This window comes from Amblyraja radiata, chromosome 38, assembly GCF_010909765.2.
Source record: "Amblyraja radiata isolate CabotCenter1 chromosome 38, sAmbRad1.1.pri, whole genome shotgun sequence".
NCBI classification, from domain to species: domain Eukaryota; kingdom Metazoa; phylum Chordata; class Chondrichthyes; order Rajiformes; family Rajidae; genus Amblyraja; species Amblyraja radiata.
In genome coordinates this window covers 5723915-5784862 of record NC_045993.1, presented here as the reverse complement: position 1 = coordinate 5784862, position 60948 = coordinate 5723915, and the positions used below count along the sequence as shown (strand labels likewise).

General features: G+C 48.4%; 2 protein-coding genes and 1 long non-coding RNA gene across 3 annotated transcripts in view; 1 reads left to right on the top strand and 2 right to left on the bottom strand.

The window, feature by feature from the left end:
* Positions 1 to 3338: 3338 nt before the first annotated feature.
* On the bottom strand, positions 3339 to 17932 carry gcat (glycine C-acetyltransferase). The gene is made up of 9 exons (XM_033013185.1): positions 17678 to 17932; positions 13788 to 13918; positions 11738 to 11839; positions 10536 to 10682; positions 9050 to 9204; positions 8193 to 8275; positions 6421 to 6592; positions 4879 to 5000; positions 3339 to 3737 (listed from the first exon to the last, which is right to left on the bottom strand). The coding sequence occupies exons 1-9, from the start codon at positions 17871 to 17873 to the stop codon at positions 3586 to 3588; spliced, it is 1260 nt and encodes a 419-aa protein (XP_032869076.1). The 5' UTR covers positions 17874 to 17932; the 3' UTR covers positions 3339 to 3585.
* Positions 17933 to 54737: 36805 nt separating this feature from the next.
* Positions 54738 to 55753, top strand: LOC116967122 (histone H1.0-like). The gene has a single exon (XM_033013629.1). The coding sequence runs from the start codon at positions 54900 to 54902 to the stop codon at positions 55473 to 55475; it is 576 nt and encodes a 191-aa protein (XP_032869520.1). The 5' UTR covers positions 54738 to 54899; the 3' UTR covers positions 55476 to 55753.
* Positions 55754 to 59422: 3669 nt separating this feature from the next.
* LOC116967125 overlaps positions 59423 to 60948 on the bottom strand; it is a 28606-nt gene continuing 27080 nt past the window's right edge. Inside the window, exon 3 of the long non-coding RNA XR_004410148.1 lies at positions 59423 to 59458. This is a non-coding gene — a long non-coding RNA (uncharacterized LOC116967125). The remainder of the gene's footprint in view (positions 59459 to 60948) is intronic.

Here is a 60948-nt window from a genome sequence, read left to right as displayed (position 1 = left end):
CCTTCCATTGATTCCATCTGTACTTCACGCTGCCTTGGCAAGGCCACCAGCAGAATCAACAACCAGTCTCGCCCCAGTCCCTCACTCTTCCATCAGGCAAGTGGTGCAGAAAATGCACACCTCCAGAATCAGGGACAGTTTCTTCCTAGATGCTATCAAGCAACTGTACAGTCCTCTCATCAATAGACAATAGGTGCAGGAGTGGGCCATTCGGCCCTTCGAGCCAGCACCGCCATTCAATGTGACCATGGTTGATCATCCCCAATCAGTACCCCGTTCCTGCCTTCTCCCCATATCCCCTGACTCCACTATCTCAAGAGTTCAAGAGAGTTTATTGTCATGTGTCCCAGATAGGACAATGAAATTCTTTCTTTGCTTCAGCATAGTAGGCCTACCTCATAGTAGGCTTTAAGAGCTCTATCTAATTCTCTCTTGAAAGTATCCAGAGAACCGGCCTCCACCGCCCTCTGAGACAGAGAATTCCACAGACTCACCACTTTCTGTGAGAAAACAGATGTTTCCTCGTCTCCGTTCTAAATGGCTTACACCTTATTCTTAAACTGTGTGTGGCCCCTGGTTCTGGACTCCCCCAACATCAGGAACATGTTTCCTGCCTCTAGTATGTCCAATCCCTTAATAATCTTATACGTTTCAATAAGATCCCCTCTTATCCTTCTAAACTCCAGAGTGTACAAGCCCAGCCGATCCATTCTCTCAGCATATGACAGTCCCGCCATCCCGGGAATCAGCTAGAGTGCGGTCCTGACCTCCCATCTACCTCATTGGAGATCTTTGAACAACCTTTGTTTAAGGTTTGTAATTGTAATTGTAATTGTAATTAATTCATTAGCCAAGTGTGTAAAAACATACAAAGAATTTGATTTGCCATAGTCATACCAAAAAAGCAACAAGACACACAATAACTTGAAGGTAGACAAAAGTGCTGGAGAAACTCAGCAGGTGCAGCAGCATCTATGGAGCGAAGGAAATAGGCAACGTTTCGTCCCGAAACGTTGCCTATTTCCTTCGCTCCATAGATGCTGCTGCACCCGCTGAGTTTCTCCAGCACTTTTGTCTACCTTCGATTTTCCAGCATCTGCAGTTCCTTCTTAAACACACAATAACTTATAATAATAATAATAATATATTTTATTGTCATTGCACGTCAGTGCAACGAGATTTAGTATGCAACATTCCCTTCTTCCCTCATCTCCCACGATCGGGTCAGTCAAACCATTCGCAGTCGGGGCGATCGTAGCTCCCATGTCGGGGCGATCGAAGTTCCTGCCGTTGGAGCTCCCGAAGTCAGTCCCTCACCAAGGGACCGCGAGCTCCACGATGTTAAGTCCGCAGGCTCCCGCGGTTGGAGTTCCCGGTGTCGATCCCCAGCTGAGGGACCGCAGGCTCCACGATGTTAGGCCACAGTGCGGACGGAGATACGATACAGAAAAAGTCCCATCTCCGTCGAGGAAGGGGATGTGGACTCTTATACATCGGCGAGACCAAAGACTGGGCGATCGTATCGCTCAGTCCGCCTGGACCTACCTGATCTCCCGGTTGCTAAACACTTTAATTCTCCTTCCCATACAGACCTTTCTGTCCTAGGCCTCCTCCACTGTCAGAGTGAGGCTAAATGCAAATTGGAGGATCAGCATCTCATATTTCGCTTGGGCAGCTTACAGTGTTATAAATTTTATTATTCTAACTTCAAGTAACCCTGGCATTCTCTCTCTCTATCCCTCCCCCAAGCACATTGCACTAGCTTCTCATTTTCACCCAACAATGGCCCGTTTCCTTTATCATTACTTTTTGACATATCTTGCATTCATTGTTCTTTATCTCACTCTGCATCGTCTGTATCTCTCGTTTCCCTTTCCCGTGACTTTCAGTCCCGAAACGTCACTTTGATGTGTCTATTTTCTATCTTTAATCGGATTTTATCTTGCGATATGTTGTACCCTTTATCCTTTACTTATGCAGTGTTTGGAATCATGTGTAGTCTTTCCGCTGGTACACAAAAATGCTGGAGAAACTCAGCGGGTGCAGCAGCATCTATGGAGGGAAGGAAATAGGCAACGTTTCGGGCCGAAACCCTTCTTCAGACTGATGGGGGTCTTTCCGCTGGCTGGTTAGCAGGCAACAAAAAAACCTTTTCACTGTACCTCGGTACAATAAACAAAACCAAAGATCCTATAGCGGAGCAAGATAGACCACTCAACGGTAGTACGCAACGGAACGGAACATGGGCCTTTTTTTCATCCATTTCCGTAACCGGACCCGGCCCGACTCGCAGTGTGATCAACGTTGCAGGGGGACAGTTTGTGTTAATAAATTAAAATTCTGAAAATGAGAAGATTTTTATCGAATAACTTTTATTTTTACGAGGGTGTTTCCGTAACCGGCTTCCGTCTCCGCACTAGTATCTTTGCTCCGCTGTGGGATCTTTGGTGCGGAGACGGAAGCCGGTTACGGAAATGGGGCCGAAAATCACCCATGAATCTGCCCATGACCGTACTACGTCTTTTTTCGTCGAGTGATCTATCTTGCTCGCTGTAGGATCTTTGAACAAAACTATCAACTATCAGCTACCGTGGCCATCGGTGGTTTGTGGTGGGACATAGTCACGCAGTCAATCTGCCTGGCTTTCTCTGACAAACAAATGCCTTTGTGAGTTACAGAGTCCAGAACCGAGCTGATTAATTGAGATGTGTAGCCACTCAATCATCTGGAGAATGGAGCTGATGTAAATGAATGTGCGGGTCAGGGCACAGCGGTGAGTGCAACCTCCTCAGCACAAGGGACGCCAGCCAGTGAAGCTGAAAACACATTGATCCTCAGATGCAAGTTAATTGCGACAGAAAGGTTAGAGTTTCGAGACAACGCTCTCATTTTAACTCTTGCTTTGTTTCAAAGGGACACATGAATTCACAGCGGCGGTAGAGTTGGTGCCTCACAGCGGCAGAGACCCGGGTTTGATCCTGACTACGGGTGCTGCCTGTACGGAGATTGTACATTCTCCCCGTGAGGTAGTCTGAAGTAGGGACTTGACCCGAAACGTCACCCATTCCTTCTCTCCAGAAACGCTACCTGTCCCGCTGAGTTACTCCAGCTGTTTGTGTCTATCTTCAGTTTAAACCAGCATCTGCAGTTCTGTGAATTCCTCTGAATTATCAGACCTTGCTTTCAGGAAAATCACTTAAAGTTAAAAAAAAAACCTCTCCAGCTCCCCCTAGAAACGTTGGCAGTTATTTCATCTCTGGTTGCCCCATCCCCTGCTGATGGAAATAATAGATTTAAACGATCAAGCGAATGGAATTGAATCAGGAGCAGTCCACAGATTAGCTGCAACATTCCATTTTATAAATGCAATCAAAAAGTAACTTGTTTCTCACAAGTCTGACATATGCTTTCCAGAAAAAGGCACAAAAATCACATTGGAACCCTGATTAAATTAGTTTGCCCAGAAAGCAACATTCATAATTTTTTTGGAGTGGAAATATACTTTGTGTCATCGATGTCATTCACGACACACACACACACACACAGACAGATAAAATCAGCTGCTCTTTGAGCTTCGGATGTCTGTCAAGGAATGACCCCGTGCTTGCGGCCAACCTCCAGGAAGGCCTGCACACACCGGTTGATGTCCTGGTCGCTGTGGGAGGCAGAGATCTGCACACGGATCCGGGCTTTGCCCTTGGGAACGACTGGAAAACTGAAGCCGATCACGTAGATTCCTGAGGGAAGAACAGGGGCGGTGGGTTAGACGCTGGCTGCGGAGATACCAGCGATCCCCGCACATTAACACTATCCCACACCCACTCCGGACAATTTTTACATTTATACCAAGCCAATTAACCTACAAACCTGCACGTCTTTGGAGTGTGGGAGGAAACTGAAGATCTCAGAGAAATCCCACGCGGGTCACGGGGAGAACGTACAAACTCCGCACAGGCAGCACCCGTAGTCGGGATCGAACCCGGGTCTCCGGCGCTGCATTCGCTGTAAGGCAGCGACTCTACCGCTGTGCCACTGTGACTGCCCGAGGAACTAGCGGATGGGAACATTGTGTCCCACGAAGGCAGTTACAGAGAGCTCGCCATCTAGGCCGCACGCTACAGGAATGAAAGGGTTAACGCACGCACGATGAGCGTTTGACGGCACGGGGCCGGCACTCGCTGGAGTTTGGAAGAATGAGGGGGGGGGGAACGCATCAATGAAACTTACCGAATAGTGAAAGGTCTGGATAGGGTGGATGTGGAGAGGATGGTACAAGAAGTGGTAGATACATTGTAGGTAGACCAAAATGCTGGAGAAACTCAGCGGATGAGGCAGCATCTATGGAGCGAAGGAAATAGGCTACGTTTCGGGCCGTAACCCTTCTTCAGACCCGAAACGTTGCCTATTTCCTTCGCTCCATAGATGCTGCTGCACCCACTGAGTTTCTCCAGCATTTTTGTCTACCTTCGATTTTCCAGCATCTGCAGTTCCTTCTTAAACACGAGGTAGATACATTTTTGAAAGCACGTATTTAGAACCAGGGGTCCTGGCACAAGAGGAATTGGGCCTTGGTTAGAGTAGTGATGATTGTGTTGAATGGTGGGGTAGTCTTGAGGGGCAGAGTGACCTCATATCGCTCCCATTTCTTGGTGTTGGCAGCTCCGTGGATGGCAGAGGAACACCAGTTGCCACCTTGGACAGTTCAACAAGGGGCACAGGACCTCTGGGAACCTTCAGACAGAAAGGACACTGGTCTGGGCCACAGACTCAGCCAGGAACTAGCGGACGGGAACAGCAAGGGCTGCGGTGAAACGCAGCGCCGCACTGCGCCCACGCTGGGCTGACTAGCTCGACTCCTGCCCTGCCCCGCCCCCTCACCTCGTTGCAACATGTCCTCAGCCATAGCGGATGCCAGCCGGGCATCGCCCAACATCACCGGGCAGATGGGGTGGTCCATGCCACCAATGGAGAATCCTGCAGCCGTCATCTGACTGCGGAACCTGCACAAAACAGCAAAGAGTCCAATTAGAAACATTCAAAGGTAGACAAAAATTCTGGAGAAACTCAGCGGGTGAGGCAGCATCTATGGGTCGAGACCCGAAACGTCACCTATTCCTTCGCTCCATAGATGCTGCCTCACCCGCTGAGTTTCTCCAGCATTTTTGTCTACCTTCGATTTTTCCAGCATCTGCAGTTCCTTCTTAAAAAATTAGAAACATTCATATCTTTATAAGTAATAGGAGCAAAATTGGGCCATTCAAAACATCAAGTCTACTCCACCATTCAATCGCGGCTGATCTATCTGTCCCTCTCAGCCCCAGTCTCCTGCCTTCTCCCCATAACCCTTCTCCCCTTCACATGTAAGGATCAAGAATCTGTCCATCTGTACTTTAAATATACCCAATGACGGCCTCCAGAGCCGTCTGTGGCAATGAATTCCGCAGAATCACCACCTTCTGATATGAAACTCCCCCTCGCCTCCTTTCCATGGGTACGCCCGTTTATTTTGAGGGTGTGCCCTCTGGTCCTAGAATCTCCCACTAGTGGAAACATACACTCTACCCAGGTCTTTCACATTCCTGCCAACACAAGTGTGACCTCTACCCCCTTCCAATCTCCCTGGGACTCTCCCCCTCCTCATCCTCCCGAGCCGACCTTGCCTGCCATCCCCGACACCCCCTCCTTCCTTCCCCATAACGCTTTTGCCCAGCTACCGTGCCCATCCCTTTTTGCCTCCATCCTCCCCTCCACTGACCGATGAGAAGTTGAAGGGAGATGTGCGGGGCGATTTTTAAAAAGTAGGTGTCGAGTGCCTAGAACGAGCTGCAGGGGATGGTGGGGGAGTCAGATACGGTAGTGGAGGCTACGAGTTCGGAAAGGCATAGAAACACTGCCGGATGCCGTCCGTCTTTGTGCCCCGGCCTCTCTCCTCAACACGGGACACCCTCCTCACCTCCCTCCCCCACACACACCCAGCACTCGACTCCCCTGCCCCCACCCATCCACAGCAGGGAAAGTAACAGGGAAGAAACCAGATTTGTTTGGGACTACAATTCTCCCTACAAGACCCACAAATTCTGGCAAGTGAACGATACCCAGGGCAGAAAATCGCCTTCTGGCAGAAGGTTGTCTGCCACGGCACAGTTGCGTAGCGGTAGAGTTGCTGCCCCACAGCGCCGGAGACCCGGGTTCGATCCCGACTACGGGTGCTGTCTGTACTGAGTTTGTATGTTCTCCCCGTGACCTGCGTGGGTTTTCTCCGGGTGCTCCGGTTTCCTCCCACATTCCAAAGGTTTGTGGGATAATTGGCTTCTGTAAAACGGCCCCTGGTGTGTGAGTTATGTACGTGGTGATGGCTGGTCGACGCAGACTCGGGCCTGTTTCCGCGCTGAATTTTTGACAAGAAAAAGACCGACCTACCGCTTGACCTTGGATGCCATGGTGTGAGCAATATCATTGTTGTCCATCAAGAGGTCCAGAGCTTTGGAGGCACATCCGACCACGGGAGGGGGCAGCGTGTTGGAGAAGAGGTAGGGACGGGAGCGCTGCCGCAGAAGGTCCACCACTGCCTTGGGTCCCGTGGTGTAGCCACCTGGTAAACAGACGCATGTCAATGACTCCGGTAATGGTGCAGCCACAGGAAAGGGGCACTCTGCCCGTTGGGTGAGAAAGAACTGCAGATACTAGATAAAATCGAAGGGAGTCACTAAATGCTGGAGTAACTCAACGGGTGAGGCAGCATCTATGGAGAGAAGGAATGGATGACGTTTCCGGTCGAGACCCAAAGGGTCGCAACTCGAAATGGCGCGACTGTCATGAGGAAAGATTTGAAAAAATCTGGGCTTGAATTCACTGGAATTTAGAAGGATGAGAGGATATCTTATAGAAACACATGAAATTATAAAAGGTAGACAAAAGTGCTGGAGAAACTCAGCGGGTGCAGCAGCATCTATGGAGCGAAGGAAATAGGCAACGTTTCAGGCCGAAACCCTTCTTCAGACTGATCTATATTAACTGAATTATAAAAGGACTGGACAAGCAAAAGATGCAGGAAAAATGTTCCAATGATGGAGGGAATCCAGAACCAGGGGCCACAGAAAATAAAGGGAAGGCCATTTAAAACTGAGTTGAGAAAAAACTTTTTCACCCAGAGAGTTGTGAATTTGTGGAATTCTCTGCCACAGAGGGCAGTGGAGGCCAATTCACTGGATGAATTTAAAAGAGAGTTAGATAGAGTTCTAGGGGCTAGCAGAATCAAGGGATATGGGGAGCACGGATTACTGATTGTGGATGATCAGCCATGATCGTAATGAATGGCGGTGCAGGCTCGAAGGGCCAAATGGCCTCCTCCTGCACCTATTTTCTGTTTCTATGTTCACCTATTGTGCTCGTGTGTGGTATGATTTGATGGATAGCATGCAGAGCAAACACTTTACTGTATCTCTGTATATGTGAAGATAGAGGAACCATTGAGCAACGTGACAGCGTAGGTGGGGCATGTGGTCAGTGCGGGCAAGTTGGGCCAAAGGTTTATTACTCTATTATGCCCCACTTTGTGCATTGAGAAGTCTCTCCTGAACTCACTATTGGATTGGTGACTAATTACTTATTTCCTCACCCCCCCCCTCCCCCCAACCCCCTCCCCGTCAGGCTCCATCTTGAAATCCTGATCCAGTCCTCGCTGATCAGACAGAGCTTCAGATTAATTCCAATGATTAATACCAATAGGTTTAGAGCCACTACCACAGTCACTTTAGTCAGAGCATGATGTGTCTGTGGAATTCATTGCCACAAATGGCTGTGGAGACCAAGTCAATGGATGTTTTTTTTAAGGCAGAGATCGACAGATTCTTGTTTAGTGCGGGTGTCAAAGGTTACGGGGTGAAGGCAGAATGGGGTTGAGAGGGAAGGATAGATCAACCACGATTGAATGGCAGAGTAGACTTAATGGGGCGAATGGCCTAATTATGTCCCTCGAACGTATATGACTAAATCCTGACAAAGCCTCTCTATTATCTTTTTCTGCACATCTAGGTCATGAGGCAGAACTCCACGTGTGATCTATCCAAAGATAGACACAAAATGCTGGAGTAACTCAGTGGGTCAGGCAACGTTTCGGGTTGGGACCCGTCTTCAGGCCCAAACTAACCAATCTCCAACGCATCCTCACTGCCCCGGCCCCAGAGCCTCACCTGCTGCTCCACCCAACGCCTTCCCCAGAGTGGAGTTGACAATGTGGACCCGGTCCATCACTCCCAGCAGCTCATCTGTGCCCCTGTCCCAGAGAAAGGAACAACATTTCACTCAGTCACACTGCTTTTACTATTTTACAGCCCCACATTGGAACTCATTGCCACAGACGGCTGCGGAGGCCAAGTCAGTGTATATTTTTTAAGTTGGAGATTGACAGATTCTTGATTAGTACGGGTGTCAGGGGTGATGGGGAGAAGGCAGGAGAATGTGGTTGAGAGGGAAAGATAGATCAGCCATTATCGGTGAGGGGTAACCTTTTCACACAAAGGGTTGCGGGTGTATGGAACGAGCTGCCAGAGGAGGTAGTTGAGGCGGGGACTATCCCAATGTTTAAGGATGGATAGGACAGGTTTGGAGGGATACGGGACAAACGCAGGCAAGTTGGAGGAGTGTAACTGGGACGTGTTGGCGGGTGTGGGCAAGTCGGGCCGAAGGACCTGTTTCCATGCTGTATGAATCCATGGCTCTGTCTGTTCCCGTGTCCTCTATCACTCTACAAGCAACTGTGGAATTCTCTGCCTCAGAGGGCGGTGGAGGCCGGTTCTCTGGATGCTTTCAAGAGAGAGCTAGATAGGGCTCTTAAACAATAGCGGAGTCAGGGGATATGGGGAGAAGGCAGGAGCTGGGTACTGATTGGGGATGTTCAGCCATGATCACATTAAATGGCAGTGCTGGCTCGAAGTGCCAAATGGCCTACTCCAGCACCTATTGTCTATCCACATGATCGTCCCCAGACCCGTGCACATGTTGGGGGGAGGGGGAGGGGGAGGAGCAGACCCCGTGCTTGGCTCAGTACCGTCCATTGGGTCCCATGAAGCCGGTGGCGTGGCATTCGTCAATGAAGACCAGGGCGTGGTATTTGTCCGACAGGTCACATATCTCTTTCAGTGGAGCCACGTCACCATCCATGGAGAAAACCCCGTCTGTGACAATCAGGCGGATCCTGTGCTTCTGGAAGTGAACGCCAGAGGATTTACAGAGTTCAAGCCAACCAGACCACCCAGGTCCCCCCGACCCACACACACACGACAGCCAACCATCGCAATACCGTCCACACCCCACACCCCCCCTGCATCTGCACCCAGCTCCCCTTCAATTGGTGCGTGTTACTCAACACAAACTGTTCTTTTGGTAGCAAGGTCTACTGTATAGTAATGGCTGCAATTTGACAGGTATTTAATCATCTGGAAAGCAGCTTTAGTTGACCAAAGTTAACGGGCAAAAGTCTCTTGCACAGGGCATATTTAATATGCACATGGACAAGCATAGAGTCATACTGCATGGAAACATACCCTACGGCCCAACTTGCTTACGCCGACCAGCATGCTCAATGCTGAGGGACACCGGGGAGGGAGGGAGAGGGTGAGGGGAGGGGAGGGAGGGAAAAGATTGGAGAATTGGAAATTGCAGATTGCATCCTTTGTCCTCAGTTCCTGACCGTTAGTTGACCCATGTAAACCAGACGGCTGCGTTGCAATGCATGGGAGGAAAGCTTATGCAAGATGGGTGCGACTGCATCCATTTCCCATTTCTGTGTAATTCTTGTGCAAGCTGCAACCAAGAGATTGTTCAATGGAGAGAACAGATGCACAGCCTGTAGACCTGCTGCCTCCAATTCCCAGGGACCCTGGTTCAACCCTGGCCTCTGCTGCTGTGTATGTGGACTCCTGCAGATTGTGTACTGTACCCCTGTACACTCACACACACACAATTTTCCATTACCCCCCTCTCCAGCCCCTGCCGCTCAATCTCTTTCCCCTTCCCCACCTGCCCGATCTGCTCCAGTCCTCCCACCAGTCCCCTTATCCCTCCCCTTCTTCCCATGGATTTCAAAGTTGCGAAGGTCAGTAGGTCAGATGGCCACTGTAATTTGCCCCAAGTGTGGGTGGATGGTGGGATGCAGGAGTGTGGTTGATGGGGATGTGGGGAGAACACGGGATTACTGTGAATTGGTGTTAATGGTTGGTGTGGACTCGGTGAGGTAATGTCTGTAATCAAGCTGCACAAGACCACAACGGGAGACAGGCCCTTCAGCCCAACTTGCCCACACCGACCAACATGTCCCCTCTATACAAGCCCCACCTGCCTGTGTTTGACCCTTATCCCTCTAAACCTGTCCTATGCATGTCCTGTCAAAGTGTTTCTTAAATGTTGCCTTTGAGATCTGTATCACTCGTTCATAGCACCTACAAATATTTGTAAATGGGACCACCCTCATCATCACAGAACGTGCAAACTCCACACGGAGAGCACCCAAGGTCAGAAACGCACCCGGGCCGTACCTGAGCTTCCTGCAACTTGGCCTCCAGGTCAGTGAGGTCCATGTGTTTGTAGCGGTACTTGTTGGCCTTGCACAGCCGGACCCCGTCGATGATCGACGCGTGGTTCAGCTCATCGGAGAGAAGGGCATCCTCGGGAGTCAGCAGAGCCTGCAGGAGGCAAGAGGTCAGGTCAGGAGCTTGCTTCAGCGGGACCCAGACCTCTGATCACAGGGTGACGGAGCTCAGACAAACATCGTAACGCTGCGACTCACCTCACAACACAGTGGGTGAGAATCTGACGGCTCCAGTGGGGCCCTTGCCCCAAGACAGGAGAACCCACATGAGCTGATCGGTGGTATTTACATCCCACTGAGTCGCCAGCCCCACAACTTAGCTTAGTTTAGAGATACAGCGGGGAAACAGGCCCTTCAGCCCACCGAGTCCATGCCGACCAGTGATCCCTAATACGATTCGACCCACACTAGGGACATTTTACAATTTTTTACCAAAGCCAATTAACCTACAAATCTGTACGTCCTTGCAATGTGGGGGGAGACCAGAGCTCCTGGAGGAAACCCACGTGGTCACAGGGAGAACGCACAAACTCCGTACAGACAAGCACCTGCGAACTGAACGCAGGCACGAACGCTTTGTAAAACATAGAAAATAGGTGCAGGAGTAGGCCATTCGGCCCTTCAAGCCAGCAGCGCCATTCAATATGATCATGGCTGATCATCCCCAATCAGTACCCCGTTCCCGCTTTTTCCCCATATCCCTTGATTCCGTTAGCCCCAAGAGCTATATCTAACTCTCTCTTGAAAACATCCAGTGAATTGGCCTCCAATGCCTTCTGTGGCAGAGAATTCCACAGATTCACAACGTTATTTTGCAGTGTCGGCTTGTCTGCCCAACTGCTGTTGCACTTCACATACACGCAAACCCAACAGGTCCTCCCCGTCCCAAGCTGAACATGTCCATGCAACTTGCACAAGTGAAACCAACTCCAGCCCCAGTGGTGCATGGAAACATAGAAAATAGGTGCAGGAGTAGGCCATTCGGCCCTTTGAGCCTGCACCGCCATTCAATATGATCATGGCTTTGCCCATCAGACCCCTGACTGCCCCACACCACCCTGTTGAAGCATAAAGCCCACAGCGCACCAGGTAGTTCACAGCTAAAGGAACAGAGAGAGCAACATACTCGGCCTGGCGGCATTTGCCCACCTCAAAAATCCCAGCGTTGGCATCAAAACAACTGGCATAGAGAATGGCATCTTCCCTCTGATGGAATTTAGCAATCTTGGCCTCTAGGTTCTTGTGCAGGTTCTGAGGATAAAAACACAGACAGGGAGAGAGGTTAGCTCAGCATCCACCTTTTTTCCTCTCCGATGAAATCTCCGAACATTCCTCAAGCAGCAAGCTCTCGCCTCCCAGGTCGTGGTCTGGATCACAAGGTCTTACATTACTGGTCAGCATCATACTGAGCCCGGGGGGTAGGGGGCACTCGTGTTGAAAGTGGGACAGAGGGAAGGCAGGGATCGAGGGTAGACAAAAAAATGCTGGAGAAACTCAGCGGGTGAGGCAGCATCTATGGAGAGAAGGAATAGGCAACGTTTCAGGTCGAGACCCTTCTTCAGACTGATGTATGGGGAGGGGGTGGGACAAAGAAAGAATGTAGGCGGAGACAGTGGGACCAGTGGGAGAACTGGGAAGGGGGGGGGGGGGGGGGGAATGAAGAGAGAGAGCAAGGGTTACTTGAAGTTATAGAAGTCAATGTTCATACCGCTGGGTTGCAAACTACCCAAGTGAAATATGAGGTGCTGTTCCTCCAATTTGCGCTGGGCCTCACTTTGGAAATGGAGGAAGGCCCAGGACAGAAAGGTCAGATTGGGAATGGGAGGGAGAGTTGAAGTACTGGGCCACCGGGAGATCAGCTTGGTTAAGACGGACTAGGGGGTCGTGTATTCAGTGTGGAGAGGAAGGCGGGGAAGTTAGGACACAAGATAGGAGGCGGGGAAGCAAATGGTACAGGGTGGAAGGAGGTTACAGGGGGAGCAGGACGTGTGGGTCTGGGGTGGACGGGAAGGGAAAGGGAGAATTTGGGAAGATTGCAGGGGCAACCAGGGAGACCGGAAGGAGAGATATGGGTCCAAGACTTGATGGAGGCAAAAGAGAGAATTCAGAGTTCAAGAGTTCAGAGTCTTTCCTTTGAACATCACAGAGGACACTATCAAGGTGTCCTATTTTAGGCCAACATAAACACTACAATTCGTCAGTATAAAAATTCTCATCCTATCACTGATGCTCACAATTTCACACTACTTCACTTAAAAAAAAAAAACAGGGAAAAACACATCATTGTCAAAGCTGGAGGGTTGGGGGCATGAGGGTGACTGAATGAGGAGTGGTGTTGATCTAATGACATCCAACAATGGGCCCAAGGGCTGTGGTCAGAAGCTTGCATTACTCAGCCCATTGCTCATGGCTCAGAAGACTCTCATTGGGTTCGCAAGTTCCTAAGTGAGTTCGCCAGCTGTTATCAGGCAACTGAATCATCCTACCTCAACCAGAGAGCAGTGCTGAACTACTATCTACCTCTTTGGTGACCCTCGGACTATCCTTGATCGGACTTTGCTGGCTTTACCTTGCACTAAATGCTATTCCCTTATCATGCATCTGTACACTGTAAATGGCTTGATTGTAATCATGTATTGTCTTTCTGCTGACTGGTTAGCACGCAACAAAAGCTTTTCACTGTACCTTGGTACATGTGAGAATAAACTAAACGGAACTGTAGTTGTGAGTTGAGTCGAGTCGAGTTCAGTTTATTGTACTAATGCACAGTGAAGAGGTTTTGTTGCAATGGGAAAACAGGAGCTGAATTAGGCCATTCGGCCCATCAAGTCTACTCCACCATTCGATAATGGCTGATCTATCTTTCCCTCTCAACCCCATTCTCCTACCTTCTCCCCATAGCCCCTGACACCCACACTAGTCAAGAATCTATCAATCTCTGCCTTACAAATATCCATTAGCTTGGCCTCCACAGCTGTCTGTGGTAATGAACTCCACAGATTCACCACCCTCTGACTAAAGACATTCTTCCTCATCTCCTTTCTAAAGGTACGTCCTTTTATTCTGAGACCGTGGCCTCTGGTCCTAGACTCTCCCTCTAGTGGAAGCATCCTCTCCACAATGGGTTGATGATGACATTGGGACTCTAGAGTGGCACCCAGTAATCTTGCTCCAACCCCAAGTCTTCTCATGGACTAACCTGTGTGCCACAGATGAATCGGACGGAGCTTAGACCCGCTCCATACTGATTAAGGGCTTCGATTCCCGACTGCACCACTGCCGGGTGGCTGGAGAGACCCAGGTAGTTGTTCGCACAGAAATTCAGAATCGCTGTGGGGGACGAGAAATTAGAGCTGGTGATTAACGGATGGACAACCAACGCTGGGGGAGAGAACGTGCTCCCCGATCATACCCGGGGGGTCCGATCACCATTCATACAGCCAAGAGGAACCCCCCTCCGTGACCTCCCCAAATGACGGAGCTCCACTGATTAAACACAGAGAATTCCACAAACTCACTGCCCTGGAGAAAAGACATTTCTACACATCTCAGTTTCAATAACTGACCCCTTGTTCTGTACCAATTGTTCATGACTCTCACACTAGTGAAAACGTTTCAATGTCAATATCCTGACAAACTCCCTTAGGGCCTTCTGTCTGAATAAGGTCACCCCTCATTCTTCTAAGCTCCAAGCTGCCTGGCCTCTCCTGAAAGGACAACCCTTATCATCAGCCAGGTGTCTTTCCTTGGATGCCCTCCAAATCTCCTTTTCAAGGGAAGCAAATTTGTCAAAATGATTTACATTTTGTAAAATAACTTTGACTGAATTTGATTAAATTGTCTAAATTAACTATTGAATTCCTCATCAATTAGTGATGGTAGAGTTGCTGCCTTACAGCGCCAAGGTCCCGGGTTCCATCCTGACTACGGGTGCTGCCTGTACAGAGTTTGTACGCTCTCCTCGTGACCTGCGTGTTTCCCCTGGGTGCTCCAGTTTATTCCCACACTCTAAAGACGTAAAAAAGGTTGGTAAAATTGTAAACTGTCCTTACTTAGTGCGTGATAGTGTTAGTGTGCGGGGATCGGTGGTTGGCGGCGTGGACTCGGTGGGCTGAAGGGCCTGTTTCTGTGCTGTATCTTTAAACTAAAATATCCGTCATTTCTTTGTTCCTTGTTACCAATTCACCAACATCACTCGCAGGAGGTCTCATACCCATTTTGTTTAATTAGTTTAGATTAGAGTTTACCAGCGTGCAAACGTTGTTGGCACCGATACACTCCGATATGAAACATTTGAACAAACAGAACAAACATACAGAAAACAAAAAGCTCCTAAGTGGCTCCTAATTACAGCCCACAAGAGATGCCCGCACACGGCCAGCTAACCTCCCTCTAACCCCGGGCACTCTGCCATGGTCCCAGGACATTGGCACTTTACATTGTGCTCCCGCTGAGCACTAGAAGTACCAAACTGTTACAGAACAGATTTAAACCATCTATCGTCCATGATCACATGTCACACTGAGGTGCGTGCCAGAGCGAGCAGGAGAAATTGGACACTGGCAGAGCAGTCAGCAAGAAAATAAAACAGGAGGCGGGCAGTGGGAAAAGTGGGCGTTGTGGCACAGAGCCTCAGTGAGCAACACACAACGAGATGCCACCCCTCACCCCTTTCCTTCACACTCAGTGGGTCAGGGAATTCCAGCCTCTCTGCTCCATGAGCTATTTCAACCAACTAGACTCATTGTTGGAAGAAAAAGACTTGTCTCCTCAATGCTACTGGCTAGGAGGGAGAGGGGGGGGGGTACAAGAACCAAGGCACTGGAAATCACCCATTCCTTCTCTCCAGCGATGCTGCCTGTCCTGCTGAGTTACTCCAGCATTTTGTGCCTCTCATGGACTTTTGCTAAATACGCTGATGTACTTTCTTGGGCACTTGAAATTGGAGAGTTCAGTTTTCATGCCATTAGATTATAAACTATCCAAGAGGAATATGAGGTGCTGTTCCTCCAATTTGTGTCTGGCCTCACTCTGACAATGGAGGAGACCCAGGACAGAAAGGTCAGTGTGGGCAATGGGAAGGGGAGATAAAAGGTTTGGAAACCTGGAGATTGCAGCGATTGAGTTAGAAAGGAGCAGCAAATCTGCCAAGACCTAGAGGGTTTCACCCCTGGATGATGGATATTGGTCGCAATAAAATAAAATGAAAGTAAAGCACATCAACTGGTACCCCTCACCTCTGGAGTACGAGGAAACGCACTTTCTTCGTCCAAAATGTGCCCAGGCAAACAGTTTCACCCCCTAGCCTTCTCTCAAGCCACCTCCTGTTGGTACCCCAGCCGAAATATCACACCACATCTCTTACAAAAGGTTTGGACAGCACGTCACATATTTGGAAGGACCATATCTCAGATCAATGTGGGTGAAGCAGCTCCTGTGAATTATGAAGGGTGTCTGAACACAGTCGATCTGCTACACGACAACAGTAGGGACAACACTGCTGGGTGCGAGAAAGTGCGAGAAAGGGGGAGGAGACATCTTGGTGAACGGCTGCTAGCCAGCAGCCGTCTGTTTTAAATTCGTTTTTTTATAGTTTTTAGTGAGTCCTGTTTTTTTGTTTTTTTGTAGGGGATATGGTCTTTTTAATGTGGGGGTAGGTGTAACTATATATTTTTCGGTCCCTACCTGGTCGGTGTAGCAGCCTTTTCTCCGGGCTGCACGTCGACCCGTCCTCGTGGCCAACAGCGGGCTTGGAGCACCGTTTCCTGGCGGGGACCGCCCAGCACCTCGGCCTCGGCAGCAGCACAGTGTTGGAGCGCTGGAGCGGAGCGGAGTGGAGCGGGCGATGCCTTGCCAGGGTCGCCGCGCTGGAGCTCTGGCGAGCTGGACCGCCGAGAGCAACATCTCCGGGCTGCGGGTCTGCGGAGTGGCGGCGGTGCGGAGAGGCGGCGCCGACTTTTTCATCGGGAGCCTGGGAGCTCCAAACCGGCGCGGCCTTGTCGGCTTCGGCAGCCGCGGGCTCCAACCAGGAAGCGGCCGTTCCAGGTGGCCCAGCCGCCGAGAGGACTCTCCCGACGCCGGGGCAAGACCACCCGGTGAGAACGGCCAGGGTCATCGGGCCTCCGTAGAGGCAATTGCGGTGGCCTCAATAGGCCTGACTTTGGGGTGAACATGGGGTGGGGACTGGACATTGTGCCTTCCTCCACAGTGCTATCCACTGTGGGGGGATGATTTTTTTGTCTAATTGTAGTCCTGTAGGTCTGTGTCCAAGATGGCTGCCGTGAAGAGAGAGTGGACGCTGGCGCGCTTTGGCTGCCGCTGCTCTCTCTTCACACTGTGTTTTTGATTTTCTGTTTTTGGATTTAATTCTGTTTTTAATTTGTGTCTCTGTGATGTCTTTATTACTTGTTATATTCCGATTATGTTATTCCGATTACTATGTAAGGTGTCCTTGAGATGTCTGAAAGGCGCCCATTAAATAAAATTTATTATTATTATTATTAAAGTGCATCCTGACAGGAGATGGCGTAGACTAATCGCATCAATTGCCTCCTCATATCTCGAATATAAATACAATTTACAGGAACCAATTTTAGCTTAGTTTAGTTTAGAGATACAGCGCGGAAACATGCCCTTCGTCCCACCGAGCAGTGATCCCCGCATATCCTACACACACTGGGGACAATTTTTACATGCACCAAGCCAATGGGTCCATGTCAGATCCAATCTTAGTGAGGGTCAGTGTCAGGCAGGGTTGTACCTCTGTGCACACACACACACATCTTTTCAATCATTCCCATCTCACTGGTCTACTGGACAACAAGAAACTGTGCAGCCTGCTGCACATCTAATGCAGAGACAAGGTCACCCCAACTTCAGTTAATAAGCTGGAGTACACCCCTTTCCCTCCACCATCTCTCACTCCCCTCATTCCCCCCTCTCTCTTTCTCTCTCTCCCCTCTCTCCCCTCCACCTCCTCTCTCTCTCCCCTCCACCCCCTCTCTCCTTCTCTCTCTCCCCTCCACCCCCTCCACAATCTCTCTCTCCCCTCCACCATCTCCCTCACTCTCCCCGGGCCGACCTACCTACCTCCCTCGCTGCCCTGCACGTTAATGTGCGGTCCCTGGCGGGAGGTGATGATCCGCTCGTTCTTCCAGGTGCCCGCATTCCGGATGCTCTCCAGCTCGGCCTCCAGCACGGCGTTGAGCTGCGCCAGGGCGCTGCGGGCCCGCAGGAGGCCGAGGCCGGGCCGCCACGCAGCCAACAACACGCGCCTGGACAACATGACAGCGCGGCACCGGCGAGCCGGCCCGGGGCGGGGCTTAAGTAGACAACAACGGGGGCGGGGCTAGTGTCGTCAGTGATGGGGCGGGGCTAGTGTCGTCAGTGATGGGGCGGGTTCTCTGTCGTCAGTGATGGGGCGGGGCTAGTGTCGTCAGTGATGGGGCGGGGCCTGTGTCGTCAGTGATGGGGCGGGTTCTCTGTCGTCAGTGATGGGGCGGGGCTAGTGTGGTCAGTGATGGGGCGGGGCCTGGTCGTCAGTGATGGGACGGGGCTAGTGTAGTCAGTGATGGTGCGGGGCCTGTGCCGCCCGCGATGGGACGGGGCTAGTGTAGTCAGTGATGGGGCGGGGCCTGGTCGTCAGTGATGGGGCGGGGCTAGTGTAGTCAGTGATGGGGCGGGGCCTGGTCGTCAGTGATGGGACGGGGCTAGTGTAGTCAGTGATGGTGCGGGGCCTGTGCCGCCCGCGATGGGACGGGGCTAGTGTAGTCAGTGATGGGGCGGGGCCTGGTCGTCAGTGATGGGGCGGGGCTAGTGTAGTCAGTGATGGGGCGGGGCCTGTGTCGTCAGTGATGGGGCGGGGCCTATGTCGTCCGTGATGGGGCAGGGCCTGTGTCTCAGTGATAGGGCGGGGCTAGTGTAGTCAGTGATGGGGCGGAGCCTGTGTCGCCCGCGATGGGATGGGGCTAGTGTCGTCAGTGATTGGGCGGGGCCTGTGCCGTCAGTGATGGGGCGGGGCCTGTGCCGTCAGTGATTGGGCGGGGCCTGTGCCGTCAGTGATAGGGCGGGACTGGTCACGGATGGGGCGGGGCCTTTGTCGACAGCAATAGGGGCGGGGCTAATGTCGTCAGTGATGTGGCGGGACTAATGTCGTCAGTGATGGGGCGGTGCCTGTGTCGTCACATATGGGGCGGGGCTAGTGTCGTCAGTGATGGGGCGGTGCCTGTGTCGTCACATATGGGGCGGGGCTAGTGTCGTCGGTGATGGGGCGGGGCCAGTCCTCATATTTTGGGCGTGGCCTGTGTCGTCAACGGGGGCGGGGTAATATCATTTGGGCCACTGTACTAAGATGGTTCTACTTTCCACAAAGACCGCTCCCTCCGTAACTCCCTGATCAATTCTTCCCTTCCCTCCCTCCCCACCCCCTCCCCGGGCACTTTCCCCTGCAACCGCAAGAGATGCTACACTTGTCGCTTTACCTCCCCCCTCGACTCCATTCAAGGACCCAAGCAGTCGTTCCAGGTGCGGCAGTGGTTCACCTGCATCTCCTCCAACCTCATCTATTGCATCCGCTGCTCTAGATGTCAGCTGATCTACATCGGTGAGACTAAGCGTTGGCTTGACGATCGTTTCGCCGAACACCTCCACTCGGTCTGCAATAACCAACCTGATCTCCCTGTGGCTCAGCACTTCAACTCCCCCTCCTATTCCGAATCCGACCTTTCTGTCCTGGGCCTCCTTCATGGCCAGAGTGAGCACCACCGGAAATTGGAGGAGCAGCACCTCATATTCCGCTTGGGCAGTTTATACCAAAGATCTTATAGCGAAGCAAGATGGGTTACTCTCACGCAAATGTGTAGTACGCTCATGGGCGGATTCATGGGTGATTATATGACCCATTTTAGTAACCAGCCCCCGCCATCTTGTTCCGCCATCTTGCTTCCGGCCAAAGATTGGATCCGCAGCGGAGAGAGGGTGTGTGGGGTCCGGGGCATCGGGAGAGGGAGTGCGGGGCAGCGGGGAGAGGGGCATAGGAGGGGGGGAGACATTGTAGTGAGGGGGCAGGCGAGGGAGTGCCGGGGGGGGGATAAGGCCTAGTGTGTGTGAAGTTGCGAGGAGGTTTACAATGTTTCTTATTTACAATGTTTCTTATTTAATGTCCCTTGTCTAGTCTGAAATAAAGTTCATTATTGGATCAGAAGAAATATAATTGTGTGTGTTATATGATTATATAAATTTATATCACATTCATGTATGTGTGTTTATAAACATTTTATTCTTTAACAAGAATTAACAGAATTATGAACTAACAGAATTATGAATCTAACCCTATATCACACACAAAAACTTCCCCCGCAATGTCAATTACCCTGCGAGTCGGGTCGGTTCCGGTTACTACAAAATCAACTCAAACACTGCTCGTGAGCCATTTAAAAAGAAATGATTTAAAAAACATTAAAAAAGACAATTACCAGAGTCAAATTTTATTGTTGACAAGAAGTATGAACTGACAGATTTATGAATCTAACCCGCACAAACTGTTGCCCCGCAACATTGATTACACTGCGAGTCGGGTCGGGTCAGGTAGGCTCAGGTTACTAAAATGGGCGGGGGAAAATGCCCAGGATCCCCTCCATAGCGTACTACATTTCACAGGAGTAGCCTATCTTGCTCCACTATAAGATCTTTGGTTTATACCCCAGCGGCATGAACATTGACTTCTCCAATTTCCGGTAGCCCTTGCTGTCTCCTCCCCTTCTCAGCTCTCCCTCAGCCCTCTGGCTCCTCCTCTTCCTTTCTTCTTCCCGCCCCCACCGCCCCTCACCCTATATCAGTCTGAAGAAGGGTTTCGGCCCGAAACGTTGCCTATTTCCTTCGCTCCATAGATGCTGCCTCACCCGCTGAGTTTCTCCAGCACTTTTGTCTACCTAAGATTTTATATGTATTTTATGATGTTTTTATAGGCAATGTTTTTTAATGTAATGTTGTCCCTTGTCTGGACCTTGTTCAGACTACTTCAAATAACACCGGCATTCCCTCTTTCTCTATCTCTCCCCACCCAAGTCGCAGCAGCATTCTCGTTTTCACCCAACAGTTAACAATGGCCTGTTTCTTTTATCATCATTACTTTTATGCACACAATTCATTCATTGTTCTTTATCTCTCTACATCATCGTCTATATCTCTCATTTCCCTTATCCCTAACTAGTCTGAAGAAGGGTTTCCACCCGAAATGTCACCCATTCCTTCTCCACAGAGATGCTGCATGTTCCACTGAGTTACTCCAGCATTTTATGTCTATCTTTCAGGACAAGTCAATGGATGTTTTTAAGGCAGAAGTAGATAGTACAGTCAATCAATTCTTGATTAGTACAGACGGCTGTGGAGGTCAAGTCAATGGATATTTTTACGACGGAGATTGATATATTCTTGATTAGTGAGGGTGTCAGGGTTTATGTGGAGAAGCCAGGAGAATGGGGTTAGGAGGGAGAGATAGATCAGCCATGATTGAATGGCGGAGTAGACTTGATGGGACGAATGGTCCACTTCTGTTCTTATAACTTATGAATTAATGAGATGTACAGCTGCAGTGCCGTTGGATTGGTGATACAGATACTACAGCTACTGGAATCTTGAGTAAAGCACAAAGTGCTGGAATATCTCAACAGATCTGGCAGCATCTCCAGAGACATTGGACAGGCGATGTTTTGGATCGGGAGACTTCTTCAGACTAATTGTAGTAGGAGGAAAGAAAGCTGGAAAAGAGAGGTGGGAGCAGGACAAAGCCAGGCAAGTGATAGGTGGATACAGGTGAGGGGGGAGGAGTGGGGTTGATCGGCAGATGGATGGACAAAGTTAGATATGTAAAGGCTGCCAAACAACATACAGTAAGAGCTAATGCATTCTGTTTCAGCATACCTGCAGTGTGTAATCCAATGCACTGCTTCCTTCCTGCAATAATCTCACCACAGCCAACTCTAACCATCTGTCACTTGGTGTCTTCAGATTAACCCCAGCACCGAGAGTATTTCTGGAGAGGATGTTATAAGCTTTGCAATAAACCTCACCATGTGCTAAATCCATCTGAGAGGTTTAAGGTTCATCCAAGTACGTTACGACTATGATAAGATTTTTATTTTTATTTTTTTTAATTTATTTTTTTTAAATTAGAAGTAAGTACAGTCATATGGCACCAAAGTGCCTAATATATAATTTCATAATACATTTTATGTACAACTTCTTTTTTTTTTTTGTTACACTGAAAAAAGATTAGAATAAGAAAAAGAAGTTAGATAGTAAAGGATAGAAAGATGTGAAATATATAGTGTGTGAAAAAAGAAAACGAGTAAATGAAGAAAGTTGAGAGAGAAAATAGAGAAAATAAAATAAAATAAAAAAGAAAAGGAGATCATTATTTATAATCTTGACCAACCCTCGTCCAGTCCTGAAACAGTTATTTTTTACAATTGTGTTGCACCATATGATTCCAAAAAAACGACGAATGGAGACCAACTCGTTATGAATTGGTCTGATTTATCCATTAGGAGGAATCGCATTTCCTCAAGATGAGCGGTGTCCAACATACTTGCAATCCACATTTTAAGCGTTGGTATTGATGTACCCTTCCAAAATTTAAGAATTAAATTTTTTGCTATTATTAAACCATAGTTAAGGAATAGATTTTGAGATGTGTTCAATTTATTCCCATCTTCCATTACGCCAAATATAATCATTTCAGTATTAGGTTCCATTCTTGTCTTGAATAATTTTGTAAATATTTCAAAAATATCATTCCAAAATCTATAAAGTTTTATGCAGGAAACTAAGGAGTGTGTTATAGTTGCCTTTTGGGCTAGACATTTATCACAAGTGGCGGATATATTTGGATAAAATTTGTTCAATCTTGTTTTTGAATAATATAATCTATGTACAATTTTAAATTGAATTAGATTATGTCTTACATTAATTGAACATTTGTGAATATATATCAGGTATTTTTCCCATTTAACCTTCGTAATTTTTATCATTAGTTCCCGTTCCCACTCTTCTCTAAGTACCTCTGTCGATGGTAGGTCTATATTTAGAATACTATTATATAAATATGATATTAATTTTTGTGAGTCAGCTTCAATATTCATTGCTTCTTCCAATAAGTCAGCAGTTACTTTTTGATATCCTTGTATATATTTTTTCACGAAATCGCAAATCTGAAGATATTTAAAATATTGGTTGTTTTTCAATTTAAATTTTAATTGTAGTTGTTGGAATGATAGTAGGTTTCCCATTTCGTACATATCCCCGATCCTTCTAATTCCGAGACTTTCCCATTGGTTATATGTCTTATCAATAAGAGATGGTTTAAATAAAGGGTTATTCGCTATTGGCATTAACAGTGATAGATTTCTTAATTTTAAAGATAATTTTATTTGTTTCCAAATTCTTATTGTACCATATATAATTGGGTTCTTCTTATATATTGTGTTATTCAGTTTTTTTGGGGAGAAGAGGATCGTTCCTATATTACAAGGATGGCAATCCTCCTTCTCCATTTTTATCCATTCTGTCTGTTGGGTAGAACTATCCAACCAATAAATCATATTCTTAATATGCACTGCCCAGTACTAATACATAAAATTCAGAAGTGAAAGTCCCCCGACCCCTTTTGGTTTACATAAGTGTTTTTTTGTGATTCTATGTGATCTATAGTCCCAAATATAATTAGTAATATTAGAGTCTAATTTAAAAAATATATATTTTGGTATATATACCGGTATAGATTGAAATAGGTATAGTAATTGTGGTAGGAAGATCATTTTTTATCATTACCTAATAATGATAAGGGAAGTGTTTTCCAAAATTTAATCAACGTATTAAGTTTATTTAATAAAGGTATGAAATTAGCGTTGAATAATGCTTTATATTTTCTAGTAATCTGAATACCCAAATATTTAAATTTTTCTGGTGCGATTTTAAAGGGGAACTTCAGTAAGTGTGTAGGTTCTTGAGGTTTTAATGTCATGATTTCACTTTTATTCCAGTTTATTCTATATCCAGAAAAAGACCCAAATTCCTCTATTAAGTTTAATAAATTTGGTATGCTCGTTTGTGACTTTGTAATATATAAAAGTATATCGTCTGCATATAATGAGATTTTATTCTTTGAGTCCCTGGTATTATAGCCCTGAATATTCGGATGAATTCTTATACTTTCAGCCAGGGGTTCTATCATAAGGGCAAATAGCAGGGGTGATAGTGCACATCCCTGCCTATTACCCCTTGATAGTTGAAATTTTTGAGATAACATGTTATTAGTTAAAATTCTTGCCATTGGTTTATCATATAATAATTTTACCCATGTTATAAAATTCTCTCCCATATTAAATTTTTGTAGTACTTTATATAAGTATTGCCACTCTACCTGATCAAATGCTTTCTCTGCATCCAAAGAAATAATTGATATATCTTCTTCCTCTACTTTATGCGAGTACATTATATTAAACAGGCGTCTCAGATTATTAAATTAGTATCTTTTAGGTATAAACCCCGTTTGATCAGGGTTTATCAATTTACTAATATATTTGCTTAATCTTCTTGCTAAAATCTTTGCTAAAATTTTCTGATCTGTATTTAAAAGTGATATAGCTCTGTACGAGCCCGGATCTTCTAAATCTTTATCTTTTTTTGGAATAAGCGTAATAGTTGATTCTGTTAGTGTTTCAGGTAGTTTGTTTTCTTTAAAAGCATGGGAGTATAAATTAAATAAATAAGGGGTTGTTATCTCCTGAAATTTTTTATAAAATTCATTATTAAAACCATCTGGTCCCGGTGTCTTACCATTTTTCAGCGATTTTATTGTTTCACCTATTTCTTTGATTGTAATTTGAGCTCCTAGTTCCTCTTGTTCCAAAAGGTCCAGTATTGGAAGATTACAGTTATCTAGAATTTTTTTTATTTTACTATCTTCTATTTTAATTTTAGATGTATATAGGTTTTGGTAAAATTGGGCAAATCTATTATTAATATCTTTAGGTAGTATTAGTAATTCACCTTTCTCTGATTTAATTTTGGTTATAGTATTTTCCTTTTCTTGTTTTTTCAATTGGCGAGCTAAAAGCTTATGTGGTTTGTCACCAAACTCAAAATGTTCCTGTTTTGTAATTTGGAATAGTCTTATTACTCTTGCCGATAAAATTCGATTAAGTTTAAATTTCAGTAATATTATCTTATTGTGTTTATCTGTCGTGGAATCTTTGGCATTATCCAACTCTAACTGTCTGATTTCTTGTTCTAACAACAATTGTTCTGTCTTATTCTTTTTATTTTGAAAACTTTGATATGAAATTATAATTCCTCTCATAAATGCCTTAAAAGTTTCCCATAATAAAGAAGGCAAAGTACCTGGTATATCATTTGTATCGAAAAAAAGTTTCATTTGTTGTTTTAAATATTGATAGCCTTGCACGTCATTTAAAATATGTGTATTAAACCTCCAAAAGAATTTTTTACCCGGCATTCCCTCAAATTTTACTGAAAATGTCAACGGAGAGTGATCTGAGATACTACTAATGTGGTATGTTGGGTTGTTTGTATATGGCATGGTATATGATAAGATTTTACATATTTGTTGTGTTGCTGCAAGTTATGGGGAGAAAGCAGGAGAATGTGAGAGGGAAAGATAGATCAGGGGTTTAACGGGAGTGTGACAATATTTACAAGGGTTTAACAGGGGTGTGTATAACAAGGGCTTAGGAAAGCTTAGGAAGTTCGGCATGTCCCCAACAACTCTCACCAACTTCAACAGATGCGCAGTTGAACGCATTTTGTCAGGATGCATCACAGAATGGTCTGGGAACATGACGCAAGAAAACAAGAATTATGGACGCAGCCCAGACCATCGCGCAAACCAACCTCCCTTCTATTGATTCCATCCACACTTTACGCTGCCTCGGCAAGTCCAGCAGCATTATCAAGGACGAGTCTCAACCCAGTCACTCCCTCTTCTCCCTTTTCCCGTCAGGCAAGAGGTACAGAAGTATAAAAACGCAGACGCCCAGATTCAGGAACAGTTTGGACTATCTTTAATCAGACTTTCCTGGACTTTATCTTGAACTAAACATTATTCCCTTTATCCTCTATCTATACATTGTGGGCGGCTTGATTGTAATCATGTGTAGTCTTTCTGCTGACTGGATGGCACACAACAAAAAAAGTATTTCACTGTACCTCGGTACACATGACAATAAACTAAACTAAACTAAAAGGGCTCATGGACTCAGTAAAGGGTGGGATTTGATATGAGTATATGATATGCATGTATAATGGAAAATCGAAGGTAGACAAAAGTGCTGGAGAAACTCAGCGGGTGTGGCAGCATCTATGGAGCAAAATAAATAGGCAACGTTTCGGGCCAAAACCCTTCTTCAGACTGATGTAGGGTGGGGGGGAGGGAGGGGGGCGGGAAGAAGAAAGGAAGAGGTTGAGCCACAGGGCTGAGGGAGAGCGGAGATAGCAAAGGAGAGAGGAAATTGGAGAAGTCAATGTTCAAGCCGCTGGGGTGCAGACTGCCCAAGCGGAATATGAGGTGCTGCTCCTCCAATTTCCGGTGGTGCTCACTCTGGCCATGGAGGAGGCCCAGGACAGAAAGGTCGGATTCGGAATTTGAGGGGGAGTTGAAGTGCTGAGCCACAGGAACATCAGGTTGGTTAATGCGGACCGAGCGGAGGTGTTCTGCGAAACGATCGCCACGCCTACACTTGGTCTCACCGATCGTTTCGCTGAGATTTTTCCCATCCATTGAGACATGTCTTTGTCCAACGGGGCATGACTTCATTCAGCACAACAGGTAGACAGGTAGTCCAAAGATAGTCACAAAATGCTGGAGAATCTCAGGAGGACAGGCAGCATCTCTGGAGAGAAGGAATGTGTGACGCTTCGGATCGAGGCCCTTCTTCAGACTGACGGTCTGAAGGTCTTCATCTAACAAGGTTTCTATTCTGCAGAGAGCTCCTGACTTCTCCAACATTTCCATAGCATTCGCCAGCAATGGGATTAGTCTGCATTATATGAACAGGTCCACATCTTACAGAAGATGCCTCCACATTACTGTACAAAAGGGACGGATTGCATCTTAACAGGTGTGGGACCAGCATTCTGGCAGGCAGGTTTGCCACTGCTACACGGGTGGTTTTAAACTGAATAAGGGGGGTGGGGTGTCGAATGGGATAGTGGAGGATGGAGTTAAAGGGAAAGGGTTTCTTAAATGTGTGAGCGTAGAGACAGAGGGGTGTAAAATGAGGGTAGAAGCAATAGGTAGCAAGGTAAAAAGTAAAAGTGGCAGGCAGACAAAACCAGGGCAAAAATCAAAAAGGGCCACTTTTCAACATAATTGTATAAGGGGTAAGAGTGTTGTAAAAACAAGCCTGAAGGCTTTGTGTCTCAATGCAAGGAGCATTCGTAATAAGGTGGATGAGTTGAATGTGCAGATAGCTATTAATGACTATGATATAGTTGGGATCATGGAGACATGGCTCCAGGGTGACCAAGGCTGGGAGCTGAACATCCAGGGATATTCAATATTCAGGAGGGATAGAGAGAAAGGAAAAGGAGGTGGGGTAGCGTTGCTGATTAGAGAGGAGATTAACGCAATGGAAAGGAAGGACATTAGTTTGGAGGATGTGGAATCTGTATGGGTAGAGCTGCGAAACACTAAGGGGCAGAAAACGCTGGTGGGTGTTGTGTACAGGCCACCTAACAGTAGTAGTGAAGTTGGAGATGGTATCAAACAGGAAATTAGAAATGCGTGCGACAAAGGCAAAACCGTTATAATGGGTGACTTCAATCTACATATAGATTGGGTGAATCAAATTGGCAGGGGTGCTGAGGAAGAGGATTTCTTGGAATGTATGCGGGATAGTTATCTAAATCAATATGTAGAGGAACCAACGAGAGAGCAGGCTATTTTAGACTGGGTATTGAGTAATGAAGAAGGGTTAGTTAGCAGTCTTGTTGTACGTGCCCCCTTGGGCAAGAGTGACCATAATATGGTTGAGTTCTTCATTAGGATGGAGAGTGACATTGTTAATTCAGAAACAATGGTTCTGAACTTAAAGAAAGGTAACTTTGAGGGTATGAGACATGAATTGGCCAAGATTGACTGGCAATTAATTCTAAAAGGGTTGACGGTGGATATGCAATGGAAGACATTTAAAGACTGCATGGATGAACTACAAAAATTGTTCATCCCAGTTTGGCAAAAGAATAAATCAGGGAAGGTAGTACATCCGTGGATAACAAGGGAAATCAGGGATAGTATCAAAGCGAAGGATGATGCGTACAAATTAGCCAGAAAAGGCAGCATACCGGAGGACTGGGAGAAATTCAGAGACCAGCAGAGGAGGACAAAGGGCTTAATTAGGAAAGGAAAAATAGATTATGAAAGAAAACTGGCAGGGAACATAAAAACTGACTGCAAAAGTTTTTATAGATATGTGAAAAGAAAGAGATTAGTTAAAACAAATGTAGGTCCCTTGCAGTCAGAAACAGGTGAGTTGATCATGGGGAACAAGGATATGGCGGACCAATTGAATAACTACTTTGGTTCCGTCTTCACTAAGGAAGACATAAATAATCTGCCGGAAATAGCAGGGGACCGCGGGTCAAAGGAGTTGGACGAATTGAGTGAAATCCAGGTTAGCCGGGAAGTGGTGTTGGGTAAATTGAATGGATTAAAGGCCGGTAAATCCCCAGGGCCAGATAGGCTGCATCCCAGAGTACTTAAGGAAGTAGCTCCAGAAATAGTGGATGCATTAGTAATAATCTTTCAAAACTCTTTAGATTCTGGAGTAGTTCCTGAGGATTGGCGGGTAGCAAACGTAACCCCACTTTTTAAGAAGGGAGGGAGAGAGAAAACGGGGAATTACAGACCAGTTAGTCTAACATCGGTATGTGGGGAAACTGCTAGAGTCAGTTATTAAAGATGGGATAGCAGCACATTTAGAAAGTGGTGAAATCATTGGACAAAGTCAGCATGGATTTACAAAAGGTAAATCATGTCTGACGAATCTTATAGAATTTTTCGAGGATGTAACTAGTAGCGTGGATAGGGGAGAACCAGTGGATGTGGTGTATCTGGCCTTCCAGAAGGCTTTCGACAAGGTCCCACATAAGAGATTAGTATACAAACTTAAAGCACACGGCATTGGGGGTTCAGTATTGATGTGGATAGAGAACTGGCTGGCAAACAGGAAGCAAAGAGTAGGAGTAAACGGGTCCTTTTCACAATGGCAGGCAGTGACTAGTGGGGTACCGCAAGGCTCTGTGCTGGGACCCCAGCTATTTACAATATATATTAATGATCTGGATGAGGGAATTGAAGGCAATATCTCCAAGTTTGCGGATGACACTAAGCTGGGGGGCAGTGTTAGCTGTGAGGAGGATGCTAGGAGACTGCAAGGTGACTTGGATAGGCTGGGTGAGTGGGCAAATGTTTGGCAGATGCAGTATAATGTGGATAAATGTGAGGTTATCCATTTTGGTGGCAAAAACAGGAAAGCAGACTATTATCTAAATGGTGGCCGACTAGGAAAAGGGGAGATGCAGCGAGACCTGGGTGTCATGGTACACCAGTCATTGAAAGTAGGCATGCAGGTGCAGCAGGCAGTGAAGAAAGCGAATGTTATGTTAGCTTTCATAGCAAAAGGATTTGAGTATAGGAGCAGGGAGGTTCTACTGCAGTTGTACAGGGTCTTGGTGAGACCACACCTGGAGTATTGCTGGTGTACACCTGGAGTACAGTTTTGGTCTCCAAATCTAAGGAAGGACATTATTGCCATAGAGGGTGCAGAGAAGGTTCACCAGACTGATTCCTGGGATGTCAGGACTGTCTTATGTAGAAAGACTGGATAGACTTGGTTTATACTCTCTAGAATTTAGGAGATTGAGAGGGGATCTTATAGAAACTTATAAAATTCTTAAGGGGTTGGACAGGCTAGATGCAGGAAGATTGCTCCCGATGTTGGGGAAGTCCAGGACAAGGGGGACACAGCTTAAGGATAAGGGGGAAATCCTTTAAAACCGAGATGAGAAGAACTTTTTTCACACAGAGAGTGGTGAATCTCTGGAACTCTCTGCCACAGAGGGTAGTCGAGGCCAGTTCATTGGCTATATTTAAGAGGGAGTTAGATGTGGCCCTTGTGGCTAAGGGGATCAGAGGGTATGGAGAGAAGGCAGGTACGGGATACTGAGTTGGATGATCAGCCATGATCATATTGAATGGCGGTGCAGGCTCGAAGGGCCGAATGGCCTACTCCTGCACCTAATTTCTATGTTTCTATTACTGTACCAATCAACATCCTGTAGACATTCTCTGGAATCAGTGTCTAGTTTAGGTTAGTTTGTTGTCACGTGTACCGAGACACAGTCCAAAGCTTTTGTTGCCTGCTGATCAGTCAGCGGAAAGACAATACATGATTACAATCGAGCCACCACAGTGTACAGATACATGATAAAGGGAATAATGTGCCGTCAGCTGATACACAGACCACTTATGTAGCTACGAAGGCTGGCACGTGACGTCATGGCCTAGGGGGGGGAGTGTCCTGCTACATAAGCTTATCTCACCTTGAGATCTCCCCAGTCAAAAGGTAGCTGAACCGAGACAACACCCTCGCTCAGCTACAGCAGCAATGACAATTATGTTAGTGGACCAAACTTACATGTAACACCTGAATAAAAACTACTGTTTGAATCTGCCTGACGTCTGCCCCTTTCCTGACCACGTTTTGTGCCGATACAATAATGTGAATAATGTTTAGTTCAAGAAAATGTCCAGTAAAATCTGATCAAAGATAGTCCAAGGGTCTCCAATAAGGTAGATAGTAGCTCAGGACTGCACTCTATTTGGTGACAGGATGGTTCAGATGCCTGATAACAGCTGGGAAGAAACTATGTAGGAAAGAGCTGCAGATGCTGGTTTAAATCGAAGGTAGACACAAAATGCTGGAGTAACACAGCGGGTCAGGCAGCATCTCCAGAGATGCTGCCTGACCCACTGAGTTACTCCAGCATTTTTGTGTCTACCTGGGAAGAAACAGTCCCGGAATCTGAAGGTGTGCGTTTTCACACTTCTGTACCTCTTGCCTAATGGAAGAGGGGAGAAGAGGGAGTGACTGGGGTGTAACTCATCCTTGATTATGCTGGTGGCCTTGCCGAGGCAGCGTGAGGTGTAGATGGAGTCAATGGACCCTTTAGGGGTTCTGCCAAAAATAAACCTTCAACCTTTCAACAGGTATTCATCCAATGGAATTTGTCTCCATCCTCAAGTCAAGTCAAGTCAAGTCAAGTCAAGAGAGTTTATTGTCATGTGTCCCAGATAGAACAATGAAATTCTTGCTTTGCTTCAGCACAACGGAATATAGTAGGCATGAATACAGAACATATCAGTGTGTCCATGCACCATTATATAAATATATACACACATCAATAAATAAGTAGATAAAGTGCAAATAAACAGATAATGGTTTATTAGTGTTCAGAGATTTGTTTCAGTTGAGTTTAATAGTAAGATTAAACGAGAACTTACCAGTTTGAAGTTTGATCTGTATTTTATGAGGAGTTACGATGAGGGATTACGTGAAGAACCCTGCCACGACGCATGCGTGCCATTCTTCAAGGCAGCGGTGTGAAATCACAGATAACTGTAATGACTAAACATAGTAAGATTAGATAAGAGATACCAGTTAAGTATATGGTCAAGGGTGGGAGCGGAGGGCACGTAATCCCTCATCGTAACTCCTCATAAAATACAGATCAAACTTCAAACTGGTAAGTTCTCGTTTAATCTTACTATTTTACTTCGGAGTCACGTGAGTGACTACGTGAAGATTTTAAAGCTCTGTGATTTCATGCCGTGGAAACGAGTCCATGCATCACGTCTGCCTTGATGACAGTAGGAGGAATTGTGTTAACATAATTTGGACATGAATTCGACATTGAAATCATAAAATCTATTAACACAAATTTATAACCCCTTTTTATGGGTTTAAATTAATTTACAGAACTTAAATTTGTTTCTGCAAACGTTCCAGGTTTCATTACTGGTTTATTGTAAAATAATTGGAATGTTTTTTCCCCCCAGACCATCCTGCTGCCTTGAGGATTTGGTCCATTGGTACATCCAACTGTATTGCTGCCGATGTAGCTGCAGCCCTGGTGGAATGAGATTTTAAAATTATAGTATCCACCCCAGCCTGTGTTAGCACCTGTTTCAGCCATCTTGAGATGGTCTGGACCGTCACTCTTTTGTGTGGTTGCTAGTGGCTGACCAAAAAGTGCCTTCTCATTGCCTCTTAGGATTTTCGTTTTCTCCATGTATAACGACAGATGTCTTATTATACACAGACGGACATCTGTTTGGGTATGACCTAAATTGTATATTGAGGCCTGCTGATCCCTGTCTGTTCTGCTTACTAACTCATAGATATGAAACGTAATATTTTCTGTTGAGGAAGTCATGTTGTCCAGTCTTAGTTTATGCAGTGACTGTACCCTCTGTGCCGTGACCAATGCCATTAGCATGACTGTTTTTAATGTCAGTCTGTGTAGGGACAGAGCTGTTGCTGGAGACCAATTCCTGAGCATCTTCAGGATAATACTTACATCCTATATTTGAGAGTACCTGGTTCTTGGGGGATTAGTATTAAAATTCCCCTCATAAGTTTTGTTACCAGTGGGTGAGTCCCAACAGAGTAACGCTCTGTCCCCTGCCATAGGTAAGTCGATAGGGCACTTCTGGCGCAGTTGATGGCACTGTAACTGAGCCCCTCATCATAGTGGAGGCCTGCCAGATATTCCAGAACAGACGGGATGTTCATGTCTCTGTAGGTGATGTTGTTTTTATGGCAGTGCATCGCCCACTTCCTGATATAGACCAGATACTGTTTTTTGGTTGACTGTCTTTGGGCCACCGAGATCATGTTCGCTGTTCGGTCCATCAGTCCCAGTTGTAGTAGAGGTGTTTTTAAAACTCTACAAATTAATAAGTTCAAATGTTTATGGCATGGGTGGCTATCCCTTGTTACGGGATGTAGCAATAAATCTGGTCTATGTGGGATGGTGATACATGGTTCTAATACCATGTTTAATACCACTGGGAACCATGGTTGAGTAGGCCAATCGGGTACTACCAATACCAGACGCAGAGTCTTGTTGTATTTTCCTTAATACCCGACTGATGAGGCAGGAAGGAGGGAATGCGTAAATAAACAATTTCCCCCCCCAATGCAGCGAAAATGCATCTGTCGCCGCTGCCCCAGGGTCTGGTTCCCATGAAACATAATTTGATAACTGGTGGTTAAGTCTGGATGCGAATAGATCGATATCTGGTGTTCCATATTTTGCTGTAATATCAGCAAATACTTTTTTATTCAACATCCATTCGGTGTTTTCATTAAATTTGCGTGACCTGGTGTCTGCCACAAAATTTAGTCTTCCTGGTAGGTAAGTGGCTGATATCCAAATATCTCTCTGGATACACCATTGCCAAATTGTATTAGCCAGATTGTCACATGATGTCGATTTGTTTCCACCCATGTGGTTAATGTATGCTACCACGGTGGTATTGTCTATCTGTAGTCTAACATGCTGGTGATATGATCCAGTACAATATGACTTTAGGCCATGGAATGCACCTAACATTTCCAGGTAGTTTATGCCCAGTGTGAGTAATAATGATGCCTCCTGAGCAGTCCATCTACCTCCACAGCTGGTGATGGTATTGGTGGCTCCCCACCCAAATGCACTGGCATCAGTTTGTAGTACCATGGAAAGGTTACTGACAATGATTGGATTGGAACAAAGCCAGATGTTATCTATCCACCATATTATTCCATTTTAGCTTGATTGGTAGTTTCATAGGTCTGTCAAAGTGACCTGCATTAATTTAGAGTGCTTGTATTTTTCCTCTATGTAAGTTTTGGTAATGTAGAGGTCTAAATTGTGTGGCTGGAAAGGCAGCCACCATTTGCCAATTACTTGTGCTACCAATCTGATGGATGGTTTGCTGATGTCAATGAGGTTATGCAAGCCTCTATTAAATCTCTAGCCTTTCCCTTAGGCAGAGTCACTGACATGTGAACTGAGTCAATGGTGAAACCCCCAAATAGTCCATAGTAGTGGAAGGCGTTAGTTTAGATTTAACTGGATGGATAATAAATCCCAGTTTTTCAAATAACTGTTTTGTGGCTGTTACAGTTTGTTTGGCCAATTCCAAAGTTTTGCCCATAATGAGTATGTCATCTAAATATGCCATGACCATGTGTTTACGTTTCCGTAGAAACGCTAGGGCTGGTTTCAAAATTTTTGTGAACAGCCTGGGGCTGATGACCGATTTGGCAGTGCTTTATACTGTCAGAGTTGCCCATCCAGTTGAATTTTAAGTAACATCTGTGGTCACCTCGTATAGGCACTGAATAGTAAGCATCTTTTAAATTGATGCTGGCCATGAAGTAACCTTTGGAAATTAATTGTTTAGCAGTAACAAAGGTATCCATTTTGTCAGATCTATGGTGATGCGACAACCACCATCTTTTTTGTTTTTGATAAATATATTGGAGACGAATTCTAATGGTTCGTGTTGAGTTTTCTCAATTACACCTTTTATGTAAAGCCGCTCCAGTTCAGCTTGCGCTTTTGATTTTTCTTTATCAGAAGGCACGAACATTCGGTTCGGTATATGTTGAACTGGAGGGCTGTACTTGTGTATAAACTCCATTGTATATCCCTGGATACTGCTTAAGATGTAAGTATCGGTTGTTAACATGCTCCATGCATTCAGAAAAGAGTGTAGTCTCCCCCCAACCTCCATGCTCCCTGTATTTTGTAGGGAACCAGACCCACCTACCTCCATAGTTACCAGTGGCAGGTTTACTTCTTTTTGTAGGTTCTTCGCTGCTGTTGTTGCGCTGGTATCTGGATTTTTGGTTTGGTTGGCGTTGGAGGTCCCCGCATCTTCCAAGAAGGCCGGTCTGGGCCATGGCCTAAAAAGACTCATGTTTAAATACCGGGCCTTCGAGCTTTCACCAGTTCTGCTGGTGGGTGCGTAGGGGTGCTGTCTTTGGTTGTAGTGTTTGTTGGAGTCCATTTTATTAGTCCAGTAGGTTCTTTTGTTCCTGCACCCCTTGCACACTTGTCTTTCCTTCTGCGGACCCCTCTTCCAGGTCAGCCCAGAACTGACCCGCAGTGCTCCCCTCTGATGAGGTAGAAGCACTGTGCAGCCCTTCAAGAGGTACTGCTGTGGGTTTATCATAGGGCCCACAGTGACCCGACTCAATCTCCCGGAGTCTGTCACATTGGAGCAAATGCTCCACACACCGCTCCATCCGGCTCCAGCGCTCTCGGTCGCTGGCCGCCCGCGGTTGTTCAAAGTCGGACTCCTCTGAGTCCACGACCTTGTTTATTTTTGTGTCTAGCCTTTCCGCCCGGCTGCGTGGATCTGGCCGGTGCGAAGGCGACATCGGGCACAGCTGATCCCACTATCGGTGATCCGAGTGCTGCTGACTGCTGCTGGCTGCCCGCTGCTCCGCGGTCCTCCCTCACCAGCTTTGTCCTTACTGCCGTGGAGTGGATCTGGCCGGTGCGGAGGCGACATCGGGCATAGCTGATCCCATCTAGCCCACCAGCTTTGTCGCAGCCCGTTGGTTTCTCCACCTGTAATTAGCATGGTAAAAACACAAAAAGACCGCAGCTCTTACCTGCAGGTCCAAGTTAAAATTGTCGCTACGGGGGAACATAGTTCCACCCCGTCTCCTGCCGTTTTCGACTTGTCCAAAAAGTCGACGGCCCCATTTGAATAGTCTCCCGCCCGGCCGTGGTGTTCTGGCCGGCGCGGGACCAAAAGTCGGCACAGCTGATCCCTTACGGGGCTTGTGCCTTCAGCTGCTGCTGGCTCCCGCAACTTCGCGGTCCTCCCCAGCCAGCTTTACTCGCAGCACTTGTGGACACTATTTTGTCCAGCTTCCCCCCCTGTGTAATAACAGCGCGGGGACAAAAACTACCGCAGAGTAAATCACTTACCTGCAGGTCGCGGTTTCAAACTTACCGCTGCGGGGGACACTCCACCCCGCCTGTCGTTTCGCAAGCGTGAAGCGATATGACACGCATGCGTCGTGGCGGGGTTCTTCACGTAGACACTCACGTGACTCCGAAGTAAAATAGCCTGATGGCTGTGGGGAAGTAGCTATTTCTGAACCTGGACGTTGCAGTCTTCAGGCTCCTGTACCTTCTACCTGAAGGCAGCGGGGAGATGTGTGTGTGGCCAGGATGGTGTGGGTCTTTGATGATGATGCCAGCATTTTTGTGGCAGCGACTTGATAGATTCCCTCGATGGTAGGGAGGTCAGAGCCGATGATGGACTGGGCAGTGTTTACTACTTTTGTAGTCTTTTCCGCTCCTGGGCGCTCAAGTTGCCGAACCAAGCCACGATGCAACCGGTCAGCATGCTCTCTACTGTGCACCTGTAGAAGTCTTCATGCAATCACAAATGTATCCCTCATGTAGGCATTGTCCATTCTCTGCACTAGTCTCCATCCAGAGGACAGGTTTACATCTTATAGGTAGAGTCTATTCGATTGGACAACTAACTATCCTATGATACCATTCAGTATCAAATTGAATGGCGCAGCGGTAGAGTTGCTGCCTTACAGCGCCAGAGACCCGGGTTAGATCCTGGCTACGGGTGCTGTCTGTATGGAGTTTGTACGTTCTTCCCATGACCTGCATTGGTTTTCTCAAGGAGCTCCGGTTTCCTCCCACACTTCAAAACTGTGCAGGTTTGTAGGCTAATTGGCTTGGTCAAATTGTACAACGTCAAGACCAAGCGCAGGCTCGGTGATCATTTCGCTGAACAGTCCGTCGTAACCAACCTGATCTTCTGGTTGCTCAGCACTTCAACTCCCCCTCCCATTCCCAATCTGACCTTTCTGTCCTGGGCCTCCTCCATTGTCAGAGTGAAGCCCAGAGTAAATTGGAGGAACAGCACCTCATATTTCACTTGGGTAGTTTACACCTCAGCATTATGAACATTTGACCTCTAATTTCAGATAGCCCTTGCTTTCTCCGTCCTCCTCCCCCCCCCCCCCCTTCCCAGTTCTCCTACATGTCCTACTATCTCTGCCCACTTTCTATCTTTCCCACCCCCCCACCCCCGATATCTGTCTGAGGAAGAGTTTCGACCCGAAACGTCACCCATTCCTTCTCTCCATAGATGCTGCCTCACTCGCTGAGTTTCTCCAGCATTTTGTGTCTACCTCTGGTCAAATTGTGAGTTGTCCCTAGTGTGTGTAGGATCGTGTTCGTGTGCGGGGATTGTTGGTTGGCACCGACTCAGTGGGCTGAATGGCCTGTTTTTGCGTTGTACCTCTAAAACTGAAACTGAATAGGTTTCAATCCAATTGAATAGTTTCTGTTTTGGGAGGGGTGTACACAATGTACCGAATGGACTGATGATCGTCCTGTTTGAAGAGTCTCTCTACACAATTATGTGCAGGTCTCCATTCAGCTTGATGGGTCCGGTTCCAATGGAGAAAGGACTCCATCTTATGAGTGAAGTCACTACAGTGACAGTGTCCACTGTATTTAATGGGAACGATCGCCATGGTATTAGACCGATCTTCATTTAGTGTGACAAGTTAATCAAAATATTAAGGTTTTAACTTACAGGTAGTGCAATCCTATCAGGTCACAATCCACTGAGGCAGTTCTTGATCCTATAACTATCTTTTTTTTGTTTTGTTTTTGTTTGTTTATTTATTAGAAGTAAGTACAACACAGTGGTATATTTTTCAGGTGCCAAATATATGTTGGCATGTTACATTCTATGTACAGATACATTTAAAAAATTTTTTTTTTTTTAAAATGAGAGAGAGAAAAAGAGACTAGAATAATAGAGAGTGGAAAAACGTGTAGTGTGTGAAAAGCAAAAAGAAACCACAAAAAAAAATCCTATAACTATCTAATGTAGTGTTACCATCCTTCAGGATACGTCTTTTTATAAGACTAATGTCCATCCTACATAGTTTACAGCCAACCAATGAACACTTTTTTGGGTAAGCTTTTCATTCAGTCCAACGTTGCCATAATGTGGATTTATCTTCATCAATGGGCCACGACTCCCGTCAATGAAGTAAGTGTACAACCAATGAAACGACTATTCTGCATACCTGGGTCTTCATCTTAGGAGCATGAATGAGATTCATTTCTTGCCTGCGAAGAGATCAGAATCCTTGGAAGACCTCCGTTGTTTGGCCAGTTCTTCAATGAGATCTTCATGTGAAGATGCTGCCTGAGCCACTGAGTTACTCCAGCACTTTGTGTATTCATCTTCTCCAGAGATGCTGATTGACCCGCTGAGTTACAATAGACAATACACAATAGGTGCAGGAGTAGGCCATTCGGCCCTTTGAGCCAGCACCGCCATTCCATGTGATCATGGCTGATCATGGGGGAATCAGTATCCCGTTCCTGCCTTCCCCCCATATCCCCTGACTCTGCTATCTTTAAGAGCCCTATCTAGCTCTCTCTTGAAAGTATCCAGAGAACCGGCCTCCACTGCCCTCCGAGGCAGAGAATTCCACACTCACAGCTCTCTGTGAGAAAAAGTGTTTCCTTGCCTCCGTTCTAAATGGCTTACCCCTTATTCGTAAACTGTGGCCCCTGGTTCTGGACTCCCCCAACATCGGGAACATGTTTCCTGCCTCAAGCGTGTCCAAACCCTTAACAATCTTATATGTTTCAATAAGATACCCCCTCATCCTTCTAAACTCCAGAGTGTACAAGCCCTTTGTGTATTCATGTTCTCCAGAGTTGTTGACTGACCCGCTGAGATACTCCAGCACTTTGTGTATTCATCTTCTCCAGAGATGCTGACTGACCTGCTGAGTTACTCCAGCACTTTGTGTCGCTGGGGAACTGAAACATCACCTATCCATGATCTCCAGAGATGCTGCCTGCCCACCAAGTTAGTCCAGCACTTGATGTCCTCTATATGTGAAGAGATTAATCTCCACTTTGTGGCAGATACGCATCCCATGGGACTGTTCATTCTACAGGATGAGGCTCCAACTGGTGGATATATCTCAACCTTAGCGGAAGAAGTGCATTATATGGACCAATGTCTCTCCCATGTGTAATAGAATTCCAGTGCGTTTGAGAAGTAGTCATTGAACTGGATAGGCCTCCAACTAAAGGGCCTGTGCCACGATGCAAGTTCACCCAAGAGCTCTCCAGACTTAAAAAAAAAAATCAAACTCGTGGTAAGTACGTAGAATGTACGTAGCTAGTACGTTGGAGCTCGTAGATGTCTCGTAGCGGATCGTAATGCTAACAGCAGGTAATCGAGAAACGCAGATACTCGTGAAGTTTGTTCAACAGTGTGAAACATTTCCAAGAGTAAAAAAATACTCGTGATGAGGTACCACGAGTCTGATTTATTTTTTTAACTCGGGGGAGCTCTTGGGTGAACTTGCATCGTGGGACAGGCCCTTAATGCAATAAATCTCCATCTAATGGGACAGGCACCTATTTATTGGAATCTCATTCTATGCACCATTTATTTTGGTCATGTCCCTACCCAAAGGGGGTAGGATTCATCACATGGAGGGATCTCATGCTGTGGACAAATCTCCAGTCTACAGCAGCTCTCCATGTGTTCGCAGGTCGCCATCAAATGGAATCACTCTATCCGCTGTGAATGTCTCTATTTTTTGGGAGGCAGCTCCATTTCATGGGATTAGTCTCACCCCACATCTCCATCCCACATCTCCTTGAATATCGTTGCTTTTCCCATATCTTCTATTCATTTCTCCTAAGTACCGTCTATATCTCTTGTTCCCCTTTCCCCGGGCTCTCAGTCTGAAGAAGGGTCTCGACCCGAAACATTACCTGTACCTTTTCTCCAGAGATGCTGCCTCACCCGCTGAGTTACTCCAGCCTTTTGCATCTGCCTCTACCCTGTACAATTGGTTTCCATCCGTCTCCACCATATGGAATTATTTCAGTGATTACTGTCCATCAAACTGATATCTTCTTATGTTCTTCAGCTGGTATTCTTCTTATGGATCAGGTCTCCATCCATTCAAATTGATCTCAATTCTGAACCACCAGTCTCCTTCCAATTGTAACGGGTATAGCTTGGACCCAATAGCAGCACAGAATCAGGCAGGTATAGTTGGTAACGAACTTTATTACGAAACTGTAACACAGAGTAGTAACACAGGAATGGGTACACCGTACTCACACAGAGGCTCAGGATTGAGCGAGGGTTCCGAAGAGGGGCAGGCAGGAGACGTAGTCGGGGTAGCGGAAGGTCCGGTCACCAGGAGATCCAACACACGATGCAAACAAACCAACGAGGGACAGACGAAAGGAGAGTCGAAGCCAGGCAGGAAGTCGAGAAGTCGCTGGAGAGTCTTGCATGAATGCTGAGAACAATCTGGCACTGTGTGAACGGTGAGGAGAGTCTATATACCGGGTTAATTGGTGATCAGAGGCAACTGAGTGCAACAGGTGAGGAGAGTTGGGCTGATGAGAGGGGAGTGGCAGGCAGGCAGGTGAGGAGAAGGAGGGACCGGTGGAAAAGTACTGGGAGGTGAAGTGGATGAGAATGAGGAGAGGGCAGACTGTGACAGAACCCCCCCCCCCTCAAGGGACGGCTCCTGACGTCCCAAAAACAAACAAAAAAACACAATAAAGAAAATAAACCCAATCCCACGCAGAGTTGGGTGGGAGGAGGAGGACCGGAGGAGGGCTAATATTCGTCCGAGACATCCATGTCCGCATCCTCCTCCATGGCATCAGAGGAAAGCTCCGTCTCGTCGTCACTGGGCGCCTCAGACGGAAGAGGGGACAGAGTCTCAGGGGCGGCGACCCCTCTAGGAGTGGCGGACTTGGACGGCTGGTCGGGAGGACGCCGGTGAAACTCCCTGATGAGGGAGGCGTCCAGGATGTGTCGAGCAGGAACCCAGGACCTCTCCTCTGGACCGTAACCCTCCCAATCGACCAGGTATTGGAGACCCCTCCCGCGACGGCGGGAGCGCAGGAGGCGGTGCACCGTAAAGGCGGGGCCTCCGTCGATGAGACGAGGAGGTGGAGGAGGAGGGACTGCGGGGACCAGGGAGCTCTCCCGGACTGGCTTTACTCTGGACACGTGGAACGTAGGATGGACCCGCATGGAACGAGGCAACTTGAGCCGCACAGCCGCTGGGTTGATGACCTTCTGGATCTCAAAGGGACCGATGAACTTGGGTGCCAACTTCTTGGACTCCACCCTCAAGGGAAGGTCCCGGGTCGACAGCCACACCTTCTGGCCCGCGAGGTAGGTGGGGGCCTGGTGCGGTGACGGTTGGCAGCCGTGGCGTAACGGTCCACGGAGCGGAGAAGAGCCGCCCTGGCTTGGGTCCACGTCCTGCGGCAGCGACGAATGAAGGCCTGGACGGACGGGCAGGAAACCTCTTTCTCCAGCGCCGGGAACAGTGGAGGCTGGAACCCATAGGCACACTGGAAAGGGGAGAGCCCAGTGGCCGAGCTTGTCAGGGTGTTGTGGGCGTACTCCACCCACAACAACTGCTGGGACCAGGAGGAGGGATGCTTGGACACCATACACCGCAGCGCCGTCTCCATCTCCTGATTCTTCTTTTCAGCTTGGCCGTTGGACTGGCGATGAAATCCGGACGTCAGACTCACGGTGGCCCCCACCAGCGTGCAGAACTCCCTCCAGAACACAGAGGCAAACTGGGGTCCCCGGTCGGAGACCACATCGACGGGGAGACCATGGAGCCTGAAGACGTGGAGTAACATGAGCTCGGCAGTTTCCTTGGCTGACGGAAGCTTGGGCAGGGGCACGAAGTGAGCCATCTTGCTAAATCTATCGACCACGGTCAGGATGGTGGTGTGACCACTGGATGGGGGCAGGCCGGTAACGAAGTCCAGGGAGATGTGGGACCATGGTCGATGGGGTACAGGCAGTGGAAGCAGATGACCCGCAGGAGCTTGGTGTGAGACCTTGTGCTGGTTGCAAACGGGACAGGCGTTGACAAACTCCCGAGTGTCCTCCTCCAGCGATGCCCACCAGAACCTCCGTAGCACCATCTCCTTGGTCCGCTGAATGCCGGGATGACAGGTGAGTCGAGAGCTGTGGGCCCACTGAAGGACGTCGGACCGCAGGGCAGAAACCACAAACAGGCGATCAGGAGGGCATGCGCTGGGTCCCGGCTGGTTCTCCAAGGCCGCCTTGACCTTCTCCTCCACTTCCCAGGTGAGGGAGGCAACCCTGTGCGAGGACGAGAGGATGGTCTTGGGGCCAGAGGCAGGCTCCTCCTTCGCCAAGAACTGTCGAGAGAGGGCATCGGGCTTCACGTTGCGAGACCCAGGTCGGTAGGAGAGGGAGAAGTTGAAGCGGGTGAGGAAGAGAGACCAGCGGGCCTGACGAGAGTTGAGCCTCTTGGCTGACTGGAGGTATTCAAGGTTCTTGTGGTCAGTCCAAACCAAGAAAGGCTGCTCGGTTCCCTCCAGCCAGTGACGCCATTCCTCCAACGCCAACTTAACCGCCAACAGTTCTCGGTTGCCAATGTCATAATTCCTCTCAGCAGGGGTGAGGCGTCGGGAGAAGAAGGCGCATGGATGGAGCTTCTGGTCCCCGGCAGCCCGCTGGGACAGAACAGCTCCCACCCCCACGACGGAGGCGTTCACCTCCACCACAAACTGTCTCTCTGAGTCCGGAACTTGGAGGATGGGTGCCGATGTAAACCGTGTCTTGAGTGTCTGAAAAGCTTCGTCGGCCGCGGCAGACCACCGGAACGGAACCCTGGAGGAGGTGAGTGCCGTGAGGGGTGCGGCCACAGTACTGTAGCCACGGATGAACCGTCGGTAAAAATTGGCGAACCCCAGGATCCTTTGGAGCTGCTTGCGGGAGTCATGAACAGGCCAGGTTGTGACAGCAGAGACGTTGGCGGGGTCCATCTTGATGATCCCTTGGCCAACGATGTATCCTAGGAAGGTGACAGACGGGGAGTGAAACTCGCACTTCTCAGTTTTAACGAAGAGCGAGTTCTCCAGGAGCCGATGTAGAACTGCCTGGACGTGGTGTACGTGTTCCTCCTTGGTCCGTGAAAAGATGAGGATGTCATCAATATAGACGAACACGTACTTGTTCAACATGTCCCTGAGAACGTCATTGACCAAAGCCTGGAAGACGGCCGGGGCGTTGGTGAGGCCAAAGGGCATCACCAGGTATTCATAATGTCCCGTGGGAGTGTTGAAGGCGGTCTTCCACTCATCTCCCTCTTTGATGCGGACCAAGTGGTAGGCGTTGCGTAGATCCAACTTCGAAAAGATGGTGGCCCCCTCCAGGAGCTCGAAAGCAGAGGAGATGAGTGGGAGAGGGTAGCGATTCTTCATCGTGATGCCGTTGAGCCCCCGGTAATCTATGCAGGGACGCAGAGATTTGTCCTTCTTCTCCACGAAGAAGAACCCAGCCCCAGCAGGAGACGAGGAGGGACGGATGAGACCAGCAGCCAAGGAGTCGTTTATGTATTTCTCCATGGCGCCTCTCTCAGGGGCGGACAGGGAGAAAAGGCGACCCCTAGGAGGAGCGGAACCAGGCAGGAGGTCTATGGCGCAGTCATAGGGCCGATGAGGAGGAAGAGAGGTGGCCCTAGACTTGCTAAAAACCTCCCCAGTCATGGTACTCGGCTGGGACCCCCGTCAGATCTGGAGCAGAACTGGAGCAGGTGGCCGGTTGAGGAGCTGAGGCTTGCTTCAGGCACACTTGGTGGCAGGAAGGGCTCCAAGCCAAGATGACCCCCGTCCTCCAGTCGATGTTGGGGTTGTGTCGCCGAAGCCAGGGGTAACCCAGGATGAGGGGAAGACGGGGAGACTGCAGGATGTGGAACTGGATGGTCTCACGGTGATTACCAGACAGGAGCATGCGCACTGGGACCGTCTGGTGAGAAACAGTCCCCAGGAGATGGCCGTCGAGGGCGTTGGCGGGAACAGGTTCAGGCAGGGGAACACAACTGATGCCTAGCTGGCGGGCTAGTTCCATGTCCATAAGATTAATGTCACAACCAGAGTCTATGAAGGTGGCGAGGGTGTGAGAACCATCAGACAACAGCAGACGGGCATGACAAAGAGGGCGTCGGGCAGAGGAAAGTTCAGAGGTTCGACTCACCAGTAATTCCTCCGCTACTGGCGAGTCTGGCCTTTTACTGGACACTTGGAGATGTAATGACCCTGTCGCCTCTCCCGACGTCTCGCCAGGATGCGTCGGTCCAGACGGGTCGTTAGCTCGATAAGCCCATCCAGAGGAGAAGGAAGGTCGTGGGACACCAACCCATCCTTGATATAGTCATTCAAGCCCAGCAAGAAAGGGTCACACTGGGCCGGGGCGTTCCAATCACTCTGACGAGCCCTGGTGCGAAAGTCGATGGCAAAGTCAGCGACGCTCTGGTTCCCCTGGCTCAACCCCAGCAGACCTCCCGCAGCGTCCGGACCCATCGAAACCTCACCGAACACCTTGCGAAGCTCCGCGGCGAAGGCCTGGAAAGAGGAGCAAGCCGGCGTGCGTCGCTCCCATTCAGCCGTTCCCCACAGCCGAGCTCTGCCAGTCAGGTGATTAATGGTAAACGCCACTCTCGCCGCTTCCTGGGCGAAGGTGTAGGGCTGTAGGGCGAAGAGAATGGAACAGTTCGTGATGAATGGGTTGCAGCCCTCCGGGTCTCCAGCGTAGCGCTCCGGGGTTCCCACCCGGGGCTCAGGTGATGGTCCTGGCGGACCGGGAGCTGGTGCTGTCGGAGCCGGAGGCGAAGCATGGGGTGTAGCCTGGGCGAGGGTGGTCGTCAGCTGTTGGACCTGGGTGGCTAGTGCAACCAATGCTTGCTCTTGGTTTGACACAGCCTGTCGAACCTCGGAGTTGGAGGCAGTGAGCATAGCTTCGTGCTGCAGGAGCGTGTGCTCAATCCTCTCGAAGCGGTTTGATGGAGACGTTGTGTGCGCTGAGTCCATTGTTGGCCAGATTGTACTGTAACGGGTATAGCTTGGACCCAATAGCAGCACAGAATCAGGCAGGTATAGTTGGTAATAAACTTTATTACGAAACTGTAACACAGAGTAGTAACACAGGAATGGGTACACCGTACTCACACAGAGGCTCAGGATTGAGCGAGGGTTCCAAAGAGGGGCAGGCAGGAGACGTAGTCGGGGTAGCGGAAGGTCTGGTAACCAGGAGATCCAACACACGATGCAAACAAACCAACGAGGGACAGACGAAAGGAGAGTCGAAGCCAGGCAGGAAGTCGAGAAGTCGCTGGAGAGTCTTGCATGAATGCTGAGAACAATCTGGCACTGTGTGAACGGTGAGGAGAGTCTATATACCGGGTTAATTGGTGATCAGAGGCAACTGAGTGCAACAGGTGAGGAGAGTTGGGCTGATGAGAGGGGAGTGGCAGGCAGGCAGGTGAGGAGAAGGAGGGACCGGTGGAAAAGTACTGGGAGGTGAAGTGGATGAGAATGAGGAGAGGGCAGACTGTGACACCAATGGATGAAGTCCCGCATGCACATTGCCTTTTTCCCTTTGGGTCCACTCTTCACACATGGGGCAACACTCCACTCGGAGGGAAAAAAAACCTCCGAAACTCCCTGGTCAACTCGTCCCTTCCCACCCAAACCACCCTCTCCCCAGCTACTTTACCCTGCAACCAGAGGAGATGCAACGCCTGTCCCTTTGCCTCCCCCCTCGACTCCATCCAAGGTCCCAAACAGTCGTTCCAGGTGAGGCAGAGGTTCACTTGCACCTCCTCCAACCTCATCGACTGTATCCGCTGTTCCAGGTGGCAAACATCTCTACATCGGCGAGACCAAGCGAGATCGTTTCGCTGAACACCTCCGCTCAGTCTGTCTTAACTTACCTGATCTCACGGTTGCTCAGCACTTCAACTCCCCCTCTCATTCCCATATTGACCTTTCTGTCCTGGGCCTCCTCTATTGTCAGAGTGAGGCCCAGCGAACATTGGAGGGACAGTACCTCATATTTGCAGCGGTATGAACAATGACCTTGCCCTCTCTCTCCATCCCTTCCCCCCTTCCCAGTTCTCCCACCTTACCTCCGACTACATTCTATGTCTGTACCAAAGATCTTATAGCTATAGGATCTTTGGTCTGTACCACCCACTCCCCTGACATCAGTCTGAAGAAGGGTCTCGCCACCCATTCTTTCTCTCCAGAGATGCTGCCTGCCCTGCTGAGTTACTCCAGCATTTTGTGTATTTTGGTCATGTCCCTACTCCAGCATTTTGTGTCTACCTGCCGAATCAACTGATGTAGTTCTGCCTAAGGTATAGCAGTCTCCGTTCCCCATTGTAATATTGGTTGCCCCAAGTCCAACACCAAATTACACGATATCCCGGACCTGGACTCGAACCCGCAACCCACCGAACCCGAGGCAGAGAGCGCTTCTCGTTGAGCCACAGCTCCCACACTGCGCATGTGTGAACGCCCAGCGCTCTTCATCGCGCCAGACAGCCGTGAACTGGGAGGTCTCAACCGCAGCGCCGGCCGTGGCGGGAGGCTGCAACTGCAGCACGTCGACCCGCAGCGTGGAGGAGTGAGTCGTGTGTACTCGGTGTTACACTGTGGCCACATCTGACACAGTAGCACCACCTGCAGGCGCCACTGGTAACAGCAGGACATGTCTTCAACATCTTCCTCAGCCTGACCCACTGAGTTACAATAAACAATAGACAATAGGTGCAGGAGGAGGCCATTTGGCCCTTCGAGCCTGCACCGCCATTCAATACGATCATGGCTGATCATCCACAATCAGTAATCCGTGCTCCCCATATCCCTTGATTCTGCTAGCCCCTAGAACTCTATCTAACTCTGTTTTAAATTCATCCAGTGAATTGGCCTCCACTGCCCTCTGTGGCAGAGAATTCCACAAATTCACAACTTTCTGGGTGAAAAAGTGTTTTCTCATCTCAATTTTAAATGGCCTCCCCTTTATTCTCTGTGGTCCCTGGTTCTGGATTCCCTCCATCGTTGGAACATTTTTCCTGCATCTTGTTTGTCCAGTCCTTTTATAATTCAGTTAATATAGATCAGTCTGAAGAAGGGTTTCGGCCTGAAACGTTGCCTATTTCCTTCGCTCCATAGATGCTGCTGCACCCGCTGAGTTTCTCCAGCATTTTTGTGTACCATGTATTCAACATAATGCCTCTTAAATAAATATTGCACTTGTGTTTATAATGAAGCATGCAACGGTGTCATATCCATGTAACAGATTTGCTCCGTGTTTATACGAGTATAACAGCGCTATGTATAATCCAACACAGTACAATTTAAGTAAAGTATAAATGATAAGAATAAGAATAAGCTACTGGACCCGCCTTGCCCCGAAACGTCACCCATTCCTCCTCTCCAGAGATACTGCCTGTCCCGTTGAGTTACTCCAGCATTTTATGCTAAGCTACTAGAGGAACTCGTTTTGTTTATTGCTCGCGGTTCCAGCATAAATTCATAAGTGATAGGAGGAGAATTAGGCCATTCAGCCCATCAAGTCTATTCCGCCATTCAACCATGGCTGATCTATCTTTCCCCCTCAACCCCATTCTCCTGCCTTCTCCCCATAACATCTGACACCCACACTCTTATGTGTCTTCGCCATTGAAGGTAGCTGATGGATTATTTTAAGTGTGAATTCGGTGGGTTAAAAGTAGAGATATTTCCATCTACTATAGTCTGAGAGGAAAGATAAAGGCAGACTAACCGCCTCCTAAAATAATCTGGGTGGTGTTAGTGCTCTTATCGGGCACGCTTTTATTTTTCTTACTTAGAAAAAAAACAATTCTTGACCGCAGTTAGATAACTGGACACAACGGCACACCCCTAATTAAATAAATAGAGGATTTAAACTCCGATCAAAATACAAAGTGCTGGGTGAACTCAGCGGGTCGGGTAGCATCGGTGGTGGGACTAGACAGGCGACGTTTCAGGTCAGGTCAGTGTATGGAGATGAGTCCTGAACCGAAACATCGTCTGTCAATTTCCCTCCACAGATGCTGCCTGGCCCGCTGAGTTCCTCCGGCACTCTGTATTTTGCTCAGGATTCCAGCATCTGCAGTTCCTTGTGTGCTGGGGATTCAGACTTTCACTGCAAACATGAAAAAGGTAGTTACACCTCTGACTTGGTGGTGGCATTTTCGCTTCTGGATCACAAGAGGTTGGGGTTTGGAGAATGGAGCTTAGTGCGGTGGCGAGGGCGCGCTGCACGATCGGAGGTGCTGACTTTCCGCTAAGAAACTGGAGTGAAACTTCATCCGAAGAGAGAGAGACAGAGAGAAAGAGACAGAGGGAGGGAGAGAGAAAGAGACGGAGGGAGGGAGGGAGAGAGAAAGTTAACATATTCATCGGCACATGTCGGGAAATCAGTAACTAGTAGATCTCATTGAAATGTGTAGGAAGGAACTGCAGATGCTGGTTTACACCGAAGATATTTACAAAATGATGGAGTAACTCAGCGGGACAGGCAGCATCTCTGGAGAGAAGGAATGGGTGACGTTTCGAGTCATAAGATCATAGGTGATAGTAGTAGAATTAGGCCATTCGGCCCGTCAAGTCTACTCGGCCATCCAATCATCTCTGATCTATCTCTCCCTCCTAACCCCAATCTCCTGCCTTCTCCCCATAAACTCTGACACCACTGAAGGGTCGAGGCCTTTCTTCAGTTTAAGGATAAGGGGGAAGTCTTTTAGGACCGAGATGAGAAAATCATTTTTTACACAGAGAGTGGTGAATCTCTGGAATTCTCTGCCACAGAAGGTAGTTGAGGCCAGTTCATTGGCTATATTTAAGAGGGAGTTAGATATGGCCTTTGTGGCTAAAGGGATCAGGGGGTATGGAGAGAAGGCAGGTACAGGAAATAATTTAATTTTTGGTTGTGTGGCAATTAAATTATTTCAATTATTTCAATTCAGGATACTGAGTTGGATGATCAGCCATGATCATATTGAATGGCGGTGCAGGCTCGAAGGGCCGAATGGCCTACTCCTGCACCTATTTTCTATGTTTCTATGTTTCAGACATTAGAATGACGTGCTGCAAATCGCCAACGTACCTACACTGCAGTCGCGACGTCCCTCTGGTGAATGTTCGCGAGTGAGCGGCCGGGAACTACACGGTTTCTGCTGCACATGTGCGGCTCAAGGCGATGTGCAAACTGACCAGGGTTTAACCCGAGACACAAGAGACCGCAGCTGCCGAAATCCTGAGCAAGAAAAAAAAACAAAGTGCCGGAGGAACTCAATAGACAATAGGTGCAGGAGTAGGCCATTCGGCCCTTCGAGCCAGCACCGCTATTCAATGTGATCATGGCTGATCATCCACAATCAGTACCCCGTTCCTGCCTTCTCCCCATATCCCCTGACTCCGCTAGCCATAAGAGCTCTATCAAACTCTCTTTTGAATGCATCCAATGAATGGGCCTCCACTGCCTTCTGAGGCAGAGAATTCCACAAATTCACATCTTTCTGGATGAAAAGGTATTTCCTCATATCAGTTATAAATGGTCTACCCCTTATTCGTAAACTGTGGCCCCTGGTTCTGGACTCCCCCAACATCGGGAACATGTTTCCTGCATCTAGCGTGTCCAATCCCTTAATAATTTTATATGTTTCTATAAGATTTCCTCTCATCCTTCTAAATTCCAGTGCATACAAGCCCAGTCGCTCCTTTCTTTCAACATATGACAGTCCCGCAATCCCGGGAAATAACCTCGTGAACCTATGCTGCACTCCCTCAATAGCAAGAATGTCCTTCCACAAATTAGGAGACCAAAACAGCACACACTAATCCAGGCGTGGTCTCACGAGGGCCCTGTACAACTGCAAATGGACCTCCTTGCTCCTGTACTCAACTCCTCTCGTTATGAAGGCCAACATGCCATTAGCTTTCTTCATTGCTTGCTGTACCTGCATGCTTACTTTCAGTGACTGATGTACAAGGACCCACAGGTCTCGTTGTACTTCCCCTTTCCCTAACCTGATACCATTCAGATGATAATCTGCCTTGCCGTTCTTGCCAGCAAAGTGGACAACCTCACATTTATCCACATTATACTGCATCTGCCCTGCCATGGTGATGTACTGTTTAATTTTGGAGTGACTTACCCCGCACACTAACATTATCCTGCACACTAGGAACATTTTTTAAAATAATTTTATCAAGCCAAATAACCTACAAACCTGTACGAGGAAACCGGAGCACCCGGAGAAAACCCACGCAGGTCATGGGGAGAACGTGCATAGGACAGGGTTTGGAGGGTTATGGACCAAGCGCAGGCAAGTGGGATTAGGGTAGCTGGGACAGTCTGAAGAAGGGTTTCGGCCCGAAACGTTGCCTATTTCCTTCGCTCCATAGCTGCTGCACCCGCTTAGTTTCTCCAGCATTTTTGTGTAGCTGGGACATTATTGGCCGGTGTGGGCGAGTTGGGCTGAAGGGCCTGTTTCCACACTGTATCACTCCGTGACTCTATGACTCCATGGCTCCGTGCAGGAGTCAGGAGTAGGACTCCAGGGACCCCTGGTCAGGATCGAACTCGGGTATTTGGAGCTGTAAGGTTAGGCAGCGACTCTCCCGCGGCCTCGCTGCGGTTCACCAGGTTAATTCCCGGGATGGTGGGACTGTCATATGATGAAAGAATGGAGCGACTCTGTTTGCATTGCAAGATGAGAGGGGATCTTATAGAGACATACAATTATTAAGGGGTTGGACAGGCTAGATGCAGGAAAAATGTTCGCCATGTTGGGGAGTCCAGAACCAGGGGTCACAGTTTAAGAATAAGGGGTAGGCCATTTGTGACGGAGATGAGGAAAAACGTTTTCACCCAGAGTTGTGAATCTGTGGAATTCTCTGCCACAGAAGGCAGTGGAGGCCAATGCACTGGATGTTTTCAAGAGAGAGTTAGATAGTGCTCTTAGGGCTAACGAAATCGAGGGATATGCGGAAAAAGCAGGAACGGGGTACTCATTCTGGATGATCAGCCATGGTCATATTGAATGGCTCGAAGGGCCGAATGGCCTACTCCTGCACCTATTTTCTATGATAGGGCCTGTTTCGGCACTCTATATCTAAACTAAACTTAAAAATGGGTCAACGGGCCAGGCAACATGGGTGGAAGCGGAGTTGGGACGGGCCAGATGTTTGTCCAGTTCCACTAACTTCAGGATCCGTTGCCCGTCACATGAGGAAAGTGTGATTCGTTTAAACCAGGAGCAGGGTTACATTCATTGTGAAGAAGGGTGCCGACCCGAGACGCTGTCTGTCCATTTCCCTCCACAGATGCTGCCCGACCCGCTGAGTTCCTCCAGTCCAGCAATTTGTGTTTTGTTCAAGATGATGCTTCTTGAGTCCACACTGTGGCTGAACCGCCCCCTCACGTTCATTTTAACAGAAGTCAAGTTTAAAAGATTTCTGTCCCCGTCCCACACTTTGCCGGGTTTGTTATTTAACGTGGACAAAATAATTAAACTGGGGATTGCTGGATGGAGTGACGTGTTGCGGCCGCAATCACTGGTGGAACTGTCACAGACTGGAACCCACAGCGGGAAATGTCGGCAACAGAGCGGTGTGTGTTTGTGTGTCTGTCTGTTAGTGTGTGTGTGTTTGTGTCTGTGTCTGTCTGTCTGTCTGTCTGTTAGTGTGTGTGAGTGAGTGTGTATGTGTTTGTGTGTGTGAGTGTGAGTGAGTGTGTATGTGTTTGTGTGTGTGAGTGTGAGTGTGTGTGTATGTGTGTGTTAGTGTGAGCGTTTGTGAGTGAGTGTGTATGTGTGTTTGTGTGAGTGAGTGTGAGAGTGAGTGAGTGAGTGTGTATGTGTTTGGCCCTGTTAGTGTGTGCGTGTGTGTGTGTGTGTGGCTGTATGTGTATGTGCCTGCTAGTGTGCGTATGTGTTTGTCTCTGAGTGCGTGTGTCTGTGTGTGTGAGTGAGTGTGTCTGTATGTGTTTGTGTCTGAGTCCTTGTGTGTGTCTGTTAGTGTGTATATTTGTGTCTCTGTGAAGAATGCTGTGGTGGATGTTTATGTTGGATTCTATTGTATATTGTGTGTTCTCTTTTCCAATTGTATCGCTGGATGGCAAATTCATCTCACTGTACCTTAGTTGGTGCATGTGACGAATACATTTGACTTTGACATTGACTTTGACTGAGTGCGCGTGTATCTGTATCTGTTTGTGTCTGTTAGTGTGTGTGTGTTTGTGTCTCTGAGTGTGTGGTGTGTCTGTGAGTGTATTCGTGTGTCTGTGTGTGTGTATGTGTGTGTGTGTCTGTGAGTATATCTGTGTGTATGTGTGTATCCGTGTGTCTGTGTGTGTGAGTATATCTGTGTGTGTGTATATCCGTGTCTGTGAGTGTGTGTGTGAGTATATCTGTGTGTGTGCGTGTGTGTGTATGTGTGTCTGTGAATATATCTGTGCGTCTGTGAGTATATCTGCGTGTGTGTGTGTATGTGTGTGTGTCTGTGAGTGTATCCGTGTGTGTGTGTGTGTCTGTGAGTGTGTGTGTGTGTGTGTGTGTGTGTTTGTGCTTTGGGGCAGGTTTCAGGACCCAACCCGGAGACCACCCCCTCATCCCCAGACCCCCTTCCATCCGCGGCGGCTCCACGCTGTATTTCACATTCCCGCCCGCCGCCCGCGGCGCTGCTAAACCGAATAAAAGTGTCCCGGAAACCCGGCTACTCGCTGCTGCAAATTGAAGCGACGCTTCGCTCTTTCATTCAGAATCAGACGCGAGGTTTGCAGGAAGCGGATGGACCGAAGGACCGGTGGGTGGGGTGGGGGCTGCCGGCGGGAGACGGGTCTCTTGGGGCCGGCTTCACCCTCACTGTCGCTGGGCTTGCACCGTGTAATGGACGAGCGGCCGCCCGCCGGGTGTGAGCGGGAGAGAGGGGGGTGGAGAGGGGAGAGGGAGATGGAAGGAGAGGGAGGGGGATAAGGAGGGGAGAGGGGAGAGGGGAGGGAGAGGGAGAGGAGATGGAGAGGGAGAGGGAGGGGGAGAGGAAGAGGGGGTGAAGAGGGGGGTGGACAGGGGGTGGAGAGGGAGGGAGGGAGAGAGGGAGGGGGAGAGGGAGGGGGAGAGGGAGGGAGAGGGAGGGGGAGAGGGGGGTGGAGAGGGGGAGGGACGGGGAGGGTAGAGAGGGGGGTGGAGAGGAGGGAGGGACGGGGAGGGGAGTAGAGAGGGGGTGGAGAGGGGAGAGAGGGAGGGAGAGGGGGGTGGAGAGGGGCAGAGAGGGAGATTGGGGGGGGGGGTAAATACACCTCCTTTTAAACCATCTGTAGTCATCAAAGAATGACAAAATAATTCTCCATATTCTGCAACGTAACAAACTATAAACGAGGATTGAGATACGAGGCCACACAAATAAACTCTGCAACTATAAACAAAAGATTAGACACAAATTGCTGGAGTAACTCAGCGGGACAGGCAGCATCTCTGGCGAGAAGGAATGGGTGACGCTTCGGGTCGAGACCCTTCTTCAGACAAAGTTGTGTTGAAAGTATCTGCAGATCCGGGAGAGGCCGCTCTTCTGACTGCCCATCACACACACACACACATTGGCCTGGGATGGAGTTCCCTGTCTAGCTGGGTCGCCCCGCCCGCAATGTACTACCTTCCCGGGCCGAATGGCCGCCTCCCTCCCTCCCTCCATCCATCCATCCCCCACAGAACGGGAGACCCGAACCCCAACGGGAGGGGAGGGGAAGGGGTGACGAAGGGAATGGGGGTACAGGAGGTGGGGGGTGGTTTACAACGGAGCAAAGTTACTAAGATGGCGAACGCCAGGTTACTCAGTCCAACGCACACTGGAAACAGCGAGGAGACAGGGAGAGAGAGGGGGGAACTAAACACAATCAACTCTTCCAACCCATCTCCTGCCCTCCCCCTAACCTTGTCCAGGGTGCTATAATAGACGATAGCTTTCCCCCCCTCCCAAACGCAGTTCCCATTAAACTCAGTATGTGTTGGAAGGAACTGCAGATGCTGGTTTAAACCGAAGATAGACACAAAATGCTGGAGTAACTCACCGGGTCGGGCAGCATCTCTGGAGAGAAGGAATGGGTGACATTTCTGGTCGAGGCCCTTTCTCCAGAGAAGCTGCCTGACCCCCTATAGTCACTTCTGTGTTTTTTGTGTGTGTCTTATCTCCTATTAAACCCAGCACAGGTGGGATTAACATGGTCAAACCGCGCTGGGCTGTGAGCTGCACTGAGAAACCCCCCAAACAACTTGCATACCAAGCTCTGACACCGAAAATAACCCTTTATTCAGCATCTAAACCCTGTCTGAGAGGGGTTTGGGGGGAGGGGGGGTAAGATTCCTAACAGAAACCTACATCAAAGGTCCAATATATTTTAACTAAAGTGAAAACAACAACCACTCTTTGGGCTAAATATAGCGCCCGAATTTTCATCCCGCCACTCCATCCCTCGGGACCCTTGAGCCCTAACTCCGGGGGGGGGGGTGGAGACGGCCATTGCCCCCCCCCCACCCCCCCATCTCCCTCTGCCCCCCGAGCTCCGTGTCTCACCCCCCTCCCCCCCAAAAAAACTGGACGTGGAAATAAAGCCCCAGATCAACGTGGCTGCGCGGCTGGGCGCTGGGTTCGGTTGTGTGTTAGTTGGCCGGCAATGTGGCCTTATTACACAAAGCCACCTAGTCCCATCGCCGGCACCCGCCTCTCCCCCCCTTCCCTAAGTATCGCCCCCCAAGTTGCAACTGGGACCGGGCCGATCGGCCGCCGCGATCGTCAGATTTTCGAGCAGAAATCCCAAATTTTGCCACCGGCTGCAATGCCCCGGCGCACTTTTGCACCGATTGCGCGGCCGCCGGGCGGCCCAGGGTCCCGGTTGGCGACGGGGGGCGGAGAGGAGAGAGTTGGCTTGCTGGCCGGGCGGGCGGGCGGGCCGGCAGGCGCCGGGAAGAGGCCGGGCTGGGCCGTTTCTGCGGGCGAAGAAACACAGATGCGAGACGAGTTCGCCATTTCTGCCTCCCCATTGCTGCCAACAGCCGCTGTTCCCAGTCAGGTCCGCGCTTAGCCTATAAATTTCCCCGCGTCAGCCGGCGCCGCAGACGGTGACTTGAAACCGGAGGGGGCAGGGTGTAGAGTGGAGACTTTGGAGCGACCCACAGCTGCCCGGCTTAACTCAACGTTTTGTGATTTAAAAAAAAAAAAAACACATTTCAAAAAAAAAAAGCTGAGGAGGCCCGTGTCCAGAATGGCTGACAACTCCACTGGGAAGACCAAACGTGGCAAAGCAGCAAAGAAACTCCCCACACACCCCAAATACTCTGAGATGATCATTGGGGTGATCACTGATTCTGCCAGCCGCTCCGGCCTGTCCCGCCAAGCCATCCAGAAACTGGTCAAGAGTCAGTACAAGCTTGCGGACAATGCTGACGGTCAGATTAAGCTGTCGCTGGTCAAGCTGGTGACCAAGGGGGTCCTGGAGAAGACCAAAGGCGTGGGCGCCTCGGGCTCCTTCAAGATATCCAAGAGCGGCGAGCCCCAGAAGGCGGTCAAGAAGGTAAAGAAGCCGGTGAGGAAGACGGCCTCGCCCAAGAAGCCGGTCAAAGCCAAGAAGCCGACCAAACCCTTGACCAAGGCCAAAAAGACCAAGGTGCACAAAGCAGTGAAGAAGGCGGCAGGTGCAGCCAAGGGCGCCAAGAAAGCCAAGCCGGCAAAAACGAAGGCGTTGAAGGCCAAGCCGGTGAAGAGGGGAGCCAAGAAAGCCAAAATCTCCAAGCCTCGCGCCAAAACCAGCGCAAAGAAAATGGCTCCCAAAAAGAAATGAATGTTTCCATTCAAACGAGTAGCAACACGGACTTTTAGCCATTTTTGTATATAGTTGTTTTAATTTTTTTAATCAAATTTTGTTTGATCTTTTACTGGGGTGGATGCAGATGAGTAATGATAGCGTTGTTGACATTTGCTATTCTTTGTAGTCATTGTCATGTCATGATTTTATGTACAACTTTGGTTAATTGAGCTGAGGCATGTATTGGAAAGCAAATTTCTTATGAATCCAATTACCGTCCTTAAATTTCAAATAAAAAGATATCAACGCAATAACATGGCTTGTTGCATCTTTTCTTTTTCAGTGCTAACCATGCTTTTCTTTGTAGGTTTGGAGTGATCTTTGTGCCTGGGTTCATGTCTGATGGAATGGGGTGGGTCAAAATGGAGGTCATGGAGTCTATAGAAATGCTAGAGAAGGGAATGAAGTCTCGGAATTGGCTTCTCAGAAGCCCCACAGAAGCGGAAGTCTTTTGCCAGATTTTAATCCCCTTCCTTTCTCCCCTTCTCCAAAGGCCTATCAAATCCAGACGAGCGTGCTGTCTACTTGACAAGCCCAACATTCTGGAAAGCAAGATACTGGGAGGAACTGTGTCCATTCAAAATGTCTGAGCTGCTGGTTTAGAACAAGCTCAGGTGGCTCCAAGCCTAGGGATGGTTGGGGTTAGTAGATGCTTTCCAGACCCCAATAGACAAGAGTTTTGGTGTGAGTGGGTAACCAGAGAAATGGAGCGAAGACAAATTGGTGGATGTGAGGCAAGATCAGGCATCTGAGGTGCCTGATAAGGCTCAAGTGGGACCTGCAGATTTTGCCAGGGTGGTAGTGGGTTGCATGGCTAGTTTGGGAGATAGTTTGCTCCTAACAATTACTTCGGGCATCAGTGTATGGGTTCTCAATGCATGGGTGATCAATGCATGGATTCTGAGGTTCTCAATGCATGGGTGATCAATGCATGGGTTATCAATGCATGGGTTCTGAGGTTCTCAATGCAGGGGTTCCCAGAGGTTCTCAATGTCATTGCTCCTTCACTGGACCCAGGGATTCCCTGGATTCAGCGGGCATCTTGCAATTCTTCAAGGAGGCTTTGAGAACATCTGATGTTGTGAGACCCGAAACATCCGATGACCCCAAGTCACATCACAGAGGATGCGTCCCAGCGCATCTAGAAGATGTATATTTTTCACAAAGTAATGGGACCTCACTGTTCCCAATCTAAGTTGGCTGAGGGGAGCAGATGTAGTCTTAATCAAGTTTGGCCACCACCTTAAACTAAGTGAGGATTTGAGTGATGATGAGGATGCAAAGAGGGTTCGAGAGGGTGTGGACGAGCTGGATAACATCATGGGGCTCAGTGTGTGAGGTTGGCAACATGTGAGGTTCTCCACTTTGGTGGAAACAAGAAGGTCGTGTATTTATTGAATGGTGAGAGATTGGGGAAACGCTGCTGTTCAATAGAACCTGGGTTCCTTGTACATAAGGCACCGAAAACCATCATACAAGTGCAGCCGGCAATTAGGTAGGGCAAGTTGGCAAATTGTACTTCCTTACACATAGATTGGAGTGCAAGGGCATGCAAGAAACTGCAGATGCTGGAATATTGACCCCAAACAACAAAGTGATGGAGGAACTAACTCAGTGTGTTCGGCAGCATCTGTGGGGGGAATGGAGTGGTGACATTTCGGGTCGGGACCTGCTTCAGATTAACATCGGTCTGAAGAAGGGTCCTGACCTGAAACGTCGTCTATCCATTCCCTCCCCAGATGCTGCCCGACCCACAGAGTTCCCCCAGCACTGTTTTGTGTGAGGGATTTTTACGGTGATTACTTATGGCATCGGTGGGTCGATACCAACCTAAAGAAGGATGTGATAGCCCGAGATGGAGTTGAAGCAAAGATTCACCAGACTGGTTCTGGGCTGGCTGGGCTGCTTCATGGCTCGGCTAGGCTAATATATTAGAGTTTGGACGAATGAGAAATGATACAATGTACTTTGACGTGTGCCGAAGGAGATACATGGAGGTTGTTTCTTCTGGGTAAGAGGTCAAGAATTAGGAGTCCCAAGCTCAAAATAAGGTGTGGGCCACTTCCGATTGCAATAAGGAAGAAGGGTTTCGGCCCGAAACGTTGCCTATTTCCTTCGCTCCATAGATGCTGCTGCACCTGCTGAGTTTCTCCAGCACTTTTGTCTACCTTCGGACTTCACATAGAACCTTTTGAATCTTTGTGCCCTGATTCTTGTTTAAACTCAGTCACTGGTAGAGCAATGCGGTGATGTGGGGACATCAAGGAAATGGTGTTGAGATAGAAAGTCAGTCATAGAGTCATACAGCGTGGAAACAGGCACTTTCCCCCAACTTACCCACACCAACCAACATGTCACAGAAATATAGAAACATATAGGTGCAGGAGTAGGCCATTCGGCCCTTCGAGCCTGCACCGCCATTCAATATGATCATGGCTGATCATCCAACTCAGTATCCTGTACCTGCCTTCTCTCCATACCCCCTGATCCCTTTAGCCACAAGGGCCACATCTAACTCCCTCTTAAATATAGTTCAAGTGAGTTTATTGTCATGTGTCCCTGTATAGGACAATGAAATTCTTGCTTTGCTTCAGCACACAGAACATAGTAGGCATTTACTACAAAACAGATAAATGTGTCCATAGACCATAATATAAATATATACACACATGAATAAATAAACTGATAAAGTGCAAATAACAGAAAATGGGTTATTAATATAGCCAATGAACTGGCCTCAACTACCTTTTGTGGCAGAGAATTCCACAGATTCACCACTCTCTGTGTAAAAAATGATTTTCTCATCTCGGTCCTAAAAGACTTCCCTCTTATCCTTCAACTGTGACCCCTTGTTCTGGATCTCCCCAACATCGGGAATAATCTTCCTGCATCTAGCCTGTCCAACCCCTTAAGAATTTTGTAAGTTTCTATAAGATCCCCCCCTCAATCTTCTAAATTCTAGCGTGTACAAGCCAAGTCTATCCAGTCTTTCTTCATATGAAAGTCCTGCCATCCAAGGAATCAGTCTGGTGAACCTTCTCTGTCCCTATATACACCAGTGCCATCGGCCCATATCCCTCCAAACCCTGCCCCATCCGTGTACCTGCCCAAATATTTCTTAAAGGTCCTCATCTCGTCGAATGGAGGAACTGATTCATGGGCCACGGGATCTGTTTCTCATATATATCTGAGAAGAACAGGGATAAGTTCTTACAAGAGACCAGGCAACGCTCGGTGCTGAAGTTGTGCTGCCTTTCCCAGAGTTACGGTTCTTCATGATGAGGAGCACAAATATCAGTGTCAGAAATGATCAGTGAAGCACATTCAGTGCCACCGCTGAAGAGTCTGTACAGGTGAAGATTGACCATTGGTAGGCAAGAGATTACTGTGCAGGACGGAGAAGGTAGCATCCAGAAAGCAATAATAGTCACACAATAGATCGAGTTTAGAAGGATGAGCGGCGATCTCATTGAAACATATAAGATTGTTCAGGGCTTGGACACGCTAGAGGCAGGAAACATGTTCCCGATGTTGGGGGAGTCCAGAACCAGGAGTCAGAGAGTGATGAGTCTGTGGAATTCTCTGCCTCAGAGGTGGAGGCAGGTTCTCTGGATGCTTTCAAGAGAGATCTAGATGGGGCTCTTAAAAATAGCGGAGTCAAGGGATATGGGGAGAAGGTAGGAACGGGGTACTGATTGGGGATGATCAGCCATGATCACATTGAATGGCGGTGCTGGCTCGAAGGGCCGAATGGCCTACTCCTGCACCTAGTGTCTATTGTCTATTGTGTACAGGTTTCCTCTCACTTTCCAAAGACCTGCAGGTTTGTAGGTTAATTGGCTTGGGTAAAGAATGTAAATTGTCCCTAGTGTGTTAGGATAGTGTTAGTGTATGGGGCAATTGCTGGTCGGCACGTACTCGGTGGGCCGAAGGGCCTGTTTCCACACTGTGTCTCTAACCTAACTTAAACTAAACAAAACTTTGAATCACTTCCCTCTGGAAGGCGACTCCGGATTGTCAAAGCTGCCACAGCCAGACATAAAAACAGTTTTTATCCACACGAGTAGTTGCTCTACTCAACAGCCAAAAATCTGTCGCCTCCCTTTGATCTGGTATTTTGTTGGCTCACATGCTTGATCAATGGTGTTTTATCATTAATGTTTTATTATTATTAATGTTTAGTGTTTTCTGAGTCATTCGTAACTGTCACTGTATGTCATGTTGTTACTTGTGGGCGGAGCACCAAGGCAAATTCCTTGTATGTGAATACGTGGCCAATAAACTTACTTACTTACTTAAACTAAACTAAACTAAACTAAAGAAGGGTCTCGACCCAAAACCTCACCCCTTCCTTCTCTCCAGAGACGCTGCCTGTCCCTCTGAGTTACTCCAGCACTATTGTGTCTATTGAGTGTGAGGGGAAACCGCATCACCCGGAGAAAACCCACACGATCACGTGGAGAACGTACAAACTCCGTCTATTGTCTATTGCCCACTTTATAGTAGCCAATTCATCCATCGACTCACATGTCTTTGGGATAGAGTCATAGACATAGAGTTATATTGCATGGAGACTGGAGATCCTGGAGAAAACTCACGCAGGTCACGGGGAGAACATGCAAACTCCGTACAGACAGCACCCGTAGTCAGGATCGAACCTGGGTCTCTGGTGCTGGAAGGCAGCAACTCTACCACTGCGCCACTGTGCCGCCCTATGGTTCAATGTCTCAGTACCAAAGCCCCAAGCTCAGCATCTCCCAACACATGAACCCCTCATCTGGTCACCTCTAAGACCGAACCCACCTACACCTGTCCTCAGACCCGCTTCTGTTGCTCAACTGGGATCTTATTTGGTGAAAGCCCCAAGGATGTTTCACTACGCTGCAAGCTCTTTAAAAATACAAGCTGTTATTTTACTGCCAAGAGAACAGGATTGGTGCTAAAATTAACTCCGCCGCCCCCCCGGGAGTGGGGAGAGGAACAAGTTTCCAGGATTGCGTTGGTTCCCAGGTGCTCTGCACTCACCCACGTAGCCAGCTCAATGGATCCCTTGTGTTTAAGGAACGGCAAAACGGGAAAACAAAGGTGGCGCAGCGGTAGAGTCGCTCCCTCACAGCGCCAGAGACCCGGGTTCGATCCTGGCTACGGGTGCTGTCTGTACGGAGTTTGCATGTTCTCCCCATGACCTGCGTGGGTTTTCTCCAGGAGCTCCAGTCTCCACACTGTATGACTTTATGACTATGACTCTATCCCAAAGACATGTGAGTCGATGGATTAATTGGCTACTATAAATGGCACCTTGTGCGCAGTGGACAATAGACAATAGACAATAGGTGCAGGAGTAGGCCATTCAGCCCTTCGAGCCAGCACCGCCATTCAATGTGAGCATGGCTGATCATCCCCAATCAGTACCCCGTTCCTGCCTTCTCCCCATATCCCCTGACTCCGC

Bases quoted from the DNA above. Each gene is read 5' to 3' on its own strand.
- gcat (XM_033013185.1), bottom strand. From the start codon at position 17,873: ATGTTGTCCAGGCGCGTGTTGTTGGCTGCGTGGCGGCCCGGCCTCGGC. The intron at 6,593-8,192 runs GTGAGGCTCTGG...TCTGTTTACCAG, and splicing joins GGCGTTGGGTGGAGCAGCAG to GTGGCTACACCACGGGACCC. The intron at 5,001-6,420 runs GTAGGTCGGTCT...TGTTTTGTGCAG, and splicing joins ATGGCATCCAAGGTCAAGCG to GTTCCGCAGTCAGATGACGG.
- LOC116967122 (XM_033013629.1), top strand. From the start codon at position 54,900: ATGGCTGACAACTCCACTGGGAAGACCAAACGTGGCAAAGCAGCAAAG.